Consider the following 72089-nt stretch of genomic DNA (forward strand, 5'->3'; position numbering starts at 1 on the left):
TATGAGCAACTATTAGGCAGGCAGGATATTTGATCTGGGGGAGATCCTAGAGGGGACAACTTTAGAATCCACGCCAGTCTTAAACTGTCTGCTTCAGACGATTGGGGTGGCAGCAGATAGGGACTGGAGATGCCATAAATTCATTTACAGCTGAGTCACGGTGATTCTCTATACAGGGAGCGATATTGTTCACTCACTGATTCTGCATAACCTTGTGTGGCTCTTAACATCACTAGGAGTGGCTCCCTCTCCCATTTGTTTATACAAACATATATGGAATGCCTGCCATCTCCTATATAGGGCTGTTTATTGACTAAGACATCCATATATCGTCGCTACTAGAACAATATTTATTGTCTTGAGTGGCAGTACAAAGAAACAATGGTTCCTGAAGAACTACCATATTGGTAGGGAAACGTGTTGAACCGAATAGAACCTGAAAAATATAACATCCTAGACTAATACTTCCTATTTGGGAGTCATAACGGCAGCAAATTACATACTGAATTTCGACTATCTTTGACCAGTACCTCCCAATTGGGAGTTATAATGGCAACCAATCTACAAAAAATCTACAAAGGCTGCTCATAGATACATATCTATTGGTAACCAGGGATCCACATTGAACCAGAGATTACCACTGAGATATTAATTGCCTTAGCTTTGGACATGTGTTAGATGTTAGTAGGAAGCAATGTGAGCAGCAGCACATCCAACCACTTAAACAAAGCACGTTCAGGCTTTCAGTGCACGATCCCAGTAAATGATCCGGACCCAAGGATCAAGAAACGAGAAGTCCATAAATATGCAATCAGATCAGCACTTTCTTAAGAAAAAAAAGCATCTTTATTCCTTAATAAAAAGTCATTGCGACGTTTCGATCCTGTGTAGGATCTTTATCAAGCATAAGTGAAGATACAGACAACACAGTGATATATACCTGTGGGTATATATCACTGTGTTGTCTGTATCTTCACTTATGAAAAAGATCCGATATAGGATCGAAACGTCACAATGACTTTTTATTGAGGAATAAAAGATGTTTTTTCTTAAGAAAACCCCGGAGTGCTGAACTGACTACACTTTTAGGGTTAATTATAAAGACTGGTTGGGATGGGCACATGGGGTAATAAAATCGGGTATCCCTCCTCCTCCCATGCTTTTTTCTTTCTCTTCTTTTTCCCACCTCTTCCTCCCCTTTCCTTTCCTTTTGCCATATAGGCCTTATTCATCTACTAAACCTACTGATATTTCTACTGTTATCTCTATTTTAAATCCCCAAACAACGGGACGTTCAGTGCTTAAGACTCAGGGGATTGTGATTTGATTTGATGTTATGTTTTATTTGCTTTAATAACATTCTGCACAGGATGTTGGGTGGCTACGGAACTCGCTGAGAGACGGGATAGTGGCTTGATCCTGACTGTAATGTACATTTTGTTGCAGCTGTACCGTTTTTTCCGTTGCAGTTAATAAAATACTTTTGAACCATACTTATAGGACACAAGGCTAGGCCTACAATGGAGGGAACACCCACTGGATTTCAGGGCACAACTGAATAAATTTCAGGCCCCATTGCCCACTTGTGTAGAAATAAAATGGACTCCCTAAAAATAATCCCTCCACCCCCATTATTGGGCATTCCCCAAATCACAGATAAAAGTAATAATGTAAACTGTGTGCCATGTCCGAAGACAGGGTTAATTATAAACCAGAGAAAAGGTATGTGAGTAGCAGCACGTCCAACCACTTTAACAAAGCACACTCGGGCTTTCAGTGCACGATCCCAATAAATAATCCAGACCCAAGGAACAAAAAACGAGAAGTCCATAAAAGTGTAGTCAGATCAGCACTCGGGGGTTTTCTTAAGAAAAAATATCTTTTATTCCTCAATAAAAAGTCATTGCGACGTTTCGATCCTTTATCGGATCTTTTTCTTAAGAAAACCCCGAAGTGCTGATCTGTTCGCATGTGTTAGATGTTAGTCCACAGAATGTTGTTATAGCCCACTACTTTTAACGCATATTAATAAAGTATTAAGTTTTAGTTACAGGTCTATTCTGTGAAGGGCATCTGTGAAAATTAGCACTGGCTGCTTGCATAAAATGAAACAGTGTTCACCGTGTTGCGTGAATTGATTGAGGTTTTAGAACTATGCAGTATTCTGATTGTGTGCACAATAACATAGCTGACTAATGCTTGATGTATATGTGAGACTGTCATTGCCATGTAAAAGATGTAATTTAATCCAGTATTAGCATACAGAGAGATATTGCAGTTGTATGAGGAAAACAAATGTTGTATGGGAGATTTTGTGAGAATGAAATTGTGGGTGCCTGGCCGGGAAAAAAGGAAAGGTTAATTGAGGACATGAATTAAATAGTTTTAGCAAGTATGTGTGCTTTTAGAAAAGGCAAAAAGGAAGTTGAATGGAAATAATATAAGAAGGTGTTTTAAAAGGTGTCTGAAGGTGTGATTTAGAATGTCTCTGTGATGGGAATAAAATTCTTTGTTAATTCCTCCTCTTATACACCCTATGAGTATATGTGTTGTACACTAGATGCGAATACTGAGGTAGTAACTGTTAAATGGGAGCAAGAAGAAGAGGACAACTGGGCAAGTTCAAAGAGGTGGAGCTAGATGAGGTAAGGGTGAGGTAAGGAGAGGGTGAGAGAAAAAAAAAACGCTCTGAGATACTGAATGCTAAAAGCCAAATCTTGGGCTGTCAGGAAAGGGAGTGAATTTCTTACCGAAAATTCCTTTTTTCCAAGTCATCCTGACGGCAGACATGGAGGTTGCACCTTGACCTCGTAGGGACAGGAAGCAAGAGACTTCAAAAGGCTCCTCCCGTCTCCCATTCACCAGTATCTTCTAACTTACTTACATGGACATGTCGTGGTTAACCAAGGAAGATATTTATTTGCTCCGAAAAAAATAACATGGTTAGTTCCATTTGAACATAAACAAGAAGAGGGTAGCTTACCCGGACGTAACACAAGATAATATGCACAAATTTTCCACATAAATGGAAATGTCCAACATAGGAGCCTCTGGGCTACTGGTTCGTGCCCGCATAAACGTTTATATAAACGTGTGAATTTTTGGGAGGGAAATACGTGCCGTCAGGATGACTCAGAAAAAAGGAATTTTCGGTAATAAATTCACTGCCTTTTCCCGGCGTCATCCTGATGGCAGACATGGAGTATACCAGATTAACTCTTTAGGGAGGGACCACTGCCTGCAGGACCTTTCTCCCGAAAGAGAGAGATCGGAGGAGAGGTCCGTATTCAGCCTGTAATGTTTTGTGAAGGTATGCAGGTTGGACCATGTGGCTGCCTTACAGATTTGGTCCGGCGTCGCCATAGCCCTCTCTGCCCAGGAGCAGGATACTGCCCTGGTAGAATGGGCCTTGAGTCCTTCCGGGATAGTGTTGTTGCAGGACGAGTAGGCCTGCTGGATGGTGGATTTTATCCAGTGGCTAATGGATCTCCTAGAAGCCGCTCTTCCTCTGCCTGGCCCCTGAAATTGAACAAAAGACAGTCAGCCTTCCTAAAAGGATAATGTCTGCTCTGGGTAGCATAGAATGGCCTTCCTTGCATCCAGGCTATGGTAGTCTCTTTCCCTATCGTTTTGGGGATTTTGACAGAAGGATGGGAGAATAATTTCTTGCTGTCTGTGGAATTTTGAGGCTACCTTTGGAAGAAAAAAGGGGGTCTGTTTTTTGTATGACCCTATTGTCCTGGCTTAATAGGTAAGATGTCTTACAAGATGGGGCCTGGAGCTCGCTTACGCGCCTTGCTGTTGTGATAGCTACCAGGAACACAGTTTTAAACGTGAGGAACCTAATTGGAATCTGATCGATAGGTTGAAGGGGTCTTTGCAGAGGCTTTGGAGAACTAGGTTCAGGTCCCATGGGGGGGGACTGTACTACGGCTAACTGACCTCATTCTTTCTGCCGCTTTCATGAACCTGCGGATCAGTCTATGATCTGCCAAAGGTTGGTCTAGAATGGCTGAGAGCGCTGATACCTGTAGTTCCAGGGTTCCTGGTCTCAGGTTTTTATCTGGAGATAGTCCAAAATCTCCGCCACCAAAGTGTCAAGATTGGAGACTTCCAGCCCCCTCCAGGAGGAGAATTTTTTCCCCGATCTTATTATAAGTAGCTGAGGTTACAGGTTTTCGGGACTGGCGTAGAGTCGCGATAACTCTGGAGGACAGACCTTGTCTTAGTAGCGTCTGTTCCTCAATATCCACACTGCGAGGTTCAGTCTCTCTAGGTTGGGGCAAAGAACTGGGCCCTGCGCTAGAAGGTCCTTCCTGGATGGAAGGCGGATTGGCTCAGAGATGGCGAGCTTTAAGAGCACCGGAAACCATGCCCTTTTTTCCCAGTGTGGGGCGATCAGGATCAGCGTGATGTTGCTCTGCTGGACCTTCTGAAGAACTCTCGGGATCAGGGGTATGGGGGGGGGGGGGGGGGGGAGGCGTACGCCAGACTGAAATCCCAACTATGGGAAAAAGCGTCTAACCCCTCGGACTTGTCCCTCGGATCTAGGGAAAAATAGGCGGGAGATTCTGAATTTTTGCTGCTCGCAAACAGGTCTACCTGTGGACTGCCCCAGGTTTCTGTAATGAGACGAAAGTCCTCTTGATTCAGAGACCATTCCCCGGGGTCTAGGCCTCTTCGACTTAGAAAGTCGGCTGTCAGGTTCTCGGATCCTTTGAGATGGACCGCTGTCAGGGACTGTACCGTGGACTCGGCCCATCGGAAGATCCGGGCTGTTAATTTCAGCAGGTGAAGGTTTCTGGTGCCTCCCTGGTGGTGAATAAGTGAAACGGCGGTCCCGTTATCCGAGAAGATCTTAACATGCTCCCAGATGGCCCTAAGCTCTCTGAAATTTGAGGTCTGGGCACGCAATGTCGGACCCCATTTGCCCTGGAGCAAACGCTGCCCCACTTGCGCTCCCCAGCCAGGCTGGCTTGCGTTGGTGACTACGGAGATGAAGGGCTCTGTCACCCATAGGGACTCCGCCTCTAGGTTGCCAGTTGACCGCCACCAGCGGAGGGACCTTGTGACCGCTGATGACACGGGCATTCTGCTGTCCAGAGAGGTTGTTGCCCCGTCCCAGTTGCCCAGAGTGGCTCTCTGTAGCGTCCTTGAGTGAGCCTGGGCCCAAGGAATAATGCCGATACAGGAGGTCATGAGGCCCAGGAGCCTCATTGCGTCCCTAATCGTTATTTGTTTCTTCTGGCTGCATTTCTGTGCTGCCAGCCTAAGGTTTTCCTGCCTGGGTGGAGGCAAAGACAAGATCTGAGACACTGAGTCTATCTGTACCCCCAGGAGGTCTTTCGCGTCTCGGGGAGAAGACTAGATTTAGGGAAGTTAACTATCCACCCCAGTCTCTGAAATAGGGAGTTGATTCAGCTGGTATCCTCTTTGAGGATCTTCGGCGAGGATGCAATTACCAGGAAATCGTCCAGGTATAGGACAATGTTTATGCCTGCCACATGGAGATGCGCCACCATCTCTGCCACTATTTTAGAGAATATCCTGGGTGCCGTTGAAATTCCGAGGGATAGGCACTGGAATTGAAAATGGTGTACACGGCTGCCCATCCTGATGGCAAACCGCAGGTACTTGTGATGTTCTGACAGGACTGGGACGTGGTAGTACGCGTCCTTTAGATCAACGGTACTCATAAAGTCCCCTCTTTTGATCAGAGTTACTGCAGACCTGACGGTTTCCATCTTAAACCTTTTGTAGGTAATCAACCTGTTCAGGCCCTTCAGATTAAGGATCATCCGAAACTGCCGTTCGGTTTTTTGATCAGAAATAGGGGTGAGTAGAACCCCAAGCCCTGTTCTACTGCGGGGACCCGGACTACCGCCCCCATCTGTAGCAGCTTCGAAATTTCATTTCTAAAGATATCCTGCAGGGCGGGGGATTGCGTGGGGGCCGGGAAAGCTCAATAGTCTGCCCCCCACTTGGTACTCGCCTACAGGGGAAGGGGTTGCTTTTGTCTTACCCCTGCCTCCTTTGGGGTAGGACCAGCGCCCCGTCTTTCCTTTGCCTCGGTATGGCTTGAAGGATGGCTGAGGTTTGTGGGGAAATCCCGTTCTTGCTTGGTCCGGGAAACTGTGGGTCCTGTCGGTAGCTCTTTTTAGGATCTCCTCCAAGTCCGCGCCAAAGATGTGCTGGCCATGAAACCGGGATGTTACACGGCCTTCCTTTGGAAGCCATATCTGCTTTCCATGTTTTCAGCCAGACCGCCTGTTGCTGATCTAAGTAGAGGCATGCATTCCAGTAACGCATCTCTAGGAGCCTTCTGTTTAATCTGGTCGTCGAATTCCCCCAACCAGAGGAACATCGACCTCGACACAGAAGTCGCTGCGATATTGGACTTCAGCGTATAGGCCGTTGTTTGCCAGGCCGTTTCATCAAGGCGTCAACCCTGTCCATCGGGTCTTTAAGATGAGAGGAGTCCTCGAATGGCAGGGCTGTCTTTTTGGCCATTATGGCCACCTGTGCCCGATGCCGCGCGCGGCCGCGCCGGCATGCCTGGAGGAGAGAGGCATCTGAGCCTATGGCCCGCCGCTCTCCCCAGCTGAAAACAACTGCGCCGAGCTGTGGCAGAGGAAGGAGGGGACCCAAGGACCTCTGGTCCGCCGCTCCGACTGCTGCGGTGGTGAACCCCGGGCGGTCAGACCTGTGGCCCGCCGTGCTCCCGGACTGCGCGTAGATGCTCACGTCTTTATATTCGCGGGACAAATAGAGGTGTTTGTCCGTGCAGCCCACTCATCCGTGATTACTTTCTTCAGGGTATCATTAACTGGAAACACTGCCCTCCGGACATGTTGTCCTGTATGGACCTTGGCTCGACCACATCCTCGACCTTCCTTGTATCCCTGACTGCTTTGATCAGGTCAACCAGGTCCCTAGATGAGAAATAGTACTTTTTATTCTCATCCCTGGCGTCAGGGGGACGGTCAAAGAGTTCGCCATTTGACAAGTCGCCCAGGGATTGCTCAAGCTCTGAGCTCGTTAGCGGTATGTGGCTTGCCCTTTTAGCGGCCCTTCCTTCCCGCTGAGCTGGGGGGAGACTGGAAATCGATGCCCGGACCTCCTCTCTAACCAGGGATCTAATATCTTCCCTGAATGCGGCCTGTTCATCTGTAAGGATCTTGGAGGTACAATCGGGGCATAGCGGCTTTTTATACGCCTCGTCCATTTATTTATTTTTTTTAACTTGTATTTTATTAAAATTTTACAATTTTACAACAAAGTGGTAGACATTTCGCTGAAAAGTGGTACAATCATGCAGATTTACAATAAACAGTGTCTACAGTGAAGTGGAGGAGACTGAGGGGATGCACACCAGAGAGCCTTTAGCATGGTGTTTCTTGTAGTATCTCAGCTCAGTCTTAATTTGTAATATTCATTAAGAGAAACAGTGTATAGAATAATCGGCCTGGCAAGGGCCCAACTTGGTGATGTAGAAGGGGTTGGAGAACATGAGGGGTGGACAAGGTAGGGGAGGTGACGAGGGGGAGGGGGGGGGTGTTGACAGGGGCAGCTTGGGTGTTTCCCGCGGGGCGAAGATTGCCAGAGACAGTCCTGGTCCATGTGTTTTGCTACAGTGTAGCTTTCAATTGGTTGAGAAGGTTTTCCCCTTTTTATTATTTTGTTTGTTTATTTCCCTCTCTATTTCGTAACTCTTATAGTGAGGGCAGGAACCTATTGTTTTGTGAGGGAAGTGAGTATTCCAACCATGGGGACCATATTTTTAAGAATTTTTCATGCTTGTCAGATAAGATGGAGGTTAGTTTTTCATTTGTTAGGTACCAGTCTAGTCTACGTTTAACTTCGGTGAAGTCTAACGAGGCTTTTTGCCATGAGTGTGCAATTACCTGCTTCGTGGCTAGGAAGAAAAAGAATATTAGTTTTCTGGAGTCAGAAGGGATGTTATTTATACGTTTGTTTAGGAGGGCCACCCAGGGGTCCGTGCGGATGTTGTAGTTTGTAACTGAGTATATTAGAGAGTAAACTCTAATCCACAGCCTTTTCACTCTAGGACAAGTCTACCAGATATGGAGCATGTCTCCTGAGGTTAAACATCCACGAAAGCAGTTGGGAGACCTTCCGGGGATCGCGTGGGAAACGCGATCTGGGGTTAGATACCAGCGGAATAGGACTTTAAAGGATGTTTCCATCATTAGTATGTTTCTAGCGCTACTGTTGGTGGCGTCCCATATCTGGGCCCATTTCTCCTCTGAGAGGGTTTTTCCGAGATCTCTTTCCCATCAGGTTGTATATGGGAGTTGTGTTCGGAAGGAGGAATGTATTAGATCTGAGTAAATCGTTGATATGAGGCCTTTCACATGTGGGTTTTTGTAGCAGTGTCTTTCAAATGGTGTTAAGGTTAGTGGGGAGTCTACATTTTTGAGAAGAGTGGAAATAAAGTGTTTTATTTGCAAATACCAGAAGATTTCCGATGATGGTATTTTGTGCCTTTCTTGTAATGAGGGGAAAGAAATTGGTCCATTTGCCGTATATAGTTGGTATACTTTAGTGAGACCTGACATTGTCCAGTTTGCGAATGATTGTGGCGACTCCTTGCCTGGTAAGAACATAGGATTGCGTATTAGTGGCGCAAGGGGTAAGTGGGGGGATATCAATTTCCCCGAGTATTTTATGGAGTCCCATATGTGGAGGGAGTGGTTGACTATTGGGTTAGTGATTGTTGGTCTGTATTTGGGAGGGGTCCATAGCAGGGCGTCTATTGTGAGGGGGTGTATTTCCGTGGCCTCCAGGGATACCCATAGTGGGGTGTTGTGAGTAGAATGAAAAAGGGCTAGTTGGGCCACCTGGGCCGCCTGGTAGTATTTTAAATAGTTTGGGACTCCCAGACCTCCTCTCCGTCTGTGTCTGTATAAGGTGGATCGTGTTACTCTCGGGATCGTTCCGTTCCACACAAATCGGAGGGATATTAGTTGGAGAGTCTTTAGTAGGTGGCCAGGTACTCGAATCGGGAGTGCTCGAAAGTAGTATAGTAGTTTAGGAAGGAGTGTCATTTTCAATGCGTTAACCCTTCCTATCCAAGAAATGTGATAGCGACTCCAGCTTTCCAGAAGTATCCTCATCTTACGGAGGAGAGGGATATAGTTTTGGCCATATAGAGATGCGTAATCGTTCGTTAGTTGGATGCCCAGGTAGCCCAAGGAGCCCGTCGCCCATTGGAAGGGGAAGTTCCCCTGGGAGTGTGTTTAATGTTTTGGGGGGTAAAGTAAGATTATATGCTTTTGATTTAGTTTGGTTAATGGTTAAGCCCGATATTGACCCGAATCTGGATAACTCTTGCATGAGGTTAGGTAGGGAGATGTGGGGGGAGGTTATTAGCATGAGTAGGTCATCAGCAAACATTGAAAGTTTGTGATGAACTGAGGCTATTTCAATTCCTTTTATGTTTGTGTTGTTTCGAATTTTGATGGCTAATGCTTCCATGGCCATGATAAAGAGTAAGGGGGATAGTGGGCAGCCCTGGCGAGTCCCCCGGTAGATCCGGAATGTATCCGAGCAAAAGCCTCGGTAGCGTACGGAGGCTTTAGGGTGAGTATATAGAGACCGGATCCAGGAGAGGAACCCGCCCGGGAGCCCCCAGTGTTCAAGGGTCGAGAACAGAAAGTCCCAACTCAGTGTGTCAAAAGCTTTGTTGATGTCGAGGGATAAGAGCATCGCTGGGATTTTTCTCGTCCTGCAAAGGTGTGTGAGGTGAGTGATTCTTCTGATGCTGTCAGGGGCTTGTCGACCAGGGACGAATCCTACTTGGTCTCCTCCTATTATTGAGGGGAGGGCTGTGTTCAGGCGTTCCGCAAGAATTTTCGTAAGGATTTTTACGTCGACATTTATTAAAGATATGGGACGATAGTTTTGAATGTTTAGTGGGTCTTTATCTGGTTTCGGTATCATAGATATTGTAGCCAGTAGGGCTGTTTGGCCGACGTGGTTACCTTCCTTTATTGCATTGAAGTAGTTTACTAGGTGGGGGGTTAGGATTGGGGAAAATTTCTTATAGTATGGGGCGGAAAAGCCGTCTGGGCCTGGTCGTTTGCTGCTCTTAAGTGTTTTGATGACGTTTATCACTTCTTCGTGGGTGATCTCAGTGGCTAAGTGTTCAAGAGTTGTTGTCTTTAGTCTGGGGAAGGATATTTCTTATAGGTAAGAAGTAATTTCTTCTTGTGGGATGGCGTGTTGTTGGGAGTAAAGTTTCTTTAGAAATTTTTGAAACTCTTGAGTTATAGTAATTGGGTTGGCCGTTATTGTATTTTGGTTTGTGCGTAGTGTGTAGAATGATGTTGTGTCTGGTTGTGTACGTAGTCTATGTGCTAGTGGCGTAGTGGGTTTGTTGTTAAAGACGTAAAATCGTTGGCGTGACCATCGTAGTTTCCTTTCTATTATGTCTGTAAGGCAGAGGTCTAGTTCAGTTTTGGCGCGTGAGAGTGCCTGAAGGTTTTTTTTAGTTGGGTGTTTTTTGGCAGTTTCTTCTAATTGAGAGACTTGTTCTAGTTTTTGTTGTAATGCTAGGCGTTCTCGTTTACGGCGTGCTGCCATTTGTATCAAATGGCCTCGTATGACTACTTTATGAGCCTCCCAGAGGGAGACAGGAGAGGAGACGGAAGGGCTATTTATTTGGAAGTATTCTTCCATTTGTGGCCTTAGTAAGTTTATTATTTCGGGCATTGAGATAAGGGAGTCGTTAAGGGTCCAAGATGTGTTTGTGGGTTTAGACATTAGGGAATTGCAAGAGATGGACATTGGGCTGTGATCTGACCAGGGGACTGAAAGTATTTTTGATTGTGGTATTTGAGGCGTGAATGTGTCAGGAACCAGGATATGGTCTATTCTTCTATAAAGTGAGTGTGGGGCTGAAAAGTGTGTGTAGTCCTTTGTGGTTGGGTTTACTTCTCTCCAAATATCCACAAGGCGGTTTTGTTGGAGGAGGGATTTAAATTTATGGGAAATGGAGTGCTGGGGTATTACTGATTGAGTTGGAAGAGTGGTGGAGTTCCTATCCAGATCCGGGTCAACTATACAGTTTGAGTCTCCGCAGAGAATGACAGTGCCTATTTTAATGCTTTCCACTATTTCAAATAGTTTTGTGAAGAATTGAATTTGCCTCGAGTTTGGGCGTAGTAGGAGACTAAGGTTGTTGGTACATCTTGAATAGAGCCTGTTAAGATTAAGTAACGGTCGTCAGGGTCCGCGGTTGTTGAGGAGTGTGAGAAAGGGAATGATCTGCTGAAGCAGATAGTTACTCCTTTTGTTTTAGTAGATGCATTTGCTGAATAAAATGTTGGGTATTGGGGGGATAGGTAGCGTGGTGCTGAATTGGTGGAAAAATGGGTTTCCTGTAAGCAGACTATATCTGCTCGTTTGGTCTTATAGTATCGAAATGCCTTTGAGCGTTTCTGAGGGGAGTTAAATCCTTGGACATTATGGGATATTATTTTTAAATCCATGGCAAATAGTGAGATTTATACCTAAATAAAGCTGTCTCAGGGTCTCCACCCCGCGGGAGAGGGGGTCGGGGAGAGAACATACAGGTAATGGCCAACTGTTGACATTTGTTTTAAGGGTTGTAGGTTTCGCTGTCTTAATGGCAGCATGCCGAAAGAGTCTCATATTTTCGGGTGGTTTTCAGAGGTGTAGCCACATCGACTCTGAGAACGGGTGGGTTATGAAGTAATAGTTCTTGGGGAGAGATGGATCAAGTGGACCTAGTAGGAGGTTAGGGGATGATGGTGTGGGAAAAGTGATATTAATAGATAAATAAAGTGGGGAGAAGGAGGAGGGGATTAATAAAAAAAAAAAAAAAAGAAATGGGGGGGGGGGGGCAGAAGGGGTAATTCACAGATATATTACGGTTACTTGCGTCTGTGCTTCATTTTCGTGGAGTCCTTGTCAGTCAGCTGCGTTGGTCTCAAGGGATTGTTGAATTCTTCCTCTTGTTTTCGGAGATGGGTCTTGAGGATGATGGTGAGGTTGGTGGTAAGTCTGTGGAGTTCGGTTGTGGTGGTGGTTGTTGGATGTTAAAATCTTTAAAGCATCGTCGGGCTCCTTCTGGTGATAGTATCGTGTGTACTTTATCTTGATAAGAGAAAGTCAATTTAAATGGAAAGCCCCATCTATATTGTATTTTTTCTTTTTGTAGAATTTGTAGGTAGAGCTTAAGTGCTTTCCTTTTCGAGAGAGTTGAGGGGGCCAAATCTGGATATAGTTGATAGTCGAATCCTTGGAAGGCTAGTTTGTGGGAGGAACGAGCTGTGCGCATTATTTGTTCCTTAGTGCGGTGAAAATGGAGCTTGAGCACTAGGTCTCTGGGAGGCCCGTTAGGGTTTGGTGCTCTCAGGGCTCTATGGATTCTGTCAAATTCCAGTCTGTCGATTGGGATGTTGGGGCAGAGCTCTTGGAATAGTGCTGTTATTGTTGACTGAAGATCTTTTATCGATTCAGGGACTCCACGGATCCGTATATTATCGCGACGAGCTCTGTTTTCTACTTCTTCTAGTTTGTCATGTAGATAGTGAATTTCATCATGGAGCTGTTCTATGTCTTTTTCATGGGATTCAAGAACTACGGTGGCGTTGTCCATCCTATCTTCGAGGGCGATTGTTCTTTGGCTGAGTTCTCGAATTTCTCCAGAGAGCTTTGTTGTTATTTCTGAAGAGGTCTTGGACAGTTCTTTTTGTAGCAATGATTCTGAGTTAAAAGATTTTCTGGGATATTGGGCATAGGGCTTGTTGTAGAGCTTCGATTCGGGTTTGGATCTCCGCTGTTTGGTTGTGATAAGTTTTGTGAATCCTCTATTGAAGAGCGGGAGTTTTCATCTGAGGAAGCAGAGATGTCTTGTGATTTTGAAGGTTTTTTTGTGCTCGTTTGTGGGGGTAGGGAATTTTTCCCCTGTCTGGTTTGTGTTTGCGTGGGGCGCATGATTGCGCTATTAATGGCTTTCTTCTCTCTCGCCTTTTTCTCTCTCCCTCCTTTTCTGTTCAGAATGTTGGTGATGATTTTTGGGTCCACTTGGCGATTTAGCCACCGTGTAGAGTCTTGTGTGGGCTAAGGGTGCATTAAAAGGAGGTCATCCTTTTTGCTCCTAAGTGTCTTATTTCTTCTTTCCTCCTTTTCTTTTCTCCTACTCCTTCTTCTCCTCCCTCTTTGTCGCCCCCTCCTTCCGATGGGATGTGTGCAGCGCTCTGTTTGTGTAGCGTGTGTGGTGTTTGACGTTATTGCTGGAGTTAGGGAGGTCTTTATATATAAGTTGTAGTGATTATGTGTCTTTTCTTCTGGCAGTGCTGTTCACGACCACTTGGTGGCAGCAGAGTCCAAATCTTGTGCTTATCAGTATAGGACTGTTTGAGTAAAGTGGATTTTAGTTGTTATCTCTGAGTTCAGGAGAGGTCGTTAATAGAGGTGGTGGGGGACTCCTACTGCTGTGGACCGTATGCAGAGTTTCTGTTGTAATAGTAAAGTCCTCTAGTCAGGGGGGGGGGGGGTTTGGTTGTCCCAAGAGGGAATGTGTCTCTTAGCAGTTTGCCTTCTTAGATTTGTTGTGTTGTGGGCTCTGCTGTGCGGGGTGTAGCAGAGTTGAAAAGGACTCACCCAAGTCGTTCTAGGAATCCTAAATCAGCTTTCAGCAGAGTTTGTTGCTGTGCCTTTACTGTAAAGTGTTGCTCCTTTGTAAAGTCGGGGTATTCACACGGCTTACAGGAGCGCCTCCGCCCGCGGAGGGGGGTTAATGGCGTCTTCGTCTCTGACAAGGGGCCAAGGGATCAGTGGCTTAGTTGTTATTGCTTATAGGGTGATATTCTGTCCCCACTGATTATCTTAACCGTGAGGCTAGAGTAGTGTCCCTGGCTCTGTAAGGTCGTTATGGCGGGAGTTAGTGAATGTCGCCCTGCCGGCACTGCTTCTCTTTTTGCAGGTGCGGGATGCTGACTGCTGTTTCCAGCGTGTATGTCGTGCCCGGGGGGTGGTGGGTCGCAAGGGGGGTCTTGATTCTCCTCACCTTGATTCCCTCCTCCTATGTTTCGGAGATACGCTGAGGAGGTTTTTCCCCCGTTAGCCTCTGTTTCGGTCATCAGGTCGACGTAATCGGTGACCGCCGGCAATATGGAGGAGCTTCTCTGCGGGCGGTAGTTGGGAATGGTGACCGCTCCCGGGGGGGCTCTGCGACCCTCGCACTGCCGCCTCGTCGGCGTCTCTGCCTGAGTTAGGCTGCTAGTTTTTCCCTTCTGGGCTCCGAAGAGTGCTTCTGTCAGCGGGGGGGGGGGGGGGGGGGGGGGGGGGGGGGCGCTATGGACGTACCTGCCGCTGCCGTCAGCCGAGAGTCGCGGGAGAACAGGCTCCAGAGGCGCGCGCCGCCTCACCGACCTTGTACAGTCGTCGGGGCTCCCGCCGCCTGTTGTATGGAAGATGCGGTGCGCAAGCGGGCGCTGTCTGCTCCGTAGAGGTCGGTTGCAGTTGCCCGGCGGACCCCGCTGTTGGTTTAGGGAGCGCGGACACTTTTTCCCGCCATCAGCGGCGTGTAGTGGTCTGCAGGCCGCAACAAGCCGCCGGCTTTTTCCTCCTCTCCGCTGGTGTCTCGTCTGCCGATCGTCCTCTCAGACTGCTCTCCGGTGTTCCGGTGAGTAGCTGTTTGCTCTGTGGTGGGAGTTTAGTTGTCTGGGGTGACTGGATGGTTCGGGTATCTCACTTTGTGCAGGAGCTCTGGTGAAACACGTCCGCCATGAAGGAAAGTCAGGACACACCCCCCCATTTTTTTTTTTTTTGGTTTTTTTTTTTAAGACACAGAGCGCCCTTCCTGTGTTTTTTCTTTAGGTCCTGTTTAGACCGGGTGGATTCCCTGTCCTGCAGAATATACATGCATGCACATAAGGGAAAACCCCCCACACAATGCTAAATCCCTGAGCATAACATCCCTGCAACAAGTAACACTTACAGTTTGCAGGGCTTCCATCTCTGGTTCCTATGTAGTCATGATGCAGAAACGCAGACAGAACCAGATTAGACAGATAAATCCTTCTCTGAAGGTGTGCGGTCAGTGGAAGCTTGCCGGGGGGTCTCCATTTTCAAATCTCCCGCTGTTCTGGGTCAGCTGACGGCATCTGGCGTCACGCCGCGTCATTGGCTCCGCCCCCGATGCCGCGCGCGGCCGCGCTGGCATGCCTGAAGGAGAGAGGCATCTGAGCCTGTGGCCCGCCGCTCTCCCCGGCTGAAAAACAACTCCGAGCAATGGAAGAGGAAGGAGGGGACTCAAGGACCTCTGGTCCGCCGCTCCGACCGCTGCGGTGGTGAACCCCGGGCGGTCAGACCTGTGGCTCGCCGTGCTCCCGGACCGCGCTGACACCCCGAAGGGAGATGAGAAGGGAAGCAGCCCTGTGGACCATCAATCCCTACAGTCAGCCTGCTTTGGAAAAAGGTGAGGGGGGAAGCAGCCCTATGGACCGTTCCCCCAGCTGTCATCCTGCAGCTCCCTGGAGGGAGCTCCTCTTGCATGTCCCTATAGGGACAGGAAGCACTGGTGAATGGGAGACGGGAGGAGCCTTTTAAAGTCTCTTGCTTCCTGTCCCTACGAGGTCAAGGTGCAACCTCCATGTCTGCCGTCAGGATGACGCCGGGAAAAAGTTGAATGGATAAAGGATTTTTTTTTTTGCTTAAAGGATATCACATTTCTAATGTGGATAGATTTTTGTGGATTATTTTGACCTATTATAGCTTTTCCACTTTTAAATGAATGAAATCCTCACAATTAAAACATTTCCATGGCGTCCCTGGGTAGTATTTCCATAGTTCCAAATTCAGCTACATTCTTTCCTCTAAAATTTGGAAAGGGGGAAAAAATGTATGTGAATTGACCTTATCAATGAACCCTTGTGGCTGTGTGACTATATACTCTGTGCTGTCATATGGCACAGTATCTCTCTCATTGCTTCTAGATATCACTGACAGAGTGTTGATTGGGGTATTGTAATATCTTCTGATGCATTTATGGGGAACATGAAAGAAAAAATGGGTTTAGATTATTTGGTTAGTGATATAATAGAATTTTCAACAACCTGAATTCAAAAAATGAAGTATATGGATTTAAATTTTTTGCATTTTTCATTATACTGTTTGGAATATAGTTAACTTGAAAAAATTCCTTTTTACTTAAAAAGGTCCCTTAGACAATAAGGTGATCAGGGGTTGCCCAACTGCTGTGAGCCCCCGTGACTAGCTATAATCTGTTGTACCTGCAAAGTAAAAGTATGTTCACACAAACAAATTTGAGGAGCAATTGTAATAAGGGGCATGAAACTAGTAGGGGATCATATGCACTTTACCCAGTTGTTTCTGAGGAAGGGGCTACAAAGTGTCAATACTGGTTGTTTAAATTAAACCAATAAAAAACAATTGGGTTATTAATGTTGTTTCAAAAACGTTCTTGGTGAAAAAAGTTGTGCCTTAAGTCCACGGATATCAATCACAAGGAAATCATTTCCAGCTTCAATATACAATATCAGACTTTATTTAGACAGGAATAAAACTTGAGGTGCACAACTCATTAAGACCAACCGCCTACGTCTTTCAGAAGCTCAAGGGATCTCTTAATCGTAGCTTGTAAGATTTCAAGTGGGCCAACAGTTCTATACGTATGTTTTTGGGTAAAACATTTCCCACAGTCTAGGCATAAGATTGCTTCTCTCCTGTGTGAGTTCTCTGATGCTGAACTAACTTTGATTTAACTATAAAACATTTCCCACATTCTGAACATGAAAACGGCTTCTCCCCTGTGTGAATTCTCTGATGTGAAACAAGATTTGATTTCTCTGCAAAACATTTCCCACAGTCGGGACATAAAAATGGCTTCTCTCCTGTGTGAGTTCTCAGATGCTGAACTAACTTTGATTTCACTGTAAAACATTTTCCACATTCTGAACACGAAAATGGCTTCTCTCCTGTGTGAATTCTCTGATGCTGAACTAGCTTTGATTTCTCTGCAAAACATTTCCCACATTCTGAACATGAAAATGGCTTCTCTCCTGTGTGAATTCTTTCATGCCGAACAAGTAATGATCCCTGAGTAAAACATTTCCCACATTTTGAACAAGAAAATGGCTTCTCCCCTGTATGACTTCTCTGATGCCGAACAAGTAATGATTTCTCTGTAAAACATTTTCCACATTCTGAACATGAATGCAGCTTCTTTCCTGTGTGAATTCTCTGATGTGATACAAGATTTGATTTTTCTGCAAAACATTTCCCACAGTACGGACATAAAAATGGTTTCTCTCCTGTGTGACTTCTCAGATGTTTAACAAGGACTGATTTATCTGTAAAACATTTCCCACAGTCTGGACATACAAAAGGCTTCTCTCCTGTGTGAATTCTCAGATGTCTAACAAGGCCTTTTTTCACTGCAAAGCATCTCCCACATTCTGAACAAAAAAATGGCTTCTCCTCTGTGTGACGTCTCTGGTGTATAACAAGTTTTGATTTCTCTGCAAAACATTTCCCACATTCTAAACAAGAAAACGGCTTCTCTCCTGTGTGAGTTCTCTGATGATAAACAAGGTCTGATTTAGCTGCAAAGCATTTCCCACATTCTGGACAAGAAAATGGCTTCTCTCCTGTGTGACTTCTCTGATGTCTAAGGAGTGCCGATTTGTTTGCAAAACATTTCCCACATTCTGAACATGAATATGGCTTCTTGCCTGTGTGAATTTTCTGATGTCTAACATGTTTTTGTTTTTCTGTAAAACATTTCCCACATTCTAAACAAGAAAACGGCTTCTCCTCCATGTGATTTCTTTTATGTGTAACAAGATGTGATTTCTCTGTAAAACATTTCCCACATTCTGAACATGAAAACTGCTTCCCTTCTGTATGATTTCTCTGATGTCTAACAAGGGCTGATTTCTGAGTAAAACATTTTCCACATTCTGGACATGAAAATGGCTTCTCTCCAGTGTGAGTCCTCTTATGTGTAACAAGATCTGATTTCTGTGTAAAACATTTTCCACATTCTGAACATGAAAACGGCTTCTCTCCTGTGTGATTCTTCTGATGTCTAACAAGGGCTGATTTCTGAGTAAAACATTTCCTACATTCTGAACATGAAAACGGCTTCTCTCCTGTGTGACTTCTCTGATGCCTAACCAGATGTGATTTAACATGGTAACATTTCCCACATTCTGAACATGAATATGGCTTCCCCCCTGTGTGAGCTCCTTGATGTTTTCCCCTTCTGTAACTTTTCTTCTGCTTATCAGTCTGTGATGAATCAGAACATGGGACCTGTATGAGAGGATCAGAAGATGGCTCTTTGCGGTGAAGGGCCGAGGGGTTATCTGGGATAATGGCAGGCTCTTCATATGTATCTTGTGTGATACCAAAATCCTCTGCTTTACAATCTGCAGATACCAGACATCCATCTGAGCTCTTGGTACATTCATCTGCCAAGAAAAAAGCTGATTTTTCAGCATTTTTTAATACTATGAACCTTAAAAATGATACTGATATTTTACAACATTTCTATACAAATAAGTCATGTAGCAAAATGTAATTCTCATCCAAGGGTACTTTTACACAGACTGACAAGGACTAGAGTAATCATTCAAAAGAGCCATTATGGATGAGGGTCAACCCAGGTAAACTCGAGTCCTGACAGAGCAAGACAGTGAGAATCACTCAATTGGCGAAGCTGCTTCATTTGCAGCTCAATGAAACAAGTAACTAATTCAGGTTTCCAACAATCACATGGAGGTCCTGGGGGTTCTGAAAAAGGATTATAGAAATTAACTTGTAGCAGGGTCTTTCACAAGCTCGGGATCCTGTCCCCCGTAGATTTCCAAGCCCAAGCTACAGAAATAGTATATTCTATAAAAGATAGAGTTTTGCCATTTCTCCACCAATATTAGTTTCTGTTTTTCCATAAGAAATTATGAAAAATCTCCCATGAAGCCGGATGTCAGTAACACACGGTGTGCAGCAAATATAGAACTCCTGATCTATAAGACAGCTTAGTACATACAATAATTCTAAATGTTGTCACGGCCGACCAGGACAAGACCGGGGGCAGGAAGGCATCTGCCACCTTGGCCTCCTACACATGTTTATAGCCACCTAATTTTCTCGTGCTCTCAAAGGCCTGATGGCTCCTGCTACTACAAGTGCTGGCAGTCTTACAGTACTGCTGTGTCCCGCTCTCTCTCACAAGCTAACGGTAACCTCACTTCTCCCTCACACCAGGGAAAGAAGCGAGGCCACACTGTGAGCTTTGAGAGACAGCGCACAATGGAAGATGACAGGGGAGGCTGTTTGGGGGATGGCAGAGGACGACGGCCAGGGGGGGCTATTTGGGGGACAGCAGAGAACGACGGCTGGGGGGCTGTTCGGGGAATGGCAGAGGACTGTTGACAAAGGCTATTGTAGCCGAAACGCGTTCAGCGTGGACCTGTGAGCTGTATGCTTTTTATTTAACCCCTTAATGACATGGCCTATTTTGGCGTTGAGGACCAAGCGATTTTTTGGTATTTTTCCATCTCCATTTTTCAAAAGCCATAACTTTTTTATTTTTCCGTGGACGTGGCTATATAAGGGCTTGTTTTTTGCGTGGCGATCTGTAGTTTTTATCGGTGCCACTTTTGGGTATATAGACAATATCGTAAAATTTTTTTTTTTTTTTTTTAATGATAACAGGGAGAGAAAACGCATCAATTCTGCCATAGATTTTTTATTTTTTTTTACAGCGTTAATCATGCAGCATAAATGACACACTAAATTTTTTCTGCGGGTCGGTACGGTTACAACGATACCAAAATTGTTATATTTTTTTTAGGTTTTTACACTTTTTTGCAATAAAAGCCCCTTTTTTATGGAAATCTTGTTTTTTCTCTATAGTTGCATTCAAAGTCATGTAACTTTTTTATTTTTCTATGTACGGAGCTCTTTAAGGGCTTATTTTTTGCGAGACGAGCTGTAGTTTTTATTGGTACCATTTTGGGAAATGTACGGCTTTTTCGATCACTTTTATTGCATTTTTTGTGAGGCAAAATGCTAAAAATTAGCATTTTGCCTCTGTTTTTTAGCGGTTTTTTTTACGCTTTTTGTCGTACAAAAGAAAAAGCATGTTCAGCTTTTTGTACACGTCGTTACGGACGCGTCAATATCCAATATGTGGGGTTTTAGTTTTTTTCCCCTTTTTTTATGCTAATATTAGAAAAAGCATAAAAAAGGGGTTTTTTTACATTTTTTTTTTACATTTTTCTTTTTTTTACACTTTTCTTTTCTTTTTTTTATACTATTTGAGTCCCTCTGAGGGACTTACATCACTATGCCTATGATCGCTGTCATAAGGCATGGCAGAGCTACTGCTCTGCCATGCCTTATCGCTTGTACAGCGATTATAGGCACAGGCAATACAGGACGCCAGTGTCTGGCGTCCTGTTGCCATGGTGACAGGCCGGGCTCTCGCGATAACATCGCGAGTTCCGGCCGGAGGCACACAGGGATCGCGATCCCTCTGTGAACTCTTTCCCTGCCGCGATCTACTTAGATCGCGGCAGGGAAGGGGTTAACAGCGGCGGGCGCATCTCCGATGTCCCCCCGCTGTTGGAGCGGGACGCCGGCTGTGACTGACAGCCGGCTCCCGCTGCGGGATAGCGCGGGATCTTATGTGATCCCGTGCTATCTCCAGGACGTACCGGTACGTCCTTTTGCGGGAAGTACCAGGCTCCCGGGACGTAACGGTACATCCTGGAGCGGGAAGGGGTTAATAAAGAATGAAATTATTTTTAAAGGTAGAAGCTCCTCTCCACTTCTATTTTTCTTTATATGGAATTTAGCCGTCTGCCGTCGGCTGCTTGAGGACGGAGCTCCCGTTAAAATTTAGATTTTCCTGCTATATTGGAAGATACTGCTGGTGAGGTGAGCCAATATTTCTTTTTTGGCTTATGGACAAATATCTGTCTGGGATGATTTAGTGATGCTGCACTGAGCAGGGAGTTGGACAAGATGACCCTGGAGGTCCCTTCCAACTCTACCATTCTATGATAATAACTCCATAAAGGTTCTGCACATCCAAGTAATTCTGACATTGTTTTTTCACCACATATTGAAGTGCGTTTTGGCTGGAAGAAATATTAGTGGCATTCTGGGCCCAGAGAGAAGAAAATATAATATTTACCCCAGTAGAGGGGAAGGGACATTCTGAGTTTTGCTCTGAAGGCCCCTAGGTTCTTTGTACAACCCTGCTTCTATTCGCAGCCTGCTCACTTTATAGCTCCCTGTTATGCTGCAAGCTATGGTCAGTAGACCTGCAGGCAGGCTGCGACACATCTGTATAAAGTGCCCTTAATGCACTCGTCTGAAACTTATCATATAAAGAGGAAATACAGTTCCTGGTTCTGTACACATGTACACAGCTTGTCTCTGGTGCTATATTTATGTACCAAGTTTGGTTCTGGTATTGCATCTATGTATGTAGCTTGATTTTGGTACTGTAATTATGTTGACTCCAGTGCTGCATGTGTGTATTAAGCTTCATTCCGGCACTGTATTTATTTATTGAGCTTGACTCTGGTGCTGTATGTATGAATTAAGGTAAGTTCTAGGGCTGTATTTCCTGTTAAATAGATAAACAAGGATGCAAGGACACATTGTGGCCGGTCACACACAACCAGACCGTGCCCACCGACTGCGGCCAGTCGCTATATAATTATGCCAGTCATTTTTATCACCAACTGCACCTCGTGTTTCTACTGTTAGGGTGTGATCACAGATGGCAGATTTTGCTGCAAATCCAAATGTAAAACCCCATGGCGGTGGATTTTGACACAGATCCGAGGCCACTTTCCATTACTTTTGCCTGAGAGAGATTCACAACAAATGTCTGGATTGGTAAAATCGCCCATGATCACTATGTTGTACCTTTTTCATAACATGGCCATCTGAGGTAGAAAGAGTTCATCCATATCTTCTGCTTGTCCAGGTGGCCTATAGTAAATACCTACAATGGTGTCCTTTCTGTTGTGCTCCCCTTGTATTCTTATCATCTTTCACTGTCCCCCAAAAAGCCCCTGTGGGCCGTCGTTCTCCATTGCTTCCCAAACAGAACCCCCTGCAGTCGTCTTTCATATTAACCCATTGCAATCCAGTTTTAGATTCAGGGTTTCCTAGTGGGCTCTCTCTTTCTGTCATTATACTATGGCGCCATCTGCTGGCTAGAGCCAGTACTGCGGTATGGTACATGCTGGAAAGGCCCCCGACAACAGAGCGGACAGTAATATACAGGAAGAATGCCCTGCCGGACGTCTTCTGACATCGGAGCTGCACAGGTTTCAATCAGAATGTCTTCAGACGTCAGACAGGCATTTATTTAAGTGTGCTTCTCTGTTGGCCTACTTCGGGGCGTTGAGGATAGGGAAGGTTTTAGCAGAATCCCGAACTGCCCCTTCCCTTTTATTGTGTTCAGAGGTTTCAGACCATGGCAAGTTTGTTAAGATTTCCTTGTGACATACAAAAACAGATAAAGTGGGAAAGGGTGTATGGATTCGGTTAGTTACTAATTTGCATGTGGATTTATGTCCGGTCAGGAACATACAGGCACTCATGGCTCTACGCCCGCTGGCGCAGGGTTCGCTGATGGTTCATGAGGACGGACAATCGTTATCCCGGTTCCAGTTTAATATGGTTTAAAGCCGCTAGGTTGTTAGAAGTTTCAAATCACTACACATTCCTTTCGTACTGGAGAAGCCACAGAGACGCATAGGTGTGGCTTCAACAACGAAAGGATCAAGCAATTGGGAAGATGAGGGTCATCCAGGGTTAAGTTATATGTCCGCTCTAATAATATGGTGTTCTAATTTATTTTTTCGTTTCAGGTCTTCATTGCTGGACATTCTTTTATTTTCTGTGCTTGGAAAAGGGCTACAGAACTGTTACTCAGATCATTTGGGACTGGACAAGGAACAGTTTGAGATATATTGGGATGGGAGTAGAGGTATGCGATGGGGCGGGTTGATGGCGAAGCTACTTCACAGGGAACCTATTTGGCCTTGTCCAGACATTTTGATCATACACTTAGGGGTAATGACATAGGGAGAGGAAACATGTTAGCCTTGTTGTGGGAGATGAAGCGGGATGAAGTTGGGGAGTATTCAGGATAGATGTCCTCGCATTGTGCCAGTATTCTCGGAAATTGTCCCTCGTTTAGTGTGGACGTGGCTGAAATTCCAGTACATTGAGAAGATTCGTGAGCGGGTGAATTAGGCAATGGAGAAGGCTATGCTTGGATGGGGTGGGTTTTCATTTAGGCAAATAGACCTGAAGGGTTTTGTGAAAGGTTTTTATAGGAGTGATTTGGTTCAGGTTTGATATTTTTAATTTAAAGCTACAACCCATGGTTGAGGAGGCTGCCGTTTGTTGGGTAGTTGAGGCGATGGGGGTGCCATGTCATTAGTGGATGTCATGGCCTGGTGAGGGATTGTTGTCTGCATTAGGAGGGTGGGCAGGTGTACTTGGGGACTGTTTTTGGTGATATATTGTGTCTTTAAGACAAAAGTTATACTAAAGTGATGTTGTTTATAGGTTATTTTATGCCCAGGTGTTAAAAAAACCATTAATAATTACTGCGGCCAAATTTTGTGTAGGTCTCTTTTTTATTAGTTGATAAGGTTGCAGGTAAGCATAGGATTCCATGGCCAGCAGGAAGCAGAGTAACCTGTCATTAACCACTGGGGGACTCCTTAAAGGGATCCAAGAGATATAATCCCTATTGCTAGTGTGCAGAGTGCTGGCGATCACTGACTTGGCTCAGGACTAGAGATGAGCGAGCGTACTCGGTTCGGGTGTTTTTGCACTCGAGCACCGCTTTTTCCGAGTAACTGACTACTCGGACGAAAAGATTCGGGGGCGCCGGGGTTGAGCGGGGGGTTGCAGAAGGGAGTGGGGGGGGGGGGGAGCGAGAGCTCTCCCCTGTTCCCCACTGCTACCCCCTGCTCCTCCACGCCGCCCCCCGCCAAATCTTTTCGTCCGAGTAGTCAGTTACTCGGAAAAAGCGGTGCTCGAGTGCAAAAACACCCGAACCGAGTACGCTCGCTCATCTCTACTCAGGACATATTCGTATCTTTATTGACAGGCAGGCAGCAGCCAGCGGTCAGCGGGGGCCTCTATAACCATTTATCCTGCCCTGATGGCGGTCCGGCCATTAGACTCTGCCTGATTCTGAACAAACTCTTTGGAGCCATTAGAGAACACATCTGTAAGCCGTTACTTTATCGCCAACCCCCTTATAATCGGCTCAGACGTTATATTAGGATGAAACTACTCAGAATCTGTTTCCCAATTGTGCCCATTTATGGCAACTGGAAGAGTATTACGGTGAGATCACACACTGCGGGATTGTATAATCTACAGTACAATGTAAGGGAGGGGGATTCTAAGAAACCGCATTCACTCACAGCTGGGAGATAAGGATGTGACACCTGAAATAGGATTTATCCGGTCGGCCATATTCAGATGGCTGAGTGCAAGTTGTGCTGAGAACTCCCATTGGAAATCACATGGACACATACGGACTGTGTGCTGCCCCATGCTGGCAGGCAGTAGACATTGCATGTCCGATTCTGGTCTGTGAATCAAACCAGAATAGGACATGCTGGGAGTGTTTTCAGGTGAACCATATCAAAAACACATTCATGTTCATAGTTTAACTGGCTATAAAGGATCTAAGTGCGGCCTATGTAATACATGGACAGCACTCAGATGGGAAACAGTGGCTGTCTGAGTGGGATCTTCATGATGATCAGCACCTCAGTGTCTTCCTGCCAAGTCTCTGGTGAGCGACATCCCTGACACTGATAGCACTAAACTTCCATCCTCTAAAGAATCCTCTGTTCTTTGGGTCTATGTCTCCACATTCTGGATTCTGTTATCGAGGTCTTTGTCTCCATCTTTGGTATTGTGTTAGCACACAGCAGCTTGACGTCAGTCTAATAGGAATTAATGGTTCCTCAAAACCCGTTTACATGTCCTGATTATCAGGCACGAACACTTGTACAGCCAATTGTCAGGTTATGAAAAAGGGACATCCCTGAGCGGACATACTGGTGACGCTCGATCAGCTGGTCGATGATTTTCAGCTTTACCTCCCTCCATATTACCGAGGAGATGACCAGCCGGCCTATGTGCATCAGCCATCAGACTAAAGATCATTCATTCCCATAGCAGCGATTCTTGGCCGGTGTAAAACAAAAAGTAATCCAGCAGCGACTGACCTGCCTACCGATCAGCGCTGGTTACATCAGATCAGAGTTGGTCAGTGTAAAAGGACGCTCAATCTCCGAACTGGAAAACCATTTCTCCCTCATTAGTATAGATATCATATAATGAATAGTAGTTCCCGCTCACATAGGTGTGTTTCATGTCCGTGCCGAAAATGCCCATCATGTGTTATCACCTATAACGGTATCACAGGTCATCCATAGTTTGTACTCCAGCTGAATGGGGATATATACAGTGGAAACTGACAGATCCCAGAGCTTATAAATCTACATAACTATCAGCAGCCGCTGACCGAGGAGAATCTGTGACTCTTCTCTGCTGTATTTAGTGGTTACTACTCACCTGGGCGGTTACCTGTAGGAATCCCCTCTTTACACCGCTGATCGCCCCTCACATTTGTCTCTGTAGTATTAATATTGGTCAGATCTTCATCTTGATACAAAAGCTGTGAGACAAATATTGTAAAAGTCAGCAGACAGTTGGAGAAGTCGTGTGGAAGGCTTTACATGACCAGAAAAGATCATTAATCATCATGACAACCATAAATGTGGGGGGGGGGGGTCACTGTGGGACATCACTATTACCACTGAGGGGGTCGCTATGGAATGTCACTATTACCACTGGGGGCTGCTGTGGGATGTTACTATTACTACTGGGGTCCGCTGTGAGATGTCACTATTACTAAACGTAGCTGCTGTGGGAGGTCACTATTACCGCTGGGGGCTGCTGTGGGGGGTGTCACTATTATTACTGGGGCCACTCTGGGGAGGGGAAGGGATGTCACTATTACCGCTGGCGGCTGTCACTATTACCGCTGGGGCCGCTCTGTGGGGGGGGTCAGTATTACCGCTGGGGCCACTCTGGGGGAGGTCAGTATTACCACGCTGGGAACGCTCTGGGGGGGTCACTATTACTGCTGGGGACACACGGGGTGTGTGTGTGTGTGTCACTATTACCACTGGGGCCGCTCTGGGAGGGTCACTATTACTGCTGGGGCCACTCTGGGGGGAGGGGGTCACTATTCCTGCTGGGGCCACTCTGGGGGAAGGACTATCGCCGCTGGGGCCACTCTGGGGGGGTCACTATTACCGCTGGGGCCACTCTGGGGGGAGGGGGTCATTATTCCTGCTGGGGCCACTCTGGGGGGGGACTATCGCTGCTGAGGCCGCTCGGGGGGGGGGGGGGGGGGTGGCCACACTATGTCACTATTATTACTGAGGTCCGCTGTGGGATGTCCCTATTACTACTGGGGACCACTGTTGGAGGTTACTATTACCACTGGGGCCACCCTGAGGAAGGAGGGGGTCACTATTACCGCTGGGACGCTCTGGGGGGGGGGGGGGGGGGGTCACTATTACTGCTGTCACCAGATTTTGCTGCTGGTCGTTTTCAGCCACTTTAGGCTTTTTAACCACTTGCCTCCTCCAGTATCTAGTGGCGACTCTTTCTGCCATGTCTGGATAGTGTAGCCAGTGTTCCTGTAACTTTGAGCTTGTGAACTGCATTCAGCTATATCTCTAGGAACATTCAGTGCCGTTGTATTTCTCTGCATCTTTTTCTTTGTTTTGCACAAGGCAGTGATCGTATCTTTTTATATTTTGGACCAGTCTTGTGAATTATTTTATTTCTAACATGCAATCAAACGTCAGTCAGCAAAGCTCTTGCCAGTCGAGGTATTTGATGCATTTTCTCTCAAGCACACCTGATGCAACTAATGAAGCCCTTAATTAGTTGTATCCCGTGTGTTTGAGACAACTGATTTCGAAATGTGCCATTGTGAGGGATTCTGAGGCGGCAGTTAGACGCAAATATGGCATTTTATGGATAAGTTAGAGGACCACTTGTTATTTTAGTTGTGTTGAAATATTCACGTTTTTATTTTGCAATCAAACAAGAGCAAACAAAAAGGTTTTGTAAATATGGCAAATCAAGTTATTCTGCAATGAGGTTTGAAGAATTTTGATTGCAACTTAATGAATATAACAAATGACTAAATGCTTCCTTCAGTGCATGACATTATCCTGTTAGCTTTAGCACCAGCTGATTGGAATTGTGCAGTTAGTCTGTGATTTACACTGCAGAACTTTACATTTGTTCCACACTAAATCTCAATTGCCAACTGGATGTGCAAACAGGTGAAAGCGCAATACTATCTTTCATGAAACCAACCACTATTTGTAACCCTTACCTAACATAGCCTGTATTACAATCTATAGAGGATTTGAGGTAATCTCAGCTTCATCTACCTGATGGTTCTCTGGGACGCTTGGCTTTTCTTCTGGACAGTTCTGGGTATATAGACGGCTGGGACATTTCTCTGGTGGGTTTCTCTCCATGAGTCCATCTGTAGGAAACACACAGTGACAGAATAGATTATCTGCATGTGATGAGCAGATGATGGGCTCCAGGTGACCTTCAGTGACGTCTCCCCTCCTTACACTGATGATCAGCCATTATATCCATCTCTTCTGCTTCATCTTTAACCTCAACCTTCAGATCAATCAGATTTTCACACTAAATAGAGAAAAAAAAGTAAAATGATCCTTGGTTCCATCACTTTATGGTCAGATTCTGGTGAGACATCAGCGTCATCTACCTGCTGGTTCTCTGGGACATTTTCCTCTTGACAGTCCTCAGAATATGGATGGTTGGAACATCTCTCTGGTGGGTTGCCTCTACTGGATTCATCTATAGGAATTAACCAGAGACTGAATACATTCTATATGTGCTGATGGGTGAATCTAGGTAACTGTCATACCTGCTTTCCTCTATAATCAAGAGACGTCTCCTCTTACCCCAAGAGGTGCTTGTCCTTCATCATGGCGTACTTGTACACATCTGAATACTCCCACTCTTCCATGTAGAAACAGTCAGCTCTCCTCTGCTGTATTTAGTGGTTACTACTCACCTGGGCGGTTACCTGTAGGAATCTCCTCTTTACACCGCTGATCGCCCCTCACATTTGTCTCTGTAGTATTAGTATCGGTCAGATCTTCATCCTGATACAAAAGCTGTGAGACAAATATTGTAAAAGTCAGCAGACGGTTGGAGAAGTCGTGTGGAAGGTTTTACACGACCAGAAAAGATCATTAATCATCATGATGACCAAAACTGACCTGACAGCAGCAGTTATCAGTCATGTCAGAGTGGATGGACTTTGTAAGCTATAATTGCTACTTAAAGGTACTTTGTCATCAGCTTCATGGAGTTTGGCTTGGAGTTGAGCTCTGAGTCACGGAGGGGGCCATACTGGCTTTTCCCACCCGCATCATGCTGACTGACAGCGCTCTGCCCTTTTGTGTATAGGACGACAGCCGTCACTCTGCATGCTGCAGGCTGGGAGAGGCCAACATGACCCACCTCTGTGACTCTTAGCTCATTAGCAAGTCTAACTTCATGAAGCTGGTCCAAGCATCATCCTTCAGGCATCGGCACTCACATTCTGAGTACCATGATGTCAGGAGTTTGGGAATGTGACTCTGCAGCCTCTGATTGGCTGCACTGGTCATCTAACTTCCCATGATGTCAGCTATCACACACAACCAACGCCAGGACCACAGCGGGGTGGTAGTGCTGGATCTTAGTGGTGGAGGAGTAAGTACTGCTCAGTTTATTATTTTACAGCAGCCCTATTAAAGGGATACTGTCATGTAACTGGACAACCCCTTTAATTGTTCTTGTTGTAATGATGTATACATTCCCTTCACTTTCAATGTCTTCCTAATTATCTGTTAATGATGAGAAGATCTAGATGAGGAATTCTATATTTCTTGATATTTTTACAATAACATTTAGAGCTTACTCATCCTCACCATACGTCTGTGAAGTTATTTTGGTTTGTTCTCGAGTTAGCTGTCTATAGGAGGCCCAGCAGGAAACCTCTTGTCCCAGTGGGTTATGTTCTAACTGCTCTGACATTATTTGAGGGTCTCACAGAGGTTCTTCTAGCTTTATCTTCCTCTGCCCAAAGCTCTGTTCCATGTGTCCTCAGGAATGGAAGAAAGAAAACTGGCTGGCGAGAGTCATTGTTAGCCTGGGTTCCCACACAGCGGAATCCCGGCGGAAATCTTGCGGTTTGGCCGCAGCGAAAAACCGCAAGTTTTCCGCCGGGAGAAGCGCTGCTTCAAAACCCGCGGAACTTAGCCGCGGGTTTTGAAGCGGCCCAGCCGCTCGCTCTTCCGCTGCGACTGGCGCTCCCATAGAGGAGAGCGCGGACGCAGCGGAGGAAGAAAAAGACTGAGCATGCTGCAGCCAGCTAATCCGCACCGCAGTGCCTGCTTCTGCCGGCTTTGCCGCGGCGGATTTGCCGTCCCGTGTAGACGAAATTTCTGAAAAATCTCGTCCACATGGCTGGCTAATCCCAGGATTAGGGGCCGCAGGCGGATTTGCCGCAGCGAAATTCCGGACGGAATTTCCGTGGCAAATCCGCCCCGTGTGAACCCAGCCTTACTCTTCTCTGTCTTTCTTTACTTCTTTGAGAGATTTGGACAGGGTTGGGAATTTTGAGAAAAGGGGCAGAATCTCCTACTGGAAAGTGAGACCTTAATGTCCTTATATTTTTCATATGTGGCTATTGTAACCACTTAGGGATGGCCAATATGCCATCAACTCATATACCTCACTAATGGACTTTTAACCTGTAAATACATCTTTTAAAAGGTGGTGGCTAAGTTGACTGACAGCCAGGGTCCTGCTCTAAAAGCCAGGTATGGAGAAATCTTAGATTCTGGCAGTTTAACTTTTTACATGCCATAATCAATAACAACTACAGCATTTAAGCATATGATAGGGAGAAGGGGTTCCTTCTGTCACCCATCGGCACCCCACAGGGCGATTGCAAGGTAACAACAGGTTCCCATGTCAGCTGGATGCCTAACAAAGGTCTCCCCATCTGCAATGTAACTCCAGCAGAGTCCAACAGGCTGCTGTCATAGGCTTAGTAGAATGCACTACATAAGTAATGCAGTGTACTATCATAGCAATTGAACTCTCATAACTTCAGGTTTCCTTGAGGGACTGAAAAATAGCATCAAAAGAAGTTCTATATAAAGTTTGCTTTAGGATTAAAAAAAAATCTAGTTTAGAAATAAATATGCATTTTTCCCCATAAAAACCCTTTTTCAATAGATAAAAGATGAACATAAATTAAACAAAAATAGCACATAATAGGTCCCTCAGTATTCCCCTGCTGTCCGCTGTCAAAGTAGTCCGTGGGCAACATGCAGTGGCAGCTTTGACAGCTGACAGCACAGGAACGCCAAGGAGCGTAAGTATAGGACTTACATGGCTGGATTCAGTGCTTCAGCTCCTATGAGCCAATAACTGTAGTTCATAGGAGCTGACAGATTCCCTTTAAACATTGCAGTTGTCAAAATTATTATTAACCCTTTCCAGTCCAATTTGTATCCTGGTTTTCCTAGGGGGCTTGCTCTTTTTCTGCCATTATACAACAGCGCTATCTGCTGCTAAAGCCAGTACTGCATGAGATGACACGTTGGATAGGCTCCGACAGCAGAGAGGAAGGCAATATACAGTAAGAGAACCCTGATGGCCGTCTTCCAACATAAGAGCTGTACAGCCTTAAATCATGATGTCTTCAGAGGTCAGACAGTGGATTGGAAAGGGTTAATCAGCATGCAGTTTTACAGGTAAACAGAAGTTACAATTCTATTTCTGTCTGTTCAGTTTGGTCTGACTCTTGGCTACTCTGTAGGCCAATGCTCTCCATGCTTCTCTATTCTCTACGGCTGCTTTCAGTTGCCTGATGTCCATCTCGTGTCCTTGGTGTCCAGCCAATGTCTTCCCAGGTTCCTTTTACCACTGACCATTTCAAGTAACATCTCTTTTTCCAGTGAATTCGCTCTCATCACGTGTCCAAAGTACATCAGTCTGGTGATCTCGCCTTCCAGGGTCACCTCTGGGTTGATACGGTCCAGGACAGCTTTGTTGGTGACCATACCGGTCTGGGGATAGTACAAGCTTTCTCCAACAAGATAACTCGAAAGAGTCTATTTTTCTTCTGCCTGCTACCCTTAAAGGGGTTGTCCCGCGAAAGCAAGTGGGGTTCAGCACTTCTGTATGGCCATATTAATGCACTTTGTAATGTACATTGTGCATTAAATATGAGCCATACAGAAGTTATTCACTTACCTGTTCCGTTGCTGGCGTCCTCGTCTCCATGGTGCCGTCTAATTTTCAGCGTCTAATCGCCCGATTAGACGCGCTTGCGCAGTCCGGTCTTCTGCTTTTCTCAATAGGGCTGCTTGTGCCGGAGAGCGGCACCTCGTAGCTCCGCCCCATCACGTGCCGATTCCAGCCAATCAGGAGGCTGGAATCGGCAATGGACCGCACAGAAGAGCTGCGGTCCACCGAGGGAGAAGATCCCGACGACCATCTTCACCAGGTAAGTAAGAAGTCATCGGAGCGCGGGGATTCAGGTAAGCACTGTCCGGTTTTTATTTTTAACCCCTGCATCGGGTTTGTCTCGCGCCGAACGGGGATGCTATTGAAAAAAAAAAAAAAACGTTTCGGCGCGGGACAACCCCTTTAATGTCCACATCCCACAGCCATACTGTATACATTATAGAATGAGAGCAGTGCCTCCAGAGGAGTGGCTAATAATTCAATGTGCACTAAATAATGTATACCGACTTATGAAGTTTTATGAGGTTTATTTTCATTTTTATATATGTTTCTAATTTTTATCAATATGGAATCTTAAGGTGTTTTTGATCATATTACCTCGTATTTAATTGATTGTTTTATATTAATGTTATTAGAAAAGACAGTAAGTCACACCAGAATGAATGAATACAGATGACCATCGGTTTCAGTGATCACAAATGATTACGCAATGACTTCACATTGACAGTGAATTTGGAGCGCACTCTGCGCTCCAAGCCACGCTCCAAACCAAGAGTTACCATGTTTTTTTTTGCACATGCCCCAGAAGTTACGTCATCATTAGATGGATTGGCGTCCATCATAAGTAGAATTTAGAGAGTGTCCTTTCACTATAAATAAGGTTGATGTATGAACATATGGAATGAGCTTGACAAAGGCGTTTGTTTACGCCGAAACGCATTGCTCCAATAAAGATGCATTAATTCTTGAAACTTAGAACTATACCCTCGTTCCCGACGAGCGCGGAGGACTTTTTTTTTCATTTCCAAGAATATGTTGTAATTGGGAAGACAATGGCTGTGATGAGCCTTTGTTACATGGTGACTGAGGCATCCTTGCACTTCCATATTGCATCCATGCTCACCATGGCTGTATGCTCCAGTGCTAATCTATGCTTTATCTCAACTGTTGAGCTGTCACTATAATTAATTTGACCCTTTCCTCCTGTTTTGCTCCTCCCTCCTATTCCGCCCTCACTGGCTCTTGTGGTTAGAGCCAGTATATATATAAAGATGCCTTTTCTGTGGAAGTTGTCCACTCGGGGCTCATGTAGGAGAAGAGGTCAATAAGAAGTGAGAAGATGTGGGCCAACAATTATATAGATATTTGGTACTTTATTTCAAGAAACCAGATAAAGAGCATTGTCAGTTTCCCGACAGGTCCCTGATTGTAAACTGAAAGTGACCAAGACCATGGATAACTGGCTTCAGGCCTTTTCAGTTTTTGGCTGCATTATGGGCCAGCAACATTCGTAACACTGTGGGAAACTTTTAATTTACATGGATCCTATATTAAACACTTTAAAAAACTTACAGCTTGGTGGAGGTACGATGAAAACTTCAGCTGGTGTTTGGCATTGTGCCTAGATATTGGGTGGGCTGTTAAGTCTACAGATGCGTGGCTTCATTTGAATGATGTCCCAAAGCACTTTCCAGTAGTAGCCACCACTTCTGGGGAAGGAAATTTCACTCATTCCAGGTCAGTGACCATCTGGTGGCCCGAAGTTTGCTGGTTATTCAACAAGGGGCACTGGAAAGTTATTTGGCTTGTCTCAGCACAAGCATGGATGTTCAGCATGCAGAGGTTCCCACTTTACTTTTCAGCATCCTCACCCTGCTCAGGCTTCTTAAACAAAACCTGCCTTCCATGCACAGGTTGAAGGCAAGGACCCCAGTGAGCACAGGCACGATGGAGCCATGACTAGACCAGTAGCCCAATAAGGAGGGTGCTGCAGATGTGCATTTTGGATTTATTTTAGTTTTTTCATCCCCTTCCTGTATAGCCATTCTGCTCTATTTGCTAATAACCTGAAATCAGCTAGAGAACACCTGGATGTACTTTGTGAGAGGGTCCAAAAGGATGCGTTCCTGGGCAGAATGTTTGCCCATTCCCCTACCCCGCTTCCTATATTGCAGGTTTATCAGCTTGGGCAGTTTCTAAAAAGAAACTACGAAAGTTCAGATGAATTCACCACCTCTCCAAGGCTCCTAGGTAAATGATGGAATTTCCAAGGAGGAAGTATATGTGTCTCATTGCTCAACTCCACTGGTCTGGGCACCCTAATGGCTAAGTCAGATACAGAATAAAGTGCTCACTCCTCCCAGTCCACCCGGATTGTCATGAGCTTCAGGGTTGCCAGGTGTATGAGGAGCACTATTATGACACGTGTTCCCTTGGAATGTTCTCTCTTGTGTCATTACTTTTGTGGGGGCAAAAAAAAACCATGCCATGAGCACAACTCGTTGAGCAGAAACCAAGAAGCCAAGAAGTGACTAGCCAGAACACAGAATTTGTTTAACGAGGTCCTTAAAAGCAGACTTTTGTGGTGGAGGGAATTTGACACGTTACAATTGACATACCTGTGTACACACTCTGTAAATAAGGACAGTTCAAAGTTAGAAGATTCCTGACTCTGCAAGCCCCACGGGATTAGGGCTTATTTTGGGAGTGAATAGTGTGCTGGCAGTTGGCTTGGCATTTTTGTAAAAGCCTCTTTTTCTCTTGGTGCGTTCTCTCATTAACTGGCATACCAGTTACTGGGCTTCTAGACAGACAGACTTAGTGGTATGCATTGTATTATGACCTGTCTTCTTCTTACTTTGAGGCTCTTTGTTTGCCACATCAACTTGTTCTTTGCTGTTTGGAGTATAAGCATTTGCTTTTGAGTCTGGCATGTGCCAGAGGCGGAGAATACAATTGGCAAACGTATCAGGACCTCTGGCTGCAGGCAGCTCCATCGGGAGGCCATGCTCGCCTTTCCTCTAGGAGTTTTTAACAAACGTGTGATGTCCTTGGTGAGACCTTCAGTTACTTCTACAACTTGGACATCCTATGGTAGGGTCTGGTATGAGATTCTGCGAGGTTTGAGGCTATTCTTTTATATCTGTCTCGCCTTCAAGAGGAAGGGTTTTGAGCATCATTACACAAAGGCGGTTAATTTCGGTGTTGGCTGGATGTCACTAAGGACCTTGTTAGTCAGGCTCTAAAGAATTGTGGAAAGAGTATGTTTCTGAAGAAAGCAGACACCTGTTCTCCTACGTCCTCCTACAGTAATTGAATTGGGCCAGGCTTCTCGGGATGTTTGCAGTTTCAATTTTGAGTCTACCCAGTTAAGTGGTTTGTTTCGTAGCATTTTTTGGTGTCTTTCAGGTTGGGCGCGTAGTTCCAACATTGCAGTCAGTGAGGATGTGAGGGGTTCATGGTTGCCCATTAGCATACATTTCTGAGCTTGTTTTTTCAGACTGTGTTTGAATTATTGTTTATCCAGCAAAAAAGGGAAAAATTCTAGTCCCATGTGGTTGCCATATTCCAGTACAGAGGTGACCCCCATAAGGGAATCTGGTACTCACAGATTTTGGGGTGGTGACAGAGGCAGCTTGGGCCGGGTTATTAAATGCCTAGGTCCATTGCATAGGGAGGTCTTCTTGGTTTGTGGATTATATCCAAAGAGCTGTTGATCTAACGTTTTGTTCCTTTTTCAGATGTTCGGCAGCCATCTGTGTGGTTCCTGGGCCACTTGTATACATTCAGGGCAAGGCTCTGTCTGCAGGCCATGTGGCTGAAGTCTTGGCTTTTTGAATGCTGATGTTCACTGGAAGGGCATCAGAAGGCTGCGGTGACCACAGGTCCTTTCAAAAAGTGATTGGTATCAAAAAAATTTTGAATGGCCAAAATTTTGAGTTATTCATGCAGGAGAGAACAATCTTTGTTTCCTTTGGGTAGCTGAGCTTCTCACCCTCACGAGAGCCGATTCTGAACACGTTCCATGTTTCTTTTTGGAGCGCATGTTGGTATGGATGGTATTTGTTCCAAGAGTGATAAGTAGCGATTTCACAGTTGTCGAGAAGTATTGACGCATTGGTCATCTCATTTTATTTGGGGCCCGTCAAGTGCAGTCTTCCTCATTAGCTTGAGGAAGGTCTTCCTGACCGAAACGTCGCTACATTTTGCTGTAATGGGGTAAATAAACGTTTTTGCATCTTTCAACATTCTTGTCTGCTTCCGGTTGCTACTACTTTTGTCTGGAGTGCAGTCATCCGATATAGACAGTTGGAAGTGTCTGAATACATATTGGCCCATTAAAACAGGCAATTTCACTTATGAACGACTGTCTGTTTACTGTGAATGGAGGTGGGAGGGCTGGAACAATCCCCAACCAGCTCTGCCTCCATTTCTAGCAATCATCGTTGCAATGACTTATCGGGCATCTGCACCCGACAGGTCGTACCATGTAAAAGGGTCCTAAATCTCGTTCACAGGAAGGTAAAGCTTGTAAATCCTACACTAAATTCGCTGAAGTGTAAAGTAGCTGAAAGAATAACTGCACAGCCAGACTATGGACTGGACCATTTCTACGAATTATGAGAATATAGGAAATGTCATAGTGGATGCAGATTTTAGGCTATAGTTGCTCCTTAATTCTATAAATGCTTCTATTTCTAGATGTTTGATTCTAGATCATTATAAAGTGCCTCTAAATACTGCATTTTGTAAAGGCCGTCCCTTTAAAACAAAGTTACTGGAGAATAACTAATGCTTGTACCCATTGTGTTTGTCTTCACGATTATCAGACAAGTGGATTTCTTTTTTAGCTGTACGGACAATTATCCCGGATTTACTTGCAGATGTCTTGGTTTACTAGTCTTGGGTATCGGACAAGATTTTGAGCTGTTTTTATACTGGCACTGTTCCTAATAACTCTCAGGTGTGACGGTTCTGGTTATCTGAAGTCTCTGACAACTATCTGTAATTTACAGCCAGATGTATTTGGCATTGTTGTACTCCCAGATTCTTGTAAGCTCTCATTCATTATTGTACTAATAATGTATACAGTCCTTACAAGTTCTTACTAAAGTTAGCTCATGGCTAAGGGCCCATTTAGACACAATGATTATGGCTCAAAATTCACTCAAAAGCCATCTTTTAAGTGATAATTGTTGCGTGTAAATGTGCCCATCTTTGACTTTTCTGCCAAACAATGGATTTTAGTTCGGCATGAAATCCATCGTTCGGCAGAACAGCTGATAAGAAGGACCGAACGCTGTATTGTGCCCGGGGAGCGCTGATTACATTGTCTCAGCTGTCAGCCCCAGGCTAAACAAAGGGAATGTATTCAGCGAACAGCAGGTGGTCTGTTCCCTGGATACAGCTCCCAGTGGCTCACATGCTGCTAATTGCTACTAATAAACATTAGTACTAAGTAGTAGTTTTATGCAAACTCATCACTCAAAATTCATCTTTTGAGCAATCATCTTTGTGTCTAAATGCATCCTTAGTGCTGAGAAAATCTAGATAAGGAATCCTACAAACACCGGACACTATTACTGAACCCCACCATACATCTGGGTGACATTATTTTGGCTAGCTGTCCATAGAAAGTCCAGAAGGAAACCTTTTGTCTGAGTGGGTTATGTTCTATCTACTCTGATGGCCACATAGCTGCAGTTCTGGAAGCCGGACATAGATATTAGATGGCGGCTCAATGACCCCTCAGGAACCTCATACACATGTATATCCAGCATGGCTAGACACGCTGCACGTTGTCCCAGTGGAGGTGATCAGTGTCTACCAGACACATCCGCTGCTTGTCTCGGGGGAAATAAAGGAGCAGATAGATATAAATCTAACCTGTTGGCTCCTTATTCCCACCAGCAGTCTCCACCGCCTGAAAACTGGGAGAAGATCCATACAATATTTAAAGGGTTTACGAAAAGAATGATCAAAGTCCACTTTTTTTCCATGTTGTGCTGCTGATGGCAGATAAATGCCAAAATGATCCTAGTCCATTCTAGAGCCGTGCAAATTCAACACAGTTGTTGGAAGAAATATAACTGGTCTGCTACCTCATTTTATGTGGCCCCAACAGGCATTCCACTCACCCAGCCTGTAAGCCTGACTCAGCTGATGCGGAGTCTGTGACCACTGACATCTTTTCCGCGATGCCTGCATACGCCGTCATGTAAACTGCGCAGACGCTGAGGGAACAGGTCAGCAGTCATTGACTAAGCAGTGGCTGACGGGCCAGAGCTGCAGGCTAGGTGAGTGGAATGTCTATAGGGATGCTGCTCGGCCAGAGGCCAATAGAGAATTCACTATTACTACTACGGCTACTATAATGGACCCCATTACTAATCCAGCCGTCTCCACCAGCCTCATCACACAACTAGAAGACATCTAATAAGACTGAAGACAAGAGCTTCACAGCCCTTCTACAGATCAGAGGAACATCTCCACCTACCTGATGGTCCTGTGGAAGAAGAGGATGGGGACATCTCTCTGGTGGGCTTCTCTTACTGGATGGAGCTGGAGGAAACACAGACGGACACTGAAGTCATTCTCTATATACAGATAATAAAGTCCCTGTGGATTTAGTCCTGTCTATTACCTGGTGATGGGAGCAGCTGGCGGGTCTCCATCATGGCCTCCTTGTACAGATCCTTGTGTCCTTCTAAATACTCCCACTCCTCCATGGAGAAATAGACAGCGACATCCTGACACCTTATAGGAACCTGACAACACAATATACAGTCATTACCCAGAAGCCTCCAGTGCTGTTACTGTATAATGTCCCAGCATTCCCTGCAGCGTCACCTCTCCAGTCAGCAGCTCAATCATCTTGTTGGTGAGTTCTAGAATCTTCTGTACATTGATGTCCTCATGTATCAGGGGGTGAGATGGGGGCCCCATGATTGGGCTCAGGGGTCTTCCCCACCCATCACACGCAGGGGCCCGACAGCCATCACTAGAGGTCTTCTTCACTACTGTGTAATCCTGTATATGGGAGACATTAATAAATATTGTCAGGAATCCCTCACTTCCACTATGACCTATTGTCAGAAACGTTGACACCCGAGGCAGACCTGTAAGGTACATTTAATTCCAAAACTCATGGTAGATGGAACCCAAATAGCACCCTGTAAGGCCTAATACACCCCAACACACCTCGCTGCCACCACTGACTATTTTGGACAGGTAGGTCAGCCACCACACAGTCACCAGACTGCAGAGTTATGGATCCCTGAAAGCATTCACGGAAGACTAATAAAGTTATTCTTACTCTACAAGAAGAGGCAGCAATGCTTAGAGCGTATAAGTACACACAAACAGTAGAACACAAAACAGACAAAATAAGAGAAAATAATAGTCTATGATGTTTTCAATAGCCCCGATACTCAGGGAGCCACCGCAGAGCGGGGTACGCAAAGAAAGCAATTTATGAGTCACTCAGGGGGTCTGACGTCATCACTGAGCAGGTTGGGTATATGCGTGGATCATCTGGATGGAACATACAAAACATGATCTGCAACCAATGATCGTCTATACATATAGGTGATCCTGTGTGTTCTAGGGGGTCACACAGCGACAGGAGTAACTGCACCCAGTCTGCAGTATCTTCATGATTCCAAAAATGTACCTACTGTTGGGCTGGGACCTTTGGGGTACCCATAAACTCCTTTACAAATTCCTCTCTTGATAAATACACTACCATGGCACAGAGCCGAAATATCTGCTTGAAATACACAAGCCATGTGATGGGGTAAGTGGTTGGGGGGCGGTGTGGGAGGGGGGGGGGGGTAATTAACATCCCCTTGTCACCTGGTGACTTGCTTACCATCATGATAAAAGCCTTCCTGGGAAAAATGTAAATCAAAGACCTCTGCAGATGTGAAGGAGGGAGGAATAAAATTTGAAGATTTCAACCCAGTTTTCCTCTAGTCCAGTACTTCAAGGAAAGCTGGGTGACCATTACCAAGATCATAATACTACAAATATCCCTACAGACATCATCTGTTATCATAGATACGAATGATGTAATGTGGCATAATCAGAATCCTTCCCCCCTCCAGTGACATAATCTGTTATCACTATAGATAAGAATGATGTAATGTGACATCATAAGAATCCCTCCCCCCTCCAGTGACATAATCTGTTATCACCATAGATAAGAATGATGTAATGTGACATCATCAGAATCTCTCTCCCCTCTTCAGTGACATCATTAGTTATTATCATGGATAAGAATGATGTAATGTGACATCATCAGAATCTCTCACCTCCCCAGTGACATCATCTGTTATTACCATAGATATGAATGATGTGACATCATCAGAATCTCTCACCTCCCCAGTGACATCATCTGTTATTACCATAGATAAGAATGATGTAATGTGACATCATCAGAATCCCTCCCCCCTCCAGTGACATAATCTGTTATTACCATAGATAAGAATGATGTAATGTGACATCATCAGAATCTCTCTCCCCTCTTCAGTGACATCATTAGTTATTACCATGGATAAGAATGATGTAATGTGACATCATCAGAATCTCTCACCTCCCCAGTGACATCATCTGTTATTACCGTAAATACGAATGATGTAATGTGACATCATTAGAATCCCTTCCCCCTCCAGTGACATCATCAGAATCTCTCCCCCCTCCAGTGACATCATCTGTTGTTACCATAGATAAGAATGATGTAATGTGACATCATCAGAATCTCTCACCTCCCCAGTGACATCATCAGAATCTCTCCCCCCTCCAGTGACATCATCTGTTGTTACCATAGATAAGAATGATGTAATGTGACATCATCAGAATCTCTCCCCTCTCCAGTGACATCATCTGTTATTACCATAGATAAGAATGATGTAATGTGACATCAGAATCTCTCCCCTCTCCAGTGACATCATCTGTTATTACCATAAATAAGAATGATGTAATGTGACATCATTAGAATCTCTCACCTCCCCAGTAAGCTGGAAGAATATCTCTAGGGTGAGATTTAATACACTTTCTGCCATTTTTCTTCTGCCCTCCTCCATCTATGATGAATCAATCCTGTAGGGACCTGAATGGAAAGAATATATAAAAACCACAAACAACAACATAACAATAAATTTACTGCAGATAATAAGAGGAAACGTTTTAAAGTGTTTTCCCATTGCTTCACAACCCCTGTGTCATTCCTGGTTGCTCCTGACCAGGACATGTGACTGCTGCCGCCAATCACTGGCTATAAAAGGTCTCCTCTGTAGCCAGTGATTGGCTGCAGCAGTCACATGTCCTGATAAGCAACAACCAGGAAGAACGCAGGTGTTGTGAAGCAAGTCATGGGAAAACATGAGATATTTAAAGGAACCTGTCAGAGTTTTGCAAAGTGCAAACTGCAGGCAACACAAAATCCCACCAGGGTTCTCCTCACCCGGATCAGTTGGACTGATAGCCGAACCAGGCAGGGAGAAGTCGGCAGCGACCGCCCCAATGACTCTTCTCCAAGTTCAGAGCTGCTTTTTACAGTGTTGTCTCTGAAGAGATGCAGTGTTTTAGGGCACAAAATAGATGTCTCTGGTACTGTTGTATCTTGATGCCACCAGAAGACCTGGGTGGAGACAAGGGAAAGTATTCGTGACAGGCAGTTGACGCTCCCGGTTCGTGATTGGCTGCAGGAGATTAGCACTGTAGCCCATGGTCTGTAATGCGGCTGTCTTGCTACTGTTCCGCTCTTTCATTATGTCTCCTCCGGCCAGCTGTGCGTGTCCACGGGGCTCCATTCTGCCCTGCCTACTCTGTCGCTCTATGTGTTGGCAGCGGCGAAGCATTCTCAGAACATAGCAGTTCTGTCCAGCGACGATGGCATCCGACGCTGCAAGTGCCCCCTCCGCCGTGCACGAAACTTTGATTTGCGAGTGTCGAGTTTGAAAGCTGCCAGCCGCTGCACTACTAGTAAATCACAGCTGCCAGCGATGCCAAGAAGTGCACAGAGACATACAGCGTGTCACACTTAAAGGGGTTGTCCCGCGCCGAAACGTTTTTGTTTTTTTTTCAATAGCCCCCCCGTTCGGCGCGAGACAAACCCGATGCAGGGGTTTAAAAAAAAACCGGATAGTACTTACCCGAATCCCCGCGCTCCGGTGACTTCTTACTTACCTTGCGAAGATGGCCGCCGGGATCTTCACCCACGGTGGACCGCAGGTCTTCTCCCATGGTGCACCGTGGGCTCTGTGCGTTCCATTGCCGATTCCAGCCTCCTGATTGGCTGGAATCGGCACATGTGACGGGGCGGAGCTACGAGGAGCAGCTCTCCGGCACGAGCGGCCCCATTCAGAAGGGAGAAGACCGGACTGCGCAAGCGCGTCTAATCGGGAGATTAGATGCTGAAATTAGACGGCACCATGGAGACGAGGACGCTAGCAACGGAACAGGTAAGTAAATAACTTCTGTATGGCTCATAATTAATGCACGATGTACATTACAAAGTGCATTAATATGGCCATACAGAAGTGTATACCCCCACTTGCTTTCGCGGGACAACCCCTTTAAGGGTCGTGGGGAGTAAAAAACATTACAGCCAGGGGCCCTGCAGGGAGCGCGGGGCTGAAGGGCCATGATGAATAGAACTGAATAGCATCATGACACACAGAGCACGGCCGACGTGTGCGTCGCGATAACTGCATGACATGGAGGCCGCCAGGGAACAGCTGCAATCACCTGGCAGGGGAGACCATACTCAGAACGACTGCAGATGATAGGGGAGAAGCAGGGAGAACACACTGGCTGCACACACAGCTGTAATGGCAGCTCCATGGCTGGGCAGCAAGTCATTGTCCCCTGGAGCCGGAGGTGTCCAATCAGGTACTGGGGGCGTCACCTGGCTGTCAAGAAGCCTAACTTTTCTCCACCCACCACTTCCGGTGGCATCAAGATACAACAGTACTGATGTCTGCAATGTACATGCGTGTTGGTATGTATGTATGACAAATAGAAAGCATCTTGGGCGCCATCATGCCAGGAGTTCAGAACGGTGACATTGCAGCCTCTGATTGGTCACCTGACATCTGCTGCCGGCAGAGATCAGGATCAGCGTAGAATCAAGTACACAGTTTTTTCCTTGGACGACCCCTTTAAGCATTTTTTCTCATTACAGTTTGAAGTTAAATGACACGATGGCGCCGGTGAGTATTTAGTGCTGTGTGGCATTCTGACAACATGCTAGGTGTCAACTTTCAGACAATCTATGGGTATGAAGGGGGGGAGGGGAAATGCAAGTTTTCAACTTTGTAATTTAGGTACTACTTCTACATGTGAAAAGTGTAAAAATTGTCCTCGTTACCAGAGGTGCAAAATGTCCAAAATCGCTGGCAGCAAAAGGGTTAATAATCCCCTCCCCAATCGGTGGTGACATGAGAGGATGGTAGATGCTAAATTCCAATGGGCTACGTGATATCTGATGACATCATCAGTGTGACCCGACTACTGTGTGGGAGGAGCCATTCTGGAGTTTGCTAGGATGTTTGTTTCTTGATGACTCTAAGTGTTCACTTACATTTCCCGCATATGTCGCCGCCCTGCTGTTTATTTGTACATGAAAATACGTGTTTGGGCACATAATTATATGCGCAAAAGAAGACAGGCTTTCGGCATATGTCACGCACATTCATGCAGCCCATTGATTTCAATAGGCTTCTGCGCTGCACAAAAGCCAGAACATGTGACATATCTGCACATGAACCCACTGTAATCAATGGCTTCTGTTCAATGCATATTACGCAGGCAAACCTTGTGCCCGTAATGCGCTGTGCAAATACACTCATGTGAATGCGCCCTGAAGGTTATTTCCTTAGGGCCTTTTTACACCAGACGGCGTGTCGGCGCAGATGCTCTATAGATCGTCGAGCGCTCATCGTTCTTGTGCTTCTACATAGTAGGGATCATCGCTGAGTGAATGGAGGCGCAGCGAGTCGGGGATCATTCAGTGCGTCGTTCATAGATGAGCGGCTGCCTGTTTACACGGGCCGCTCCATCGTTACGTTGGGGATGTAATTACACGGAGCGATAGCGTTTAGTTTCCCCCTGGATGCCGGAATCTGACTGACTTATCGGCTGGGTAAAGGGTCCTTATTCAGCACTTTCTTACTTGTGATAAATTTCTGGGTTTTCTCCTTGCGGATTAATGAAGAGAACTTATTTCAATAACGAATGACATTGCAGGGCGGGGAACCAGCTGGAAACGGCACAAAAGGAAAGAAATGGGCACAAAGATGGGCATTTTACACCATAGTGTGATTTAACCCCTTTAGTGGCACGCCTGGAAAATCTCCGGGGCTTGCTGCACTGATAATGCAGTTAAACCCCGGAAGATTTCTGTGGACAACTCTAGTGCTGAAATGTTGGCCAGGACACACAGTTATTGTGCCAGTGAAAGCGTTTGCCACTTCGAAATACCTCAGGAAAATCTCTGGGCTTCATGCACTGGCATGATAATAAACCTGCCACTGAAGGATTAAAGGGCTAAATGGGTTTGCCCACTGATGTAACACATGGAGGGTCATCCCCGGCATCACATACAGATGAGTTCACCCCAATCCAAAGTGCTTCTATAAAGAGCTGTGGAATATGATTGCTGCTGCCTGGTCTTATATTTCCTGAAGGTCATACAAATAGCCACCAAAATAACCCTGCAGGGGGCGCCCTCTAGCCTCACTCCTGCCCCTGCAAGTTTGACAATTTGGATAAGGAACCCACTTAGTTTTAAGTCCCCGCAGAACCACACCCCCGCTCGCCTTTTTCTGACCCCAATTTAATATCTCGTCCATATGTCCATCATGTTTAATATCAGGAATGTATCCATCCATAGATACGAAGCATGATAGGAGACAGATGATCGGCTGCACCTATAGGCAATTCTGGGGGTTGCACATGGATGGGTGTAACTGCACCAGGTCCGCAGTGTCCTCTCGGTTCTGAGCTAAGGGCCTCCGTGTGAAGCATGATCTCCAATATTAAATTCTCCTTTGATATGGACTCTAACAGTCACCATGCCTTAACATCTACAAGAAACATCCGGGGCGGAAGGGGTTAGTTAGCATCTACCTGTCACTAGCTAACCTTATTGCCATCATGATTAAAAGCCTACTTGAGGAAGACTAAAGAATCAGGCATGTGAGGGGAGGGGAGAGACAAGGAGGGATGACGTCAGCTCAACTTTCCAAGTGTCCTGAACGGCAGCTGATTGATATTGGACAGCTGGGGGGGGGGGGGGGGGGGGGACATTATCAAAATATTTATACCACGACCAGGACTGTAACTAGGGGGCGCTCTAATAACTATGTATACATATATCAGGGGACAGTACAGAGATCTCCCATCATCTAGTTATACCCACAACTGTAATTAGGGGGAGCTCTAATAACTATGTATATATATATCAGGGGACAGTACAGAGATCTCCCATCATCTAGTTATACCCACAACTGTAATTAGGGGGAGCTCTAATAACAATGTATACATATATCAGGGGTCAGTACAGGAATCTCCCAACATCTAGCTATACCCAGGACTGTAACTAGAGGGCGCTCTAATAACTATGTATAGATATATCAGGGGACAGTACAGAGATCTCCCATCATCTAGTTATACCCAGGACTGTAACTAGAGGGCGCTCTAATAACTATGTATAGATATATCAGGGGATAATACAGAAATCTCTCCCATCATCTAGTTATACCCAGGTATGAGCTAGGGGGCGCTCTAACAACTATGTATAGTTATATCAGGGGACAGTATGGAGATCTCTCGCATCATCTAGCTATACCCAGGACTATAACTAGGGGGTGCTCTAATAACTATGTATAGATATATCAAGAGACAATACAGAGATCTCTCCCATCATCTAGCTATACCCGGGATCGTAACTAGGAGGCGCTCTAATAACTATGTATACATATATCAGGGGACAGTACAGAGATCTCCCATCATCTAGTTATACCCAGGACTGTAACTAGGGGGCGCTCTAACAACTATGTATACATATATCAGGGGACAGTACAGAAATCTCCTAGTTATACCCAGAACTGTAACTAGGGGGAGCTCTAATAACTATGTATACATATATCAGGGGACAGTACAGAGATCTCCCATCATCTAGTTATACCCACAACTGTAACTAGGGGGAGCTCTAATAACTATGTATACATATATCAGGGGACAGTACAGAGATCTCCTAGTTATACCCAGGACTGTAACTAGGGGGAGCTCTAATAACTATGTATACATATATCAGGGGACAGTACAGAGATCTCCCATCATCTAGTTATACCCACAACTGTAACTAGGGGGAGCTCTAATAACTATGTATACATATATCAGAGGACAGTACAGAGATCTCCCATCATCTAGTTAAACCCAGAACTGTAACTAGGGGCGCTCTAATAACTATGTATACATATATCAGAGGACAGTACAGAGATCTCCCATCATCTAGTTATACCCAGGACTGTAACTAGGGGGCGCTCTAATAACTATGTATACATATATCAGAGGACAGTACAGAGATCTCCCATCATCTAGTTATACCCAGAACTGTAACTAGGGGGAGCTCTAATAACTATGTATACATATATCAGCGGACAGTACAGAGATCTCCCATCATCTAGTTATACCCAGAACTGTAACTCGGGGGTGTTCTAATAACTACCGTATGTATCAGTACAGAGATCTCTCCCATCATCTAGATATACCCAGGACTGTAACTAGGGGGCGCTCTCTCCACCTAGAGCAGTGAGGGCAAAACTTTTTTAGCCATGGAGCCCTTCTTGAAGCAAAAGTTTCTTGTGGAGCCCCACAGAGGGTGTGGTCAGGGGAGGGGTTAGGGGCGGGGCATATCACAACTTAAATTTTACCGCTGTCATCATAGAAATGGACAGCGTTGTTTCAAAAAACCACAGTGAGGAAAACTGGAGGGCGACTGACATACAGTCTACTGGATATATTATCATGCTGTGGGATTGAATCCTGCACCGCATGTCACCCGCACCGCATGTCACCCGCGACGCATGCCACCCGCAGGGTTCTGTGCAGATACTTTCCACAACGTGTGAATGAGATTTTTTAAAAAGATCTTCCTTTTTCCTGCTACAGAAAATCTGCCCTATGTAGTGACAGCGTCCCCCAGGGGCGGCCCCACGTAGTGACAGCGTCCCCCAGGGGCGGCCCCACGTAGTGACAGCGTCCCCCAGGGGCGGCCCCACGTAGCGACAGCGTCCCCCAGGGGCGGCCCCACGTAGTGACAGCGTCCCCCAGGGGCGGCCCCACGTAGTGACAGCGTCCCCCAGGGGCGGCCCCACGTAGTGACAGCGTCCCCCAGGGGCGGCCCCACGTAGTGACAGCGTCCCCCAGGGGCGGCCCCACGTAGCGACAGCGTCCCCCAGGGGCGGCCCCACGTAGTGACAGCGTCCCCCAGGGGCGGCCCCACGTAGCGACAGCGTCCCCCAGGGGCGGCCCCACGTAGTGACAGCGTCCCCCAGGGGCGGCCCCACGTAGTGACAGCGTCCCCCAGGGGCGGCCCCGGTAGTTACAGCGGCCCCGGTAGTGACGGCATCCCCGGTAGTCACAGCGTCCCCCAGGGGCGGCCCCGGTAGTCACAGCGTCCCCCAGGGGCGGCCCCGGTAGTCACAGCGTCCCCCAGGGGCGGCCCCGGTAGTCACAGCGTCCCCCAGGGGCGGCCCCGGTAGTCACAGCGGCCCCGGTAGTGACGGCGTCCTCCAGGGGCGGCCCCGGTAGTGACGGCCCCGACAGTAACAGTGTCCCCCAGGGGCGGCCCCGGCAGTAACAGTGTCCCCCACGGCGGCCCCGGCAGTAACAGTGTCCCCCACAGCGGCCCCCGTAGTAACAGTGTCCCCCATGGGCTGCCCCAGTAGTAACAGTGTCCCCCCATAGTAATAGTGTCCCTCACGGCGGCCCCAGTAGTGTTAGTGTCCCCCACGGCAGCCCCCATAATGATAGTGTGCCCCACGGCAGCCCCAGTAGTGTTAGTGTCCCCCACGGCAGCCCCCATAATGATAGTGTTCCCCACGGTGGCCCCCGTAGTGATAGCGTCTGACACACCAACCCCAGGAGCATTAGTTGCCCCCTGAAACCATTATACTTACCTCTTCTCTATTTATAAGCTCCGCTGCTCAACTCAATCAGGACTCCACAAATCTCCACCTGCAGAGCCAAACAACCGTGAGCTTCCAGGACCTGTGATGATGTCACTGTCATGTGATTACCGATGTGGGAGGAGTCACATGACCAGGGGGATCAGCCTCTGTAGGAGTCTGCTGCTGGATGAGCAGGGGGCATACTGTTTATCATGGATGTAGCAGAGTTGTATGTGTGTAATGTACACGCTCCTGTACTGTATGTGTATTGTGGATGTAGCAGAGCTGTATGTGTGTAATGTACACGCTCCTGTACTGTATGTGTATTGTGGATGTAGCAGAGCTGTATGTGTGTAATGTACACGCTCCTGTACTGTATGTGTATTGTGGATGTAGCAGAGCTGTATGTGTAATGTACACGCTCCTGTACTGTATGTGTATTGTGGATGTAGCAGAGCTGTATGTGTGTAATGTACACGCTCCTGTACTGTATGTGTATTGTGGATGTAGCAGAGCTGTATGTGTAATGTACACGCTCCTGTACTGTATGTGTATTGTGGATGTAGCAGAGCTGTATGTGTGTAATGTACACGCTCCTGTACTGTATGTGTATTGTGGATGTAGCAGAGCTGTATGTGTGTAATGTACACGCTCCTGTACTGTATGTGTATTGTGGATGTAGCAGAGCTGTATGTGTGTAATGTACACGCTCCTGTACTGTATGTGTATTGTGGATGTAGCAGAGCTGTATGTGTGTAATGTACACGCTCCTGTACTGTATGTGTATTGTGGATGTAGCAGAGCTGTATGTGTGTAATGTACATGCTCCTGTACTGTATGTGTATTGTGGATGTAGTAGAGCTGTATGTGTGTAATGTACACGCTCCTGTACTGTATGTGTATTGTGGATGTAGCAGGGCTGTATGTGTGTAATGTACACGCTCCTGTACTGTATGTGTATTGTGGATGTAGCAGAGCTGTATGTGTGTAATGTACACGCTCCTGTACTGTATGTGTACTGTGGATGTAGCAGAGCTGTATGTGTGTAATGTACACGCTGCTGTACTGTATGTGTACTGTGGATGTAGCAGAGCTGTATCTGTGTAATGTACACGCTGCTGTACTGTATGTGTATTGTGGATGTAGCAGAGCTGTATCTGTGTAATGTACACGCTGCTGTACTGTATGTGTATTGTGGATGTAGCAGAGCTGTATGTGTGTAATGTACACGCTCCTGTACTGTATGTGTATTACGGATGTAGCAGAGCTGTATGTGTGTAATGTACACGCTCCTGTACTGTATGTGCATTGTGGATGTAGCAGAGCTGTATGTGTGTAATGTACACGCTCCTGTACTGTATGTGTATTGTGGATGTAGCAGAGCTGTATCTGTGTAATGTACACGCTGCTGTACTGTATGTGTATTGTGGATGTAGCAGAGCTGTATCTGTGTAATGTACACGCTCCTGTACTGTATGTGTATTGTGGATGTAGCAGAGCTGTATCTGTGTAATGTACACGCTCCTGTACTGTATGTGTATTGTGGATGTAGCAGAGCTGTATGTGTGTAATGTACACGCTCCTGTACTGTATGTGTATTACGGATGTAGCAGAGCTGTATGTGTGTAATGTACACGCTCCTGTACTGTATGTGCATTGTGGATGTAGCAGAGCTGTATGTGTGTAATGTACACGCTCCTGTACTGTATGTGTATTGTGGCTGTAGCAGAGCTGTATGTGTGTAATGTACACGCTCCTGTACTGTATGTGTATTGTGGATGTAGCAGAGCTGTATGTGTGTAATGTACACGCTCCTGTACTGTATGTGTATTGTGGATGTAGCAGAGCTGTATGTGTTTAATGTACACGCCACTGTACTGTATGTGTATTGTGGATGTAGCAGAGCTGTATGTGTGTAATGTACACGCTCCTGAACTGTATGTGTATTGTGGATGTAGCAGAGCTGTATGTGTGTACTGTACATGCTCCTGTACTGTATGTGTATTGTGGATGTAGCAGAGCTGTATGTGTGTAATGTACACGCTCCTGTACTGTATGTGTATTGTGGATGTAGTAGAGCTGTATGTGTGTAATGTACACGCTCCTGTACTGTATGTGTATTGTGGATGTAGCAGAGCTGTATGTGTGTAATGTACACGCTCCTGTACTGTATGTGTATTGTGGATGTAACAGAGCTGTATGTGTGTAATGTACACGCTCCTGAACTGTATGTGTATTGTGGATGTAGCAGAGCTGTATGTGTGTAATGTACAGGCTCCTGTACTGTATGTGCATTGTGGATGTAGCAGAGCTGTATGTGTGTAATGTACACGCTCCTGTACTGTATGTGTATTGTGGATGTAGCAGAGCTGTATGTGTGTAATGTACACGCTCCTGTACTGTATGTGTATTGTGGATGTAGCAGAGCTGTATGTGTGTAATGTACACGCTCCTGTACTGTATGTGTATTGTGGATGTAGCAGAGCTGTATGTGTGTAATGTACACGCTCCTGTACTGTATGTGTATTGTGGATGTAGCAGAGCTGTATGTGTGTAATGTACATGCTCCTGTACTGTATGTGTATTGTGGATGTAGTAGAGCTGTATGTGTGTAATGTACACGCTCCTGTACTGTATGTGTATTGTGGATGTAGCAGGGCTGTATGTGTGTAATGTACACGCTCCTGTGCTGTATGTGTATTGTGGATGTAGCAGAGCTGTATGTGTGTAATGTACACGCTCCTGTGCTGTATGTGTATTGTGGATGTAGCAGAGCTGTATGTGTGTAATGTACACGCTCCTGTACTGTATGTGTATTGTGGATGTAGCAGAGCTGTATGTGTGTAATGTACACGCTCCTGTACTGTATGTGTACTGTGGATGTAGCAGAGCTGTATGTGTGTAATGTACACGCTGCTGTACTGTATGTGTACTGTGGATGTAGCAGAGCTGTATCTGTGTAATGTACACGCTGCTGTACTGTATGTGTATTGTGGATGTAGCAGAGCTGTATCTGTGTAATGTACACGCTGCTGTACTGTATGTGTATTGTGGATGTAGCAGAGCTGTATGTGTGTAATGTACACGCTCCTGTACTGTATGTGTATTACGGATGTAGCAGAGCTGTATGTGTGTAATGTACACGCTCCTGTACTGTATGTGCATTGTGGATGTAGCAGAGCTGTATGTGTGTAATGTACACGCTCCTGTACTGTATGTGTATTGTGGATGTAGCAGAGCTGTATCTGTGTAATGTACACGCTGCTGTACTGTATGTGTATTGTGGATGTAGCAGAGCTGTATCTGTGTAATGTACACGCTCCTGTACTGTATGTGTATTGTGGATGTAGCAGAGCTGTATCTGTGTAATGTACACGCTCCTGTACTGTATGTGTATTGTGGATGTAGCAGAGCTGTATGTGTGTAATGTACACGCTCCTGTACTGTATGTGTATTACGGATGTAGCAGAGCTGTATGTGTGTAATGTACACGCTCCTGTACTGTATGTGCATTGTGGATGTAGCAGAGCTGTATGTGTGTAATGTACACGCTCCTGTACTGTATGTGTATTGTGGCTGTAGCAGAGCTGTATGTGTGTAATGTACACGCTCCTGTACTGTATGTGTATTGTGGATGTAGCAGAGCTGTATGTGTGTAATGTACACGCTCCTGTACTGTATGTGTATTGTGGATGTAGCAGAGCTGTATGTGTTTAATGTACACGCCACTGTACTGTATGTGTATTGTGGATGTAGCAGAGCTGTATGTGTGTAATGTACACGCTCCTGAACTGTATGTGTATTGTGGATGTAGCAGAGCTGTATGTGTGTACTGTACATGCTCCTGTACTGTATGTGTATTGTGGATGTAGCAGAGCTGTATGTGTGTAATGTACACGCTCCTGTACTGTATGTGTATTGTGGATGTAGTAGAGCTGTATGTGTGTAATGTACACGCTCCTGTACTGTATGTGTATTGTGGATGTAGCAGAGCTGTATGTGTGTAATGTACACGCTCCTGTACTGTATGTGTATTGTGGATGTAACAGAGCTGTATGTGTGTAATGTACACGCTCCTGAACTGTATGTGTATTGTGGATGTAGCAGAGCTGTATGTGTAATGTACGCGCTCCTGTACTGTATGTGTACTGTGGATGTAGCAGAGCTGTATGTGTGTAATGTACACGCTCCTGTACTGTATGTGTATTGTGGATGTAGCAGAGCTGTATGTGTGTAATGTACGCGCTCCTGTACTGTATGTGTATTGTGGATGTAGCAGAGCTGTATGTGTGTAATGTACAGGCTCCTGAACTGTATGTGTATTGTGGATGTAGCAGAGCTGTATGTGTGTAATGTACACGCTCCTGTACTGTGTGTATTGTGGATGTAGCAGAGCTGTATGTGTGTAATGTACACGCTCCTGTACTGTATGTGTATTGTGGATGTAGCAGAGCTGTATGTGTGTAATGTACACGCTCCTGTACTGTATGTATATTGTGGATGTAGCAGAGCTGTATGTGTGTAATGTACACGCTCCTGTACTGTATGTGTATTGTGGATGTAGCAGAGCTGTATGTGTGTAATGTACACGCTCCTGTACTGTATGTATATTGTGGATGTAGCAGAGCTGTATGTGTGTAATGTACAGGCTCCTGTACTGTATGTGTATTGTGGATGTAGCAGAGCTGTATGTGTGTAATGTACACGCTCCTGTACTGTGTGTATTGTGGATGTAGCAGAGCTGTATGTGTGTAATGTACACGCTCCTGTACTGTATGTGTATTGTGGATGTGGCAGAGCTGTATGTGTGTAATGTACACGCTCCTGTACTGTATGTGCATTGTGGATGTAGCAGAGCTGTATGTGTGTAATGTACACGCTCCTGTACTGTATGTGCATTGTGGATGTAGCAGAGCTGTATCTGTGTAATGTACACGCTGCTGTACTGTATGTGTATTGTGGATGTAGCAGAGCTGTATCTGTGTAATGTACACGCTCCTGTACTGTATGTGTATTGTGGATGTAGCAGAGCTGTATGTGTATAATGTACACGCTCCTGTACTGTATGTGTATTGTGGATGTAGCAGAGCTGTATGTGTGTAATGTACACGCTCCTGTACTGTATGTGTATTACGGATGTAGCAGAGCTGTATGTGTGTAATGTACACGCTCCTGTACTGTATGTGCATTGTGGATGTAGCAGAGCTGTATGTGTGTAATGTATATGCTCCTGTATTCTATCTTGGGTTCTGAAGCAGCCTGGCCGCTCGCTTTTTCGCTGTGTCTGGCGCTCGCTTAGAGGAGTGCGCGTCCGCAACGGAATAAAAAAAGACGGACATGCTGCGGCTGGCGCACAAGGGGGCGGAGCCAGAACGCCGCTGCTGCCGGACCGAGCCGAAGGGAAAAGACCCATCTGCGCCAGCGCGTCTAATCGGGCGATTAGACGCTGAAGTTAGACGGCACCATGGCGACGGGGACGCTAGCAACGGAGCAGGTAAGTGAATAACTTCTGTATGGCTCATAATTAATGCACGATGTACATTACAAAGTGCATTAATATGGCCATACAGAAGTGCTGAACCCCACTTGCTGCCGCGAGACATCCCCTTTAATCTCACTGCTGAGGAGCTGCAAGGGTGGGAAAGAAACATACAAATCCATATGCAAGTGGGCAGGTAGAGAGAGATGATAAAAGGAAGTAACGCAGGGCAGTTAGCAGACTCAGCCAGGAGAGAGTAGGGAGAAGTTGTAGTTCCCGTAGTTGGCGAGGAGGAGTATTCAGCGAGTTATCCCTAGCCAAGGTAGAGTGAGATGTACAACCCGCTCCCTTGCTAATCTACAGCAGAGTTCCAGAAGACCCTTTCAGAGGTGCATTGTCATCAAACAGGGAGTTACAGCTACCCGGTGAAATCAAAGCCAGGATCAGCACCGTCACTGGTCTCTTCTTTATAAGTACACCTTCAGTTAAAAGCAAACTTAAATCTGTTCATCTAAACTTCACTAGTGGGGAGAATTGCCCAGTCAATCAGTCTTCAGCTAAATAATAGAAAGAGCGTTAAAAACCCAACGGATCATCATATCCATCTTACTGTATCTCGCCTGTCATGTATTGCATCCTTGTTTACAGAAAGTTGTGAAGTTAACCTGCTATTTACCAATACCAAAGTTAGTAAAACTGCTCACTCTCAGTTTACTAAAATACCGGACTCGTCTCCGTTATTTCTGCGACATACCATCCAGAGTGTCCAAATAGAGTGTGGTGTCACCATGACCACAAAAGGCCTCCGGCCATACCAACTGTAAGTGAATTGGGGTGTTACAAACCCAAAATTTCTGTCGTCCTATGAACAGGATAGTTCCTTCTGTGTCCTTAAAGGAGTTGTCTCACGCCGAAACGGGTTTTTTTTTTATTCAATAGGCCCCCCGTTCGGCGCGAGACAAACCCAATGCATGTGTTAAAAAAAAAAAAACCGGGTAGTACTTACCCGAATCCCCGCGCTGCGGCGACTTCTTCCTTCTTCTTACTTACCTTAGTAAGATGGCCGCCGGGATCTTCACTGTGAGGTCCATTGCCGATTCCAGCCTCCTGATTGGCTGGAATCGGCACACGTGATGGGGCGGAGCTACGCGATGACGCGTAGAAGGGGGCGGAGCCCGAACTCCGCTCGTGCCGAGACCCAAGAGAAGGGAGAAGACCGGACTGCGCAAGCGCGTCTAAAATCGCCAGAAGAGGCGATTTTAGACGGATCCATGGAGACGAGGACGCTAGCAACGGAGCAGGTAAGTGAATAACTTCTGTATGGCTCATATTTAATGCACGATGTACATTACAAAGTGCATTAATATGGCCATACAGAAGTGCATAACCCCACATGCTTTCATGAGACAACCCCTTTAACTACAATTCATGATGTCGGTTGTGGAGAAGAACCCTGAGGACAACCAGCCAGCCATCATTGACCAGGCAGATGCTGCTGTACCAGTCATTGCGCCTGCAGATTCAGCCCCTGCAGCTGCTAGCACCCTCAGCTCTGTGCCGCTAACTTTGCCCTATTGCTTAGGAGCGCAATGGCTACCTAAGTACAGTGGCGAGCGCCACATTATCAGAGAATTTAGGGGGACATTGGGGCAGTATTCCATCTATACTCATTAGCCACAGAGCAAAAAGTGGAAATCCTCATAGGCCAGCTAGAAAGTCCCGCTGCCAGGGAAGTTAAAACATGGCCACGTAAGCACAAAAAGACGGTGGAGGATATTATGGACAGGCCGCAGGCTATCTTTGATAAATATACAATGTCAGGGATAAAGAAGCAATTCTTTAATAAGAGACAAGAGAGTTGGGGAGACTTTGAGAGAATACGCACCGTCCCTGCAGGAGGACATGAAGGCCGTAATAAGGCCCGACCCTGAGGAGGTCGCTGGTGCAGACCAGGCTCTTGGGAACAGTTCATTGAGGGCTCACTAACAGACACTCTCAGGAGCCTGTTGAAGATGCTGTCCATGCAGCACCCCGATAGCACATTTTTACAATTTAAGGAACTGGCCATTACTATTCTGGGTATGGAGGCCCAAACCACTGAGGGGAGGAGCCTAAGAAGGGGATAAATGTGTTATGTGATGGAAGTTTGACCCGCCCCCATCAGCGTGACGTGTATTGGCAGGCGGAGCAATCTAGTAGTGATATGTCTGCTCCATTATTGGAAATGCAGAAACAGATGACGGAGCTGACTCGCAGTGTTGTCGCACTGTGTCAGAAAGTTAGTGAGCTAGAGAGCCCATGTCCAATACCTCAGCCATTACTGTCCGAGCACCGGTTACCACCAGGACCGCATTGGCTGGCTGAAAGTTATCCAGGCTCATCTTGGCCATTTTGTGTGCATTGCCATCAAAACGGACATATTAGTCAAACATGCCACAGTTTAAACGGGCATCCCCTGGGCAGAAGGACCGCACCCCAGGAGGACAGACAATAGGTAGACGTGTGGATAAAGGCATTAATAAGTCAATAAGTCATGCTATATGTGGACGGTATGCCCCTGCCTGCGCTTATTGTTATCGGGTCACAAGTCACCACTATCCACCTGAGTGACTTTGAAAATTACTGGTCCCCTGATGTACTCAGCTGTCCGCCTAAACCATTAATCAGCGTTGTGGAGAGCAATGGTCTGCCCATACCAATACTGGGGTACTGGAAACCAACCGCTATAGCTGGGAAGGTGGAGTTACGCCGGTAAGGAATACTGGTGCCTGACAAAAATGCACCAATCATCATGGTGGGTATGAGTATCTTAAAGAACTGCTATGCAGAGATGCTAGAAGCCCTGCAGAGTAATGTGCCCGCAGTGTCACAGGCCCAGAGAGCTGTACTAAAGACCACTATAAAAGCCTTGGCAGCAGTTTGCCAATCAGCAGGGTCATGTGGGAAGAGCCCGCGTGAAGGACGACAGGCCAGTTTTAGTCCCGCCAGAGTCTGAATTTGTCCGATGGTGCCATAAGCGGCCAAGCCTACATGGCCGTGCCTATAAGGCTGTAGTAGAGCCCATACCAGTAGATGGTCACCCCTATTTACTGGCTGCCCAGAGCCTGGTTACAGTGACCAATGGGAAGGTGCTAGTCCGCCTTATAAATATTGGAAGTGCACCTGCACAGCTAAAGAAATATACTGCTGTGGCACAAGTGTACCTGCTGGAACCCACTGATGTGTTTGAGAGGGAGGCTGTGTGTGTTGCAGGGAGCTCAGTCCACACAGGCAGGTTCCCCTCAGTCTCCCTCCTGGCTCTCTGAGCTAAATATTGGGGATAACCAGACACCCGCTGATCAGATACAGGGAATCAAGGATGTGACTACGGAGAAGTGAGACGCTTTTAGCCAACATAACCTTCACTTTGGCCAGGTCAAGGACCTCTGCCACTCTATCCCCACCAATGGCCACTTGCCGATCAAAGAAAGATATAGGCCCTTTTCACCTTCCTCTTATCAAGAAGCTAAGAATATGATACAGGAGATAAACGATAATCATATTATCAGGGAAAGCCATAGGCCCTGGGCTGCTCACATAGTACTTGTCAAAAAGAAGGATGGAGGCATCCGCTTCTGTGTGGATCATAGAAAGCTGAACAGCACACAAAGATGCCTATCCTTTCCCTCGTATTGAGGGGTCCCTGACGGCCTTGGGCTCTGCCACCTATTTTCCCACTCTGAATCTGACCAGTGGATATTGGCAGATGCCCATGAGTGAGGCGGATAGAGAAAAAAACACCTTCACCACACCAATGAGGCTGTTTGAATTCAATTGCATGCCCATTTGGCCTCTACAATGCCTCAGGCACTTTCCAAAGGCTCATGGAGAGATGCTTAGGCCACAAAAACTTTGAATCAGTCCTATTATTTCTGGATGATGTAATCACCTACTCCAAAACATATGTGGAACACATCCAACATTTCCGAGATGTGTTCTAGATTCTTAAGGATCACGGATTAAAAATAAAGCTATCAAAGTGCCATTTGCTGCAGATTGAAGTCCGTTACCTTGGGCATATCGTTAGTGCCAAAGGGGTATACCCAAATCCTGATAAAATAAATGCCGTGAAAAATCTGCCTATTCCTAAGACCTTGAAGCATATCACGCATTTTTTACGGTTTGTGGGGTATTATAGGCGCTTCATCCCCAAATTTACGCAGATCGCAGACCCATAACAAGTAGTTTTGTGCGGGCACCCAAAACAAACTTTTAAGTGGCCCGTTGCCATAAATTGGTAAAGAGTGCAAGAGCAGGCCTTCCAGGTATTAAAAAAAATTAACTACTCCCCCCCATTCTTGCTTATCTCTATGCGCTCCCATTTACCTTACACACGAATGCTAGCTTTAAGAGCCTAGGCGCAGTGCTTAGTCAAGTACAAGAAGGCAAGAAAAAAATAGTTGCTTATGCTAGTCGCTCATTAAAGGGTGCTGAACGAAATGACCAGAATTACAGCTTCTTCAAACTGGAACTTCTCACCCTAGTCTGGGCTATGACTGAAAAGTTTAAAGACTACCTTGCTGCTGCCACCTTTACTGCCTATACAGATAATAAACCAGTTTCCCACCTAAACTCTGCAAAACCAGGGGCATTAGTAACATAGTTTGTTAGGCTAAATTAAGTCAATGTCCATCTAGTTTAGCCTGTTTCAACCCCTAGTTGATCCAGAGGAAGGCAAAAACCCCAAGAGGCAGAAGCCAATTAGCCCATTTGGGGGAAAATTCCTTCCTGACTCCGTAATGGCAATCAGAATAATCTCTGCATCAACATTGTAAGTTGCTACCTGACCCGCTGGTCATCTAATGTCTATATCCTTCCGCTCGAGAAAGACGTCTAGTCGCCTCTTAAAACTCCTCAATGGATTTTGCCATTACTACGTCCTCAGGCAGAGAGTTCCACAGTCTCACTGCCCTTACAGTAAAGAACCCCCTCCTGTGTTGGTGATAAAACCTGATTTCTTCTAGACGTAGCAGATGCCTTCTTGTTACCGTCACAGTCCTGGGTATAAACAGATCAATGGAGAGATCCTTGTATTGTCCCCTAATACATTTATACATAGTTATTTGATCGCCCTTTTTCCAGGGTGAATAGTCCTAACTGGGAATTCCAGTCCTCCCATTCCGTTTATTAATTTAGTTGCCCTTCTTTGAACTCCCTCAAGCATTGCAACATACTTCCTAAGCAGTGGTGTCCAGAACTGTACACAGTATTCCATGTGGGGCCTTATATAGTGGGAGAATAGTGTTCTCACCCTTCACTCCTATGCCTCTTTTAATGCACCCCAAGACTCTATTAGCTTTTGCAGCAGCTGAATGGCATTGGTTGCTCCAGTTAAATCTATAATCCACTAGTACCTCCAGGTCTTTTTCCATCTCACTTTTCTCTAGCTGTACCCCATTTAGTGAATATTGGTGACATCCGTTTCTCCTGCTTATGTGCATAACCTTACCTTTATCCACATTAAATTAATTTGCCATTTTTCTGCCAATTGTCCTCCATTGTATTAATTGTCCTATATAATTTTGTATCATCTGCAAATATTGATATTTTACTGTGCAGCCCCTCTATCAGGTGGTTTATAAATATATTGAACAGAATGGGGCCTAGTACTGAACCCTGTGGCACCCCACTAGGGACGGTGGCCCAATCAGAGTACGAACCATTTACCATCCTCTGCTTTCTATCTCTAAACCAGTTCTTTACCCAGATCCACACATTTTCGCCCAATCCGAGCGGTTTCATTTTATATATCAGTGCGGCACAGTGCCAGATGCTTTAGAGAAATCCAGATATATGAGATCAATAGACTCTCCTAGGTCCAGCTTAGAACTGCCGTTGTGTTGTCCATCAGGATCTTTAGATGTTGATTGCATGAATGGTCCCCCAATTGCTGAAGAGCATCCCAAATTGCTTGGAGTTCTCCGTAGTTTGAGGACCGATTCCTCATCTCTGGGAGCTAGGACCCCTGAAGAGGTCTGTTGCCCATGTGAGCCCCCCAGCCCCGGACACTCGGATCTGTTGTGATACATATAGCTGGATTCTGGAGCCAATGAACCCCTCTCTCGACAGGTTCGAGGAGGACATCCACCAGCATAGGGATACCTTTAATGAGTTTTCTATGCACATCTCTGCCCCTAGAAAGGACTGCCTTCTGTGCCAGGCTGAGAGAATTGCACCCTGCAGGGATCTAGTGTGTGCTTGAGCCCAGGCTACCCCCCTGGGATGCATGAAATCAGCTTCCCTAACAACGACATGGCTTCTCAGATCGAACTTGTTTTTAAGAAAGGCTTTGACTTGAAGCTGCAACTCCTGTATTTTTGATTCGGAAAGAAAGGAGCATTGTCTGTTTGAATCAAGCATAATGCCTAGGAACAACTTCTTTTGGCTGGGGGTTACATTGGATTTCTCCCAGTTTATTATCCACCCTAAATATTGGAACAGGTGAATGGTTGTGGCCAGATGTTCCACTACGAGTTCCTTGGTCTCTGCTATAATCAGCATGTTGTCTAAGTAAGGTATAATCACGACTCATCTCTGCCTTAGCTATGCCCCTAGTTTGGCCACAATCTTGGTAAAAATTCGGGGGGCTGACAAGATCCTGAAGGGGAGGCAGGTACATTGGAAATGCCTCATTCTTCTGCCCATGTGAAGTGAAAACTTGAGGAATTCTTGTGAATCCACATGGAAATATGCATCCTTTAAGTCTAGAAATGCCATGTAGGCTCCTTTCCTTCCTAATTTCACTGCTGAGTTCACCGACTCCATCTTAAATCTCCGATACTTTATAGACATTTAGAGGCTTCAAGTTTATAATCATCCGTGACTTGCCAGATGGCTTTTTAAATCAGGAAAAGTCTGGAATAGTGACCCTTGGATTTCTCCAGTTGAGGAACTGGAGTCACTGCTTTTAACTGCAACAGGTCTCAGACCCCCTGTTGGAGCAGATGCAGCTGATGAACTGAGCCCCCTGTGGTTAGAAATTTTTTCTTGGGACAAGATACGAGTACTATTCGATATCAGTGATGTAGGATTTCGGGACTGCAGGAGCCCTCGCAGAGTAGTACCCGTCTGTCTGCGAAGGCCTACAATCTCGACCCTACAGGGATGGCGCCATTGTTTCGGCTTGGAGAAGTCCCCCTGTTAAGGGTTAAAGAGGAATTTCCTCCCATTGCTCCCCTTAGGGTAGCTCCACCGGCCTGTTTTGCCTTTACCCTTATAGTGTTCAGAATGCTGAGGTGGGGTCCGAAAAAAGGTTTTCCTCTTTTGCTGTTTATCCTCCGGAAACCCCTTCTTATCCGCTCCTTTTTCAAGGATCTTATCCAAGCCTGGGACAAATACAAATTGCCCATGAAAGGGGAGTGAACAAAGCTTACTTTTGGAAGCTAGGTCGCCCGACCAGGATTTTAGCCAATTCCACCAGAAAGGTACTACCTGTTACGATCATGTGGGCAAACTAAGCACAGGGCCCACGCGATTGTGACCAAAGGACGGATAGGCACAGGTTTCAAGCAAACTTACCCTGAACTACAAGGGAGGATGAGGACATGGCCCTACCTAAGTGGGGATATCGCCCCAATAAAGGGCGGCCCAGCGGTCTACAGAACTGGGCCCTAGCTGATCTTAGGAACCACATCACAGAACAGGAGACATACACATGCCACATAACAGGGACAAAACAACAGGATACACAGAGCAGAGAACACAGCATACAGCAGCCAAAATGCAACCACTAGTAACAGATAAGCTGAATATAAATACCAGATATTAGTTGATATTTTGTACAAAACATGGAAGCTAGCAGGCCACTTCACGGCTCCTGGTTATACTGCTAGTCCCTACACTAACCAGGAGTCCAGCAGAACCAGACACAGTTCACACAGCAAGCTGCGACAGGACAGGACACAGATTGCAGGTCATACAGCAAGCTAACACAAAACTGACAGAAAATAAATGTACAGATGGACATGAACCAGCAAGACACAGATCACACCGCAAGCTGCAACAGACAAGGATGATGACTGCTCACTCTGGAACCCAGATAGACACTGACAGGAGCTGGGTTTATATGTGAGCTCAGACCCAGGGAATTGGCTAGCAGGAGATCACCATACCCAGCTAGCTCAATCAACCCTCAACCATCTGTGGAGCTGTGCTGCTAGAAAGCTTAGAACTACAGATCCCAGCAGCACACGTAACACTACCTTTCTGGTGGAATTAGATAATGCTGCAGCACATGCTGATAGCTTCACGGTCTCTGCCGATGCATCTGCCCAAAAATTCGTAGCCATTTTTAAGATTGGGAGAGAATCCATAATTTGTTCCCATGGGGTCTTATTGGATATGTGAAGCTCCAATTGACCCAACCATACATTCAGGGTTCTAGCCAAACACATGGCGGCTATGCCTGGTTTGAGAAGACTAGCTGCTGCCTCCCAGGTTTTCTTTAAGAGTCCTTCCTCCTTCCGATCCATAAGATCTTTCAGCTGTGCGGCGTCCTTGAATGGTAGGGTCATTTGTTAATTTGACAGAGGCAGTAAAGTCCAACTAATTTAGGGAGAGCTAACTGTGTGGACCCTAAACTCAAAAAATATAAAATATAACTTTTATTAAGAAAATGACTAAAAAGAAGAACATACACACATAAATATAGATCCAATGGAACCCATGGAACCGATAAGAGGTATTTATACCACTGTCCGTAAACAGAGATAGACCAATCAGTCTGAGTGAAGTTATGACTCAGCCGTTTAGTGTACTCGGTCTATATAGAGAATCTGACCAAATTATTAAGTCTATTGCATACACGTCATTCTAATCAAACAATGACAAATGACATAAGTCCGACACTTAGATGTTAAGAACGTGACCCAGTCTCAACTCAATGGTCAAGTTAATGGTATATATGTCGTTCAAATCAAGGAATGGTATATGCCGGACCACTAAAATTTACAAGCGTAACCCAACGCGTTTCTCCCACTACGTGGGTTCATCAGGGGTTTCGATACGCAAGTGGCAATAATTTACTGGTTTGATGGCTACCAGTCAAATGTTGGATAGTGGTTCAGAAAGATAGAAATTGATGAAACCTCAAAATATCCAAAGTTGCCAGATAAATGACACATTGGATATAGAGGAATCAATTAGTGTGGAACTGTCATTTCAAATAACAACCATTCCGTTACATAAATCGTTGTCACCAGGTAGAATGGATGACCTGACAGGACTACAAAGGCCCCATTCCTACAGTGATGAAAGTAGGAATAGGATACGGGTCAGAAGCATTTCTACCCTTTTAAATGTAGTTTCACAGGGATAGTAATCCCGAGTGCAGAAAAAGAATTTTGGCCGTTAGATCAAAATGTACCCAGAAAGCAGGATTTTTGCAATCGGGTCCTATGGTAACCATATAGCATATCCACAGTGGCTCTAACTAATGCTGTCTAGATATCTATCTGATAATTTTAGCTCGGACCCTTAGAACGATTTCTAAGACCTATAATAGTCCCTCAATGGAGTGCTCAAAGAGTTCTAAGACCTATACTAGTCCCTCAATAAAGTGGTCACTACGTCAGAGCATTGATAAACAAAACTGAAATCAAATAAATGAAAAAAACGGCGGCATGTCAGCCCTAGTGGTGGACTGACAGCATCATGCTATGCATGAGGGACTATTATAGGTCTTAGAAATCGTTCTAAGGGTCCGAGCTAAAAATTATCAGATAGATATCTAGACAGCATTAGTTAGAGCCGCTGTGGATATGCTATCTGGTTACCATAGGACCCGATTGCAAAAATCCTGCTTTCTGGGTACATTTTGATCTAACGGCCAAAATTCTTTTTCTGCACTCGGGATTACTATCCCTGTGAAACTACATTTAAAAGGGTAGAAATGCTTCTGACCCGTACCCTATTCCTACTTTCATCACTGTAGGAATGGGGCCTTTGTAGTCCTGTCAGGTCATCCATTCTATCTGGTGACAACGATTTATGTAACGGAATGGTTGTTGTCATTTGAAATGACAGTTCCACACTAATTGATTCCTCTATATCCAATGTGTCATTTATCTGGCAACTTTGGATATTTTGAGGTTTCATCAATTTCTATCTTTCTGAACCACTATCCAACATTTGACTGGTAGCCATCAAACCAGTAAATTATTGCCACTTGCGTATCGAAACCCCTGATGAACCCACGTAGTGGGAGAAACGCGTTGGGTTACGCTTGTAAATTTTAGTGGTCCGGCATATACCATTCCTTGATTTAAACGACATATATACCATTAACTTGACCATTGAGTCGAGGCTGGGTCACGTTCTTAACATCTAAGTGTCGGACTTATGTCATTTGTCATTCCCTGATTAGAATGACGTGTATGCAATAGACTTAATAATTTGGTCAGATTCTCTATATAGACCGAGTACACTAAACGGCTGAGTCATAACTTCACTCAGACTGATTGGTCTATCTCTGTGTAGGGTCATTTGTTAGGCCACCATGGCTAAAGGAATGTTCACCTTGGGCACTTCCTCCCAATTTGCACACACCTTCTGAAAACGGGTAGAACCTTTTAATACCTTTTGAAAAGAAACTGGGATCAAAATACTCATGACACCCCTCAGTGAATAGATTAAGAGGTTTATTTTTTTAAATGGGGTCATTTGTAGGGGTATCTATCATTCTGACACCTAGGAGCCTTTGCAATCTTGGTTTGGTATAGGAAAACAAAGTCTTTAACAAAGTAATGTTAAATTTGTACATTTTCTAAATGGTTAAAAAACTAAAGTTTTTCAAATGTGCGTCCAGAATAAAGTGAACAAATGGAAATATATATATCAATAATTTGTACAGTATATTTGCACATATTTGAGATATTACAGTTGAAAATGTGAAAAAAATTACTTTTTAAAAAATCTTCCCAATTTAATAAATAGACAAATTCTATCGGTCTATTTTTATCACCTAAATGAAGTACAATATGTGGCAAAAAAACAGAATATGTCAGGATAACTTGGATATGCAAAACCTTTATGGACTTCTTCTATGTTAAAGTGACACGTCAGATTTCCAAAATTTGGCTCAGTCACTAAGGGGTTAAAGCAACACTCAAAGGGTAGACTTTCTATGGGGCTTAAATATTTAAGTTGACCTTAACTTTATTTGTTGTTAGCGCTAAGAGGCAAATCTGATTATTTTTTATGTCGATTTTCCACTTTTCTGTTATACCTTTATATACACGGCACTTCATGCAATTTGTAAAACTACTCCACGATTATTTATTTTTGAATTTTTTTTCCTGAAAAAAAAAAAAAGCTTTTTCTCATGGCTTTAAAACCTCCGGAAATTAATTTTACATCTCTAGGAAGGAAATGCATGCTTAAAAATAATTTGCCCCAAGCAAACCTAGAAACCTAAAGCTATCCCATCAGCAAACCCCAATTTTTCCCCAACATGACAGGCTGCTATAAATGTGGTAAGAACTAATGTTATGGCAATATAAAGAATAAGTGTTACGTTCGTGTGGGCAAATAAGTACAAGGCCCACACGAACGGCCCAAAGGACAGGGATATCACAACACAGGGACCTAAAACGGATTTCAGACTGGACAAACTGACAGTAACACTAACTGGACAGAGAACTGTATACTGCGGACTGGACTCACGGATAGACCTAACATAGGACAAACACTTGCCAAACATCCCTGCATGCTAAAGCAGATGGAATAGCTGAAATATAAATATGAGGGATTGGTTCGTGAATTGGCCAAGTCACTTAAGCCGTGAGCCCAGCGATCAAGGATCCTCGTGTCTCACAGGCCCTACTCTGATAAGACACATGATCCAGCAGCACCAGACACAGTTCACACAGCAAGCAGCAACAGCACAGACAGCAGGACACAAGTCAAACAGCAAGCTGCAATACACAAGAAAATATGACTGTTCACCCTGGACACCAAAGAGACACTGACAGGAGCTGGGTATATATGTGAGCAAAGATCCGGGGGATTGGCTAGCAGGAGATCACCACACCCAAGCCAGCACAATCATGCCACACCGGAGGAAATGTGCTCCTAGAAACCATAGTACTACAGGTCCCAGCAGCACAACCTAACAATAAGGTGGTTAAATATAAAAGCAACCAGACCAATGAGACTTTTCCAATAAATGTTTTATCGATTCTTTCATCAACTATTTCATTTATCTGCAAGGATGTTTATGTGGCTTACAATATATAGTCCCACTGGGTCTAAATGAAAGTCTTGAAAAGCTCAAGGATTAATTAGGCTTAGTTTTTTTAAACAAAAATATATGCTAGAAAATGTCACCAAAATGTATCATATTATACCTATTCATTATGGAGGTACATATGACCAACTATATACAGGCAATTCATGCATTACATTTCACTATATATATATATATATATATATATATATATATATATATATATATATATATATATATAGTTCAGACCATTTTTTATTCTATTACCAAGGCGCACACAATCCACTATATACAGACAATCCATGAAACTCATTTTATTCAATTTAATACATTTCTAGATAGTTTTGAAATACATAAAAAATATTGGCAATGCCGTTATCAACTTAAATACAAATTTAAAATCAAATAGAGTATTTGAGTGAACTACCCATTTTCAGCTCAAGAATTTGTTGCTGGTTCCGCTGTCCAGCTAGCATGTATTCCTTACTTCCAACCCTATCGGCTGATTACCACACTCTTCCAATGTATTCAGAGCCCTTCATCTTGTACATCTCTAGAAACATCCTTACTATCCATAGGACCGCTGCTCCTTAGTCTCCCGACACCCAACTGCACATGTGGCAATATATCCCACCCTCACCCACTGGCTATCAAGTCCGCTATCAAATCATGCTTCATTCCAGCAGTGTGGCTAGAAATCTGTTCCCGACCCCTCCGGTAAGATTAGTAATTTTGCCAATTCATTGTTCTTGCGATTATCACAAACACTCTTTCCAGCTGTTAGCGCTGCATCCAACAGCACAAACCACATCCCTCCCCTCCAAGCCTTTCCAGCATTTACATATCTACACTATTTATGTATTTTATCAAAAACTATATTGGAGTAGTGAGAACATAACATAGTATGTTAGGCTGAATGAAGATAATGACCATATAGTTCAGCCTGTTTCAACCTCCTTGTTGATCCAGAGGAAGGCAAAAAACCCCAAAGAGGCAGGCAAAAAACCCCAAAGAGGCAGGAACTAATTAGCCCTTTTGGGGGGAAAATTAATTCCCGACTCGATAATGGCAATTGGAATAATCCCTGGATCAAACTCTGATAGTTCGTTCCAATCTGTCTGTAAGACAAAGATCAACAACCTGCTGGTCACCTAATGTCTTGATCCTGTAATATCCTTCCGCTCTAGAAAGACATCAGTTGAGCATATCTCACTCTTAACCCCTTAAGGACCAAACACAGTAAATTTATGGCCATGGTCCTGGGCTTTAATCTGCAGAAATACAGTGTGGGATTAAAGTCTCTGCAGGAGCAGTTCGGGTCCTCAGCTGTTAGTTACCCGAGGAAGGGAGAAGCTGTTTTTAACCACTTCTACCTTCTCCTTTTCCAGGTACATACGACTCAATGAGAGCTGTGTACTAAAAAGTGAAAGTGTTTCTTCCACTACATGACCCAGCGTTCACATGACCACCTGATGCCCCCTGCTAGAGCAGAGCTGCAAGGTCCTAGAAGACTATTGTCACTACAGGGAAATGTTTCCCACTGTAGCTGGGGCACTCATGGCCCACTTCAGAGGAAAAGTATGAAATAGAAAAAAAGATCATGTGAATGATCCCCAGAAGCATTATATGACGTCATGGGGAACATAGATGGTAAAAAAAAAAAAGTTACAAGAATAAGTAAAAAAAAAAATAACAGAATAAAATAAAGATATATACATAAGAAGGAAGATAATGACCCAAAACCGTTGCCGTATGCACCCTGTTATCCGAAACCAGACATATTATATATCAAAACTGCTGAAACAAAATGAGGAACCCATTCCCATACTTTATTTTAGCATAAATATAAAAAATATATATATATTTAAAAAAAAAATTTTTAGCTTTTTATCCCCGACAAACTAAAAAATGAAAAGTCAGTGAAAAACATAAAAAATAGCCTCATGTGTCACAGAAAAAAATAATTTTCATAGCTAAAAGGAAAAAAATAGGGCAGTAAAACCACCACATGGTCAAAATCCCTAAAAAGTGTCTGGTCCTTAATGTACAAAACAGCATGGTCCTTAAAGGGTTAACAAACCCTTCTTTCTTTAGGCCTCCTGTCCACGGGCAAATTTTCAGCGCAGCCCCACTGTCCATGAGCGGAGAACCATAGCGATTCTATGCTTGCGGGATTTAAATCAACATGCTGCGAATTGCCACGATTCTCCTCAGTGAGCCTGTCAGATAGGCTCAGCGTGGAGAGCCGTCAGCTCTCCCCTGTTCCTCAGCGGCGGCTCCCATGGTGAAGATCTTCTGCAGGATATCGCTACGCCCGTGGACAGGAGCCCTTAGTCATGATCTATACGTGCTACCATTTTGTTTCCCAAATCCTACTAACTACATAAACTAATAGATATTGATTCTTCACAAAACCCCAAGCACACAATGCTTGATTTGTAACTTTTAATCTCCACTGATTTGTACTTTTTTATGCATCTTTTCTTTCTCTCATTATTTCTTTAACTTTATTTGTTCTCCTATCTTATTTACCCATCTGTATCGGAGGATGGGAAATGCATCAGTACTGGCTGTTTTAATTAAATCAATAAAGAAGAAATCGAGTCAATTTCGTTGTTTCAATAATATTCTTGGCCAGACTTGTTCCTTAAGTCCACGAATATTAAATCACACGGAAAACATTTTCCAGCTTCGATATAAAAAGGTAGATTAGACTTAGCAGTAATTGGGTTTTCAGAAGTCTCAAGAACAGCACCACTGGAGATCGCCTCCAACTGCTAGGACAGGAACACACTGAGAGGTTTGAAGCCCCCCCCCCCTTTCCATCTTCCTCAGTGGAAAAACAAGAGCAAACAAGGGCAGCAGCCTAACTGAAATATCTATCTATAACGGTATGCTTAAGAGTGCAATAAAGTATTTGGGGGAATGTACGGATGCTTTCATGGAGACTTCCTGAAAACTTGATTACTGCTAAATCTAATCTACCCATTCGGAATAGTCTCCATTACAGAACCACCTGAGACATACCAGCAAATTAAATCAGGGTGGGACTACAGCCGAGAGGACCTTGCATCTAAAGGCTAAATCCACATCTGCCTGAATATCTAACCTATAATAACGTTTAGTAAAGGCGTGCTGTTTTTTTATACCGCTTCTTTAAATATCTGCTCTACGGAAGCCGAAGCCCGTTCTGCCCATGAAGTCAACATTTCCTGCTGCAATTTTTTTTAAATCTAACACTGCATAGGCTTCAGTGATGGCAAGGAGTGTATCCATCTAATAGAGCTTTTAGTTGTCTTCTTCCCTTGTGGCCAGAGAACTGGACAAACAGATTCTTGTCCAGCATCCACTGACTTTTGGAGCTGATGTACTGCAGTATAGCTCTCCTAACGTCAAGGCAGTGAAACTTCTTCTTCTGGTCATTTTCTGGGTTATTACAGAAAGAGGGCGTTATTGTATCCTCGGACCTATGGAAGGATGCTACCTTAGCAAAAATGAGGGGTCTAGTTTGAAAAGGTTTTTATTTTAGGTGAACCTACAAAATGGTTAATGGATTGATAAGGCCTGGAGCTTACTCACCCTCCATGCCAAAGGGATGGCTACTAAGAAGGCCATCTGTAGGGTCAAGGCTCTAACAAAGATAAAGTCTATGGGTTTAAACGGAGTTGAGGATAAGGCTCTGAGAACCCAGTTCGAGTTCCATGAAGGGAATAGATTAAAACAGAATAACCTATCTGCTGCTTTTAGGAATCTAGCGATCCATCTAATGTCCACTAGTTTAGTGTCGTAGCATACACCAAGAGCCACTACTACGACCCTTAGTGTGCTGGGAGATAAAGCCCATGTATTGGCCACCTTGGAGGAATTTGAGGATTAGTGGTATGTCTGGGAGTGCCAACTAGGTATTTTTCTCGTCACACCATGATGCACATTTCCCCCATGTTTTTAGGTACATTTCGTTGGTTGTATCTTTTCTACTAGATAAAAGCTTTTGCATCACCCTCTCTGAGAAGCCCTTACCCATCAGCATGGACTTCTCAGTTTCCTGCTACGAGATGGAGAATATGTTTGGGTAGGTCAGGGGACCCGGAGTCAGTAAGTCTGAATGGGCTAACAGGTGTACTGGTTCCTGCAATCGCAGGCTTTTCAATTGGCCAGACCAGCTTGTCCTGGGGTAGAAAGGGAACAGTAATATCAGGGTACACCTTTCTTGAAGGAACTTTTGATGTACCCTGGCAATCGGGGGATTCGAGTTAAAGCATAGCCTAGCCCCTGACCCAAACTCTGTGTTAGTGTTTCTACTGTTATTGGATGGTCCCCTTGGATTGAAGGAAAAAATCTCTTTACTTTGTGGTGTCTTCTAGAAGCAAAGGCCTCTGTCTGTGGGATCCCACATTTGTTTGTTAGGGCCTGAAAGGCGTTCTGGGAAAAGGACATTCCCTTGGGTCCAGGGGTTGACAGCTGCGATAATCCCCCTTTATGTTTAGAGCTCCTTCCATTGGGTCGCTGTGATAGAAAGAGCATGGTGCTCTGCCCAGCAAAATCTTTTTAGCATTATGCTCCACAGAGAGGGGGTGCCTTCTTCCTTCCTAGTGACGAATGTAGGCTACTACCGTGATGTCTGAAAAGATCTTTAGGTGTTGATTTTTGGCTATATTTTCCGATCACTGAAGGGCTTCCCAAAATGCAAAGGGCTCCTTGAAAATTCAGGACTGGCTGCTGACATTCTGGGACTAGGTTCCCTGAGAATACAGGTCACCTTATTCATTGTTATCTGTATTATTGGGCCCTCTAGCAAGTGTACCCCTTTTGACAGATTTATGACTGACAGCCATAAATCATGGATCATGCTAGATTTGACTCCAGGCATTATTTAAAATTAAAAATAGTCTGGAATAATAGCCAGTGTTCCACTCTGCCGAGAAAAGTGGAGTTATTGCCTGCAACTGCAATAAGTCCCGCGCCCATTGGATAGAAGGTGCAATTAGGGCTTCATGCCAACAGAGGAATTCTATCTGGTACCCCTCTTTTATAATTTTGGGGATCCAGGCACTCTCGCAGAGCTGTGCCCATCTCTCTGAAAAGGCTATCAGTCATGTCCCCATTGAAATGGCATCATGGTCTTGATCTTTGAGGCTCCACCTGATTGGGATTGAAGAAGAAGCATCTCTCTCTGCCTCCCATTGCTTAGCTTCAGTGGCCAGTCGTGTCTTTACCTCTATATGCCTCCGTCTGTTGTCCTGATGCACCAAAAAAAAGGGTCTTTTCCTCTGTGGCCTCAATGCCGGAAAGCTTTTCTTTCTATCTGCGGCCTTCTCTAGTATTTTGTCCAGTACTGGACCAAACAAGAATTGCCCATAGAAGGACAAAGAATACAATTAGTTTTTACCGGCTATGTCCCCTGAACAAGACTTAAGCTACAAAACTCTTCGGTGGAGGTAGACAGGGCTGCTGTGCATGCTGACAGTCTAACAGACTCAGCTGAAGTTTCTTGAGGACTGGTAGCGAGTCTATGATTTGCTTGTGTCAAGTTTTATTCTGGATGTGTAACTCTAGCTGACTCAACCAGACATTGAGTGTTCTGGCTACACAAGTGGCCAAGCCAAGTCTAAGCAGGCTTGAGGCCGCTCCCCACGTTTTCTTCAATAGGCTCTCTGCTTTTTGGTTCATAGGGTCTTTTAACTGCGTGGCATCCTCAAAAAGGTAAGGTCGTATGCTTAGTGACTTTTGCCACTGAGACATTTACCTTAGGCACGGCTCCCTAGTCAGTGCAGAGAAGGGGTATACATATACATTTGTTTGCATGAGGCACCCCAAAGGGCTACCTACAACACCAGGGGTAACAGCCAGCTCAGGAATGTCTAACACCGGAGCCCTCACCTATAACAGCCTCGGCTGCAGTGAGGATGAATCCAGACTGGGATAACTGACACTTCAGAAACCCGGGATACAATCCTCAGGACGAACCAGTACCTGCTGCCTTTGATCGTGACAAGTAGCTTGAATCTTCATGCTAGGAACTCCTGAGAGCCCCCAGCACCTCTGGGAACCTACCAACTGATAGCATAGCAAAACACAGGGCAAGAACGCACAGAGTGGTTTAAAGCTCTATCAGGAAAAGGCGATCTTAGACAGTGCTGTCAAGGAGACAACAGGATAAACATTTGTCTTTATACATACACGATTGAAAACTTGAAGTGCAAAACGCATTAAGACCAACCACCTTCACCACTTTCCTTATCAGATGTCGTGAGCCAAAAGTTTTATAAAGTTGTAACTTTGAAAAGTCAATGGCGCCTAATAGTCCATATCAGTGTGCGAACATTTACATTCAATCACCACAGAAAGGGAAAATGTAAATCTGAGATCAGGCAGATATTGTCAGAACAAATACATAAGATCAGACTTAGAATTCAGGGCTAAGGGAACCCAGGCACACAATCCAGGAAACTCATGTACCACGTTTCCTGTGCCAATCATCTCCATAGGAGGCAAAATTAACTCTGTAATGGCTATAATGTACAAAGAACCCATATTGCCTGAATGACATCACAACATTTCATCCAAAACCATTCAATATGTCTTCTAAGGGTTAATCCTCCCTCTAAGGGAGGTGATTGGCACAGAAAACCTTTCCTACGTGAGTCTTACTGGATTATGGAGATGTGCGTCCGGGTTCTGTTAGGCTTGAATTCTAAGATCTTATTTA

At 45.2% G+C, this 72089-nt stretch overlaps 1 protein-coding gene across 2 annotated transcripts; it reads right to left on the reverse strand.

Annotated features, from left to right (window-relative positions):
• Nucleotides 1–16538: 16538 nt before the first annotated feature.
• LOC136627333 (zinc finger protein 84-like) lies at nucleotides 16539–47743 on the reverse strand. 2 transcript variants are annotated; one of them, XM_066602347.1, is made up of 7 exons: nucleotides 47649–47743; nucleotides 40467–40570; nucleotides 38311–38490; nucleotides 38105–38228; nucleotides 37958–38022; nucleotides 25660–25762; nucleotides 16539–18488 (listed from the first exon to the last, which is right to left on the reverse strand). In XM_066602347.1, the coding sequence occupies exons 2-7, from the start codon at nucleotides 40542–40544 to the stop codon at nucleotides 16717–16719; spliced, it is 2322 nt and encodes a 773-aa protein (XP_066458444.1). In that variant the 5' UTR covers nucleotides 40545–40570; nucleotides 47649–47743; the 3' UTR covers nucleotides 16539–16716. The 2 variants fall into 2 exon arrangements, with proteins under 2 accessions (XP_066458444.1, XP_066458446.1); XM_066602349.1 differs by lacking the exons at nucleotides 37958–38022; nucleotides 38105–38228; nucleotides 38311–38490; nucleotides 40467–40570; nucleotides 47649–47743 and adding exons at nucleotides 27564–27661; nucleotides 27756–27831; nucleotides 27914–28142.
• Between the last annotated feature and the right edge of the window lie 24346 nt (nucleotides 47744–72089).

This window comes from Eleutherodactylus coqui, chromosome 5, assembly GCF_035609145.1.
Source record: "Eleutherodactylus coqui strain aEleCoq1 chromosome 5, aEleCoq1.hap1, whole genome shotgun sequence".
Lineage (NCBI taxonomy): Eukaryota > Metazoa > Chordata > Amphibia > Anura > Eleutherodactylidae > Eleutherodactylus > Eleutherodactylus coqui.

What these genes read in the sequence shown, in the direction of transcription:
- LOC136627333 (XM_066602347.1), bottom strand. Translation starts at nt 40,544, where the DNA reads ATGGAGGAGGGCAGAAGAAAAATGGCAGAAAGTGTATTAAATCTCACC. An exon ending in TTGAGCTGCTGACTGGAGAG is followed by an intron (nt 38,229 to 38,310) that starts GTGACGCTGCAG and finishes TTGTGTTGTCAG; the next exon opens with GTTCCTATAAGGTGTCAGGA. An exon ending in TTCTTCCACAGGACCATCAG is followed by an intron (nt 25,763 to 37,957) that starts GTAGGTGGAGAT and finishes TTTGTCTCACAG; the next exon opens with CTTTTGTATCAAGATGAAGA.